We start from the raw sequence: 52,864 nt of genomic DNA, 5'->3' as shown, positions 1-52,864 counted from the left end.
AGGGCTCTTGGAAGGTCTGTTTAACCCCTTAATGACTACGAGCAGTAAAATTACATCCTAGCAGTCATACTGTTAATACCTGCCAGCTGCTGCAGGCAGCCTACGGCGATCCGCACACGTCAGCGGATGTGTACAGCAGACATGTGCTTTGCACCTGAGTGAAGTCGTGTTCCACCTGTGCTTGTTAACTTCTTAAATGGTGGTATCAAAATGTGACAGGGCCATTTCATTAGTGGTTGCTATGGGAGCACATGGACTCCTGTAGCCATCATGAGTCACTTCGTGTTTCACCCGACTGAGTGCTGTGAGACAGGAGAGGAGTATATCTGCTGGTCTCAGCTGTGTAGCTGTGATCAACAGAAATGCACTAGCCATGAGACTGCTGATCCTTATAGTGCCCTAGGGAGACTAGTAAAATAAAGTGAAAAAAAAAAAACTAAAATCAAAATACCTAAAATTTTGCGCAAAATGCAATAAAAGGCGATCAAAATGTAGCATCTGCGCAAAAATGGTATCCTTAAACGTCAGCTCGAGATGCAAAAAATAATCTGTCACTGAACCCCTGTTCTGAAAAATGAGAATGCTACGGGTTGGAAAATAGCACAAAAAGTGCGCCACTTTTTTGGACAAACATTTACTTTTTTGACAGATTCAGAGAAAAGTAAACCTATAAATGTTTGGTGTCTATGAACTCGTACCGCCCTGAGGCATCACACCCACACATCAGTTATACCATATCGGGAACACAATTAATAAAATATCGCAAAAAGCATTGTGCAATTTTTCTGCACTCATATTTTCCCAGTTTTCCAGTACACTATATGGTAAAATGCATGGTTTCATTTGAAAGTACAACTAGTCCCACAAAATAAGTCTTCACATGGCAAGATTGACTGAAAAATAAGTTACGGCTCTCAGAAGAAGGGAGCAAAAAGCGGAAAATTGTCTGGGGGTGAAGGGTTAAGTTTGAATCAGTCATGCAGGCTTTAGATATGGAATATGAAGGCAGCCTGAGGTAGGGGCAGCAACCCTAAAGTGTCACTTACTGAACTAAATTTGTGTAAACTATAACATTAAAGGTACGGTTCCACTTGCGTATGACTCCTGCGAGTCTCGCATCAGTATTACCCGGAACGGCCGCACACTCTCCGGACGCGAGCACCTCAGCTGCATGGAAATACATGCAGCCAACCCGCTCCTGTCAGTGTGCGGCTGTGCCGGGTGATGCGATGCGAGACTCGCAGGAGTCATACGCAAGTGGAACCGTTCCCTAAGAATCTTCAGTCATGGAGACCCAGCGTCTGAGAGTGGATCTCGCTATTGTAAATTTTGTAAGTACTTGTGATCCTTTTGGCAAGAACACAATTGCTTTACACTTTCATGAAAGCGAATTGCTATACAACTTTGTATATTATATACAATAGAATGAATGTGTAAAGATGGTTTGGGGTCCACTGGTCACGAGAATGAAATCCTGTGCAGCATTTAAGCGGGTGAGGGGGGATCTTGGGATCAATGGGGGGTCTTAGCTGTTAAACTTGCATCAATCATATAGTTCTCCTGTATATAGGTAATATTTTATTACCGAACAATCCCTTTAAGGTCCTGATACGTGGTTGTGACTTTTGTTCTCACCTCTATGCTTTCGCCTACAACTTCTCTCCATCTTTCTCCAGTTGGCACCTCAGGTTTACATTATGTGAGAAATCGATATCCAAATTTAATATTATAACCTCTGGAACAGCTAACCAGTGACCCGAGTAGACTCTTAGTTGGAGAACCGACCCCACCTCATAGATCTGAAAATCAATTTTTGGGAATGTGTTTTGGTGTTAATAAATCCGGTGCTTTGTGTAAGGCCGGAGTCACACTTGCGAGAGACTCACGCGAGTCTCACATCACCCGGCGTGGCCACACACTCTCCTGACAGGATGGGTCAGCTGCATGTATTTCTATGCAGCTGAGATGCTCCTGTCAGGAGAGCTGCAGGCCATGTCAGGTGATGTGATGTGATGTGAGACTTGCAAGAGTCTCTCACAAGTGTGATTCTGGCCTAATGCTGTATAATATGTACTGATTGGTTTGTGGTTTTTGGTTAAATTAATATCTACTTCTAAAATAAAGGAGCGATCACCCGTTTCCCCCCAGAAAGATGTTACTGCACTGTCTCTTGTTTTGCCAGCCGGCTGCTTCTGAACGCCATAGGAAGATGACATACTTACAACTTAGAATTCAGATAAGGAGTTGTAGGGAGAGCCACAAGGATAAAACCTTTATATAGTGGTGGGGACTACCAGCATGCATTGCTCTGTGTGGTCTCTTTAGGAAGAGGGGTGCATAACTTTTTTTTTTTTTTTTTTTTGGTCTTCCTCAGGGGCTTGTAAATAGTGGTGTATGGACTGGGAGGTAATTCCCAATTGTAAACCAGATCAGTTGGGTGTATATAGTTAAGCGAGCTCAGGGCTATGTGCCCATGGGACAATGTACCCGTGGATTTTGCCGCAGGTTTACCGCGGCTGCTGCCCGGAATCCGCAGCTATCCATTGCTGCGGTGGTAAACCTGTGGAAACAGTGCCAACTTCGTGCAGAATTCCTGTGGAATTCCCGCCCTGTATCTCCATAGTGGAGAGGTGGGAATTCCGTAGATTTCCGCATGAATAATTGACATGCAGTTACGTGCAGCTGCGGGACACCCACAGCCTTTTCCACAGCCGCAAATACCGCAGCATGGATACAGCACTCCCTAAATCCCATAGGATAACATGGGGAGTGTCTGTACTTGCTAGAACCTGCAGATTTATCTAGAAAATCCAGATAAATCCGCGGGTTTTCCATGGCAAATTCCTTGCGTATGTTGTCCCGTGGGCACATAGCCTTAGGCTATGTGCCCACGGGAGTTTGTACCTGTGGATATAACCGCATTTTTCCCGCAGCTGCTCGCTGGAATCCGAAGCCATTTTTAGCTGCAGTAGTACCGCAAAATATAATAGCTGCGGTAAACCTGCGGGCATTCGTGCAACTTACCTCCATAAGTCCCGGCCTCTATCTCCATAGTAAAGAGCTTGGATTTCCGCAGGTAATTCAGCAAGAAATAATTGACAAGCAGTTATGTACAGCTGCGGGACATTTGCAGCATGTTCCGCATCCGCAGTATGGACACAGCACTCCCCATGTCCCAGTGTAAACATGGGGAGTGTCTGTGCATGCTGAAACCTGGGGATTTATCTTGAAAATCCATGGATGTTCCGCAGATAAATCCGCTGGTTTAATCTCCCGCCTTAGGCTATGTGCCCACGGGAGATCGCACCTGCGGATATATCTGCAGGTACGGCCGCAGGTTTCCTGCAGCTGCCTGCCGGCATCTGCAGCTATTTTTAGCTGCGGTAGTACAGCAATATAGCTGCAGTAAACCTGTGGACTTTCATGCGAATTACCTGCGGACATCCCGGCCTCTATCTCCATAGTGGAGGGCTGGGATTTCTGCTGATAATTCCGCAGGAATAATTGACATGCAGTTTTATGTGCCGTAGCGGGACCTCCGCACCATGTTCCGCAGCCACACATTCCGCAACAGGGACACAGACACTGCCCATGTCCCATAGGATAACATGGGGAGTGTCTGTACATGCTAAAACTTGCGGATTTATCTGGAATATCCAGATAAATCCGCAAGTTTTCCGCGGCAAAATCCGCAGAAGCAAGCTCCTGTGGGAACATAGCCTAACACTGCAGAATGATCTCAAACGAATGTCAAAAGTGCTTATCTTCCGATCATGCAGTGTAATCATATTGCTGATCACTCGAATGATCAAAACAAACTATAACAGATGTTCTTGGCGCTGCACTGTCGTAGCCTTGCACTGCTAAGAACAGTGGCGGACTATGTGCATCGAGCAATCAGTCTGCATCATTTGTTTTGTTCTGCCGGTGTAAACAGACAATCCATTGGTTAACTTTTCAGTGATCATAACTCTTGATGAGTGAGCACTACCGGGCTTCTGTAGGGTCTGTCCAGGCCTTGGCCTGTAGTTGTGCACCTGCCCGACTCGATACATAAAAAGAAGCTTGCGTGTGGTGGAGTCGGTGAGGAGCACTCTCTCAGGAGATGCTGGTCTACTACGCTTGCTGTAGGTTTTTGATCGAAGACATCAAAGTCAGACGCAGGGCTTCCATCTAACAATTGAGCTTTTCTGCATGCAATAACTTCATATAAATCTTCTTCTCCATAGGAGTGGCACCACGCCATCACCGGACAGGTTACACATTTCCATACAACTCCTAAAACGGCTGTCACGGAGTCTCATCGACTTCCTGGAGTACAGGCACTTTAGACATTATTGGCTACGCTGAGCTTCACACCTGGAGTCCTCAGCACTGGGTTACACACCCGAAAGCCCCAGAATCGGTAATCGTGGTGGCTGTCCATTAGACTAGGCCCCACAATTTGCATCCGTGCCTTTCCTGCCTTTCTACTTGGGTGCAGTCGCTCTCTTCCTTGCACCCAGGAACCGTTCTGTTGGATTCAGCGCCCCTCTTCCTCCTCTCTCATCTCCTCTCTCTTCTACTCTACCCCACATCCCAGGAACTATATCCTAACCTTCCCCTGAAGCTGTGGGCCAGGCTGATCTTACTGGCCCTTGCAGTCTCACCACTGTACTTCTCTGTCTGGAGCTTCGGGACAATCCTGGGGAGTCCAGTGCCATCTAACGGTAGCTGGTGGGACTGTGACACAACCTACCAAAATTCACATTATTTCACAACAGGTAAAATGACATAACACGCAATGCAAGATCACAGGTCTTCAGGGGGTTCTGTAGAGCCCAGATCACCTCTCTAAACTTGGATGTTTGGTACACAAAGACGAGCAGGTTGGATGCTTGGTTGGGTTAACCTCGAGTACAGAGTATAATGGAAGTCAACTGGAAAAGTGAGCATTTTTTCAGAATATCTTTGGGAAAAATGCTTGTTTCCAAATGACTTCTGTTATACTCAAGTTGAGCCTGTCCGAGTGTCCAACATGCTCGTTTCATGTACTGAACTTGCAAGCATCGTAGTACTCGCTCATCAAGAGCCGTAATGTTCTCCATTGGTCCACTTAAATGGATCTGTTGGAAACAGGTGTGCTGTGATCCTCAATTTCCTTAGTGTTTCACTATAGGGAAATGTATAGGTCAGGTGGCTCAATGATTGCACTCACTTACATTGAATGATCCTATTATTGAAACGCATTTTATGATTCCAGGTACGGGATTTTGACTTAGGAATACGGCATGATATCATATGATCAGAGCGGCTCCGAGCAAGACATGGTCATTGGTTGTAGTCTAGCCAGGGCAAATATTAGAAACTGGCAACTTTGTAGGGTTTTGTTGGGTAGCAGGTTGGAGGGTAGACCGAGGACGGTGCGAATGAGGGAATAAATCCAGCTGAAGGGAATCGTGTGGATATAGATCATCATGAAATCGTCCATGGAAAAATCTGAGACTAGTCCTGAGCAAAGTCAAGAAAGCTCTAGCCGACCACAACGTTGTGTGCAAACCTGCAACTCGTCCCTTAGCCCTGGTGGGGTAAAATAGAAGACGACCGGTCCCAGCACCATTTCGGGTGAAAGGATGGGCCTCTATGCAAATCTTATCATCCTCCACACTTCATCCATTTACATGCATATTCACATTAGGAGCAATATAATAAAGTGGGCGCATGCTTATATATCATACACACATACATAAAACAAATATACACAAAAATGCTGACATTCTGGTGATGCATTTGTTCACAACTTTGAAATATATATATATATATATATATATATAAAATTATATGTTAATTGAAATTATGAAATTACTCCATTATAAAACATTAATCCGATGTCACTTCTATACTTGTATGGCAGAATGTGACTTCAGAAATAAAAAGTATGGCTGTTAACACGAAAACTTTTTTCTTTTTATTCATTCTATATATATATATATATATATGGTTAATATAATTTTAATTTAATAGTTTTATTGATGGAGTTAAAAAAAAATGGGTAGAACCACAAAGAAATGTAGTATCGAGGTATGATATAGCAAAGGACCACAGAAATAATACCTCTAAAATTAAATATTTTTATTAAACAAAAAAAAAAGGTCCTATAAAAATTAGTCCTATTTTAGATTTTGTTTAATAAAAATATTTCATTTCAGAGGTATTATTTCTGTGGTCCTTTGTTAAAAAAAATGCCAATTTTTTTGTTTTTTTTTACTGATCATAGTAATTATACTGCTCTTTGTATTGTACGGGGTATTCACTGTAACAAGATTACCAAATATGTTTATATCATTCCCAGATTTGTGACGTTTAATTTTACAAAGTGTATTAAAAAATTAATTATACTAGTTGTTTTTCATTATTTTTCAGATATTTTGTAAAATATATTACTGGTATATAAAGGTGATATTATGTATACCTGTAACAAAAGAAGAAACTATTTAGCTTCCTAGGCAGAAAAAAAATATTCTGTTTTTGGCATTATAACCTATGGCTGACAGCTAAAGCTGCTGCCTGCCATGCTACAGGTTGTGAGTTTGATTCCTGGGTCAGACTGCTTTTAACAAAAAGGATAATTAACTGAATTCGCAAGAGAGTGTTTCTCCTGGAGCTAGAAAAGGAGAATTTAAATAAGGAGAAAGTGGAACAATCACAGTCACATCCTAGAAAACTACTGTGCTTTTTTAGCCTATACCGGCGCTCGCCGTTACCATATTCCTTTATCCTAGCCCGTAGCTATAGAACTAGATGGCTTTAATAAAAAGAGGTTTGAGAATTTTGGTTTTAAAGGTAACACTTTGTTGAGAAATGACCTTTTGGTGAAGCTTCAAAGAAGGAGACACATTAATAGTCATCGCTGTTGAATGAAGCCCAATAATTAGGTTCATTAAAATATGTTACGCAGACATTAAGGGTAGTGAAGATTTATTTATTAGAAACAAATAGCTGGCCCCACAACTCGATAGCTCAGTGGTTAAGACTTTTGCTTTTCAGCGCTTGGGTCCTGGGTTCTAATCCCATGAAGAACCGATGTGAAACTACTTTTCTTCTTTAATCCACAGGACCGGAGAAACTCTGCAAAAAGATCAGAGTCCCTCTTTAGTGAGAGGTTTGAGAACCATATTTTTGAAGGCGTCACTGGTTACTGAAGCCCAATAATTATGTGCTTTATTTATTTACTTGTTCTTAAAATTTTAGGAACTTTAAAGAAAAACAGCCAATATAGAAGCTTTATTAATTAGAAACAAGATCATTAGACCCACAACTCCATAGCTCAGCGGTTAGAACTTTTGCTTTGGAGCTTTTGGGTCCTGGGTTCAAATCCCACCAACGACTGAGTTGATTCTCCTTTACCTCTTCCCTTTTCCACAGGATGGGAGAAACTGCCAAACACAATCCGTGTCCCCCACTTCTCGTCTGTTGAATTTATCGTTGCTCCTTGCTCTTGTCTTCTCACGTGTCCATCCTTTGCTCAACAGTGCCGTGCCGGTTTTTGGCTACCTAGTATAAAATGTTGCAGTTTGCAATTTGCACCAAATTCATCATGCCACATTATATATATATATATATATATATATATATATATAGATATATATATAGAGATATATATATAGAGATTTTATATATATATATATATATATATATATATAAAATGTGTGACAAGAGAAATGAAATACACATGGGGCCGATTCATCAATTTAGAGTTTTTTTGGCTATATTTTTTTTACATATTTTTTTAGCAGGTTTAATTGAATAAAAATGATCAGAGATGCACGCACGGCCCAATAAATTTAGCGCAAATTCAAAAATCGGATCTCTTTTTGGTAGGCTAGAAAGCCCTAATCCAGCATGCTGGACCCAGGATTTGGGAGGGGCGTAGGAGCCTGATTGGGTTGGTCAATGCCGTCCTCCATTCACATGCGACCTTCTGGACCAATCCTGACCAGAAAGCTCAGGTGAGGCTGGAAAGCTAACTGAAAAGCCAACCCCAACCCTTCCAGAGAGCAGTCTGCCCGGATCTCCTGGAGAGAGAGGTAAGTCAGGGGGACGCTCCTGAAGCTAGCCATGTGTGCCATGGTAGACCTTGACATTGGACCTGCTCAGCTCGGTGAGTAACATGGATTTTGTATTAATGCTTTAAAGCCTGATATTATGGATATCTCATTATTCATTTGCTATGGAAATAAGATATTTTAAGTTTCTATTTTCTTAGGAATGTGTATAATGAACTCAAAACATTTCACCCACTATGTTGTATTTATACTCTAATTTTTGTGGCTGAAACTTTCTAAATCCTTTTCAAATATGAGCATTTGGATAATTTCTGCTACAAAACTCCCTGTTTATACTCTTACTATTAGTAAGTGCTATCTTTTTTGGCTGTTCTGAGGGTCACATTTCACACAATGAGTAACTAAAGTGTATAATATATGCGGGGTGCGGTATCTAAAGTGTATAGTGAAGGAATTGCACAACAAAAGTATGAACTATACACATTACACACCTACCATACAAACCACAATGGTCGGCACTAAGGCTTGTCCGCTGTCCTCTTCTCAATCCAAATTCGGAAAAAAGTGTGTAAATACCTCCCAGGAACCACCACAAAGATCCCAAAAGAATCGAGGGCAAGATGAGGAGTGTATTAAATTGTGATGTCTTACCCAAAAGTATGTAAAAAAAAAAAAAAAACAAACCCATGGAAATTTACTTAATCCCATGTTCTCTACATACTTTCTAAATTTTTGAGCTTTAATGTGTCCTAACCAAACATATCAGGTGAAATACACAGAATATAAAAACCACAAAATAAAACTCTGGACCTGAAATGTCCAGAGAATTGTAAAGACCAAGAGGATTTTCGGCTTCTAGGGTCCAGGTACTCTCAGCTCCAACCGGGCGCGGTCACTTGTAAGGTCCACAAATGATGCCGGGGCGCGGTCACTTGTAATGTTCACCATTGATGCCGGGGCGCGGTCACTTGTAATGTCCACCATTGATGCCGGGGCGCGGTCACTTGTAATGTCCACCATTGATGCCATGCAGATGTGTAAAATGCCACTGAGATGTAGGTTACAGCTTCTTGAGGATTTGCAAATACACATTATTTGTATAAAAATAACTACAAACACGTAAAAGCACAAGTACGGTGTATTACACAGATATGCACACATCAGTTTCCCCATAATTGCCAGCCACATCCATAATTACCAATTAGTAGCCACACCTAAGCCTAAATTGGTAGCCGCAGCACACCTGAACTCAGTGGTCAGCAGTGTTAAAGAACAGTCTCTGCGCTCTACTGGCATATCATGGGGTAAAGCTGCGGTGTTAAAACTTACATACTATCTATTTCAACTGCAAATAGTGTACTTTTGCTAACTTATGAATTGATTACCCTTGAGCAGAAGTGTAGCTTTATGGTGTTCCAGCCATTACACTTCTAAAATGATTGTTGTGCTTTAAATATTTTAACAAAGGTCACATTTAGAGAAGTCTGTGGTTAGATGCTGGGATATATATATATATATTATTATATATGTATCTGTGTGTAAATGTTTAGTGCTGCATTCATCACTAAATAAAATGTGTCTGTTCCCTCACAAACTCAATAAAGCAGGGAACTGAGATGGTGGGGAAACCCCAGAAGAAGCCTGAGAAGGGTGAAACCTTTTACGACTCCCACAAAGCAGCTAAATAAAGGGGTTAAAACAAATTATGGGGAGGAGGGGTCCCCCAAAAACAAACTTGTGTAAGCTGTTTTTTTTTTTTTTTTTTGTTTAATTTTATAAAATAAATACTTTGCTTCATTCTTAGATTGTGATTTACCATGTGGGATCTTTTTTCCTGATTGTTCGAAATTTGTGATAAATACCCCATTTATTCACTGAAATTTCAGAATAGAGGTAACTTCTCCCCCACCCCCACTCCTACTCCTCATAGTATGAATGTAACACAGTAGTATGTACCAATACTGTGTGTTTTGTTTTTTTTCTCTCTCCATTTCTATATTCTGAACTCAGTTAAAAGCAGGGTATTTATCACAAATTTTGGACTCAAAATTTTTTTTTTTTATACCCATAATTTAATGGACCCACAAAAAAAATAAAAAATTGGGGTAAACAAAGTAAAAATGCAAGCTCTGTGGAACAGCACACATTATGCACTATTGACACGACCATCCTGCTGTCTGAATTGTCAATCTTCAGGAGATCACTGCCCCTGGCAGAGCAGTAAATAGTGGGCTAGGAACAGAGCGCGCTCCTGAAAATACATTACAACAAGCCTATAACTTTTTTTTTTAATAATTAGCAAGTCCCTGCATAATCATTGATCTGGTTGTTACAAAAAGGTGTTGTGCACAGGATCCTCAGGGGCGTGTCTTAAGGCTGCTCCACATAACGGACCTGTAAGCACCACCCCTTTACAAAAGGCGCATAGCTCTAGCACTAACGGGTTAAACAGAAATAAATTGAAGCTTCCAATTAAAGCATGCTCTTTTTGATTGTCAGCTCCTCCTTAGGTGCCCTTAATAAAAGGGTGTAAGTCCCATGTTGCAGTGGATGGTGTTTTATAATCAGAAGATATAATGCTAGGTGTAATTGATTAGTTTAGACCCACGATTGTGTGTGTGTGTGTGTGTCTCTTTTTTTCCTTCACCTGCTGGCCAGCACACTCTCTCCTCTGTCCACTATTACTTCTATGGACAAACTGATCCACCGTTCTCCTCTGACACCCAGCGCCCCCATCTTACCTGCATGTGACTACACCTGAGTGAGGGGTTAATCTACCATGGCTAATGCCAGCGGAGGCTGAGCTGTAGCCAGTCAAGCATTTGCGCCTTTTTAAATAAATTTTTGTGCTTTTCCAGGTTTGAAAAGATTTTTCACTTGTCTTTTTTGATTGTAGGCTATGTTGGTCATTCTATAATGTTCATGCTTTATGATGTGTATACGCCTTTAAGACTGATTCTGAGTGATGGAACCTTGTGAATTTAAACTGTAACTGTTTATTTCTGGAGAACCTGCAGTAACTGACTGTCAGCCACTAGCTCCTCCCCTTTGACTGTTGGGATTTAGCTCCTCCCCTTCTGTATGTTATAACTGTTCTCTCTCAGTATTGTAATAACCTGTCCTCTCTGTACATTTTAACCTGTAAATTAACTAACAGCTCAGTCCATGAGAAGAAAGACGACGTGTCGGGTAAGACACTCTAAAGAGTTACTTACCGGAATTTTCATATGTGCTATTGGTTTCTAACATACAAATGAATGGTTAAAGTACAAACAATGGTTACATTAAGGGCATGTGGGGAAGAGATGACTATTCTATATCATGTGACTATGGGAAAATTAATGTGATTAGTGTAAATTTTATTAAACATAGACTTTTGCAAGTTAATACCTGACTTTAAAATAGAAATTGTCCTATACTAGAATTGTAAGAACTTATCTTTGGAGTTTGCTAAGGGATATTGATGTTTCATAACTCTGTATATTTTTAGTGTTGTGACTTTAAATGTATGAGAAATACCGGGAAAAATTAGAAAATAAAAATGAATAGATGATGATATGAATTTCTTAACTGCTGTTAACCACTTAGATTCTGCTGTCACATTCTAACACTGCCATGTAAAGCACACAATTGGCTGGGAGTCCATTATATTGTCATAGCTGTTAAAGACCGGCTGCATCCGAGCAAATGAAGTATTGACAACCCTGGGCCGGATGACATTCATCCCCAGATATTAAGGGAGTTGAGATCAGTAATTTAAAGACCACTGTATCTAATCTCTTTTGTAATGGTATCTGTGTCACAGGACTGGAGGATGGCAGACCTGGTACCGATGTTTAGGAAAGCCAAGGAGGTGGATCTGAGAAAATACCACCCGGTGAGTTTGACATCTGTGGTGTGCAAAATTTATCAGCATTAGAAGTGATGACCTGCAAAAATATATTGTAGAGAAAAATACACAACCATCATGGATTCATGAAAGAGAATCTCTCCTGATGGCGGGGGGGGCGCCACGGGGGATCTGGCCTGACGGTGGGGGGCGCCACGGGGGATTTGGCCTGACTGTGGGGGGGCCACGGGGGTTCTGGCCTGATGGCAGGTGGGGGGCGGCACGGGGGATCTGGCCTGACGGCAGTGGGGGTTGGGGGGGCACAGGTGTCTGTTAGGGCCAATTCTTTAATTACTGACCTTGTGGATGGAATTGAGAGGAAAGTCAGTCTTTTCGATGATTCTACTATATAGGATAATAAAACTGGGCTTGATGGTATAGTACAGAATGATCTGGAGAAGATGTCTCCTTAGGCAAGCACATGGCTGATGGCATATGATAAATGCAGAGTAATGTACCTAGGCCACAATTAGTGTGTGTGTGTGTGTGTGTGTGTGTGTGTTTATTTATATATACAGTATATTTTTATTTTTTTATTCATTTCCTTTATATTTTTATTCCTTAGAAATGATGAGCTGCAGTGTGAAGCACATGACTGTCAGCAGTGACGTGTGCCCCGCTCTCCTGGGCTGTGTAACTCTGAGAGGAGCGTTACGTCATTACTCCCCTCCCTGCATTACACACCATTGCTGACACATCGTCTGCTACAGACTGCAGCTTATGTGTAAGGATCAGAACTGTTCCTTCTTCATGGCTTCTTAAAGCCGCTTTACACGCTATAATATCGTTACTGTACCCGCCCCCATCGGTTGTGCGACACGGGCAAATCGCTGCCCGTGGCGCACATTGCTCAGACCCGTCACACTACTTACCTGCCTAGCGACGTCGCTGTTACCTCCTTTCTAAGGGGGCGGTTCGTTCGGCGTCACAGCGATGTCGCTAAGCGAGCGCCCAATAGGGGCGGAGATGAGCGGGACGTAACATCCCGCCCACCTCCTTCCTTACTCATTGGCGGCTGCAGGTAAGGTGAGGTTCCTGCGGTGTCACACATAGCGATGTGTGCTGCTGCAAGAACAACGAACTACATCGTACTTGCAGCAGCAACGATAATTGGGAATAGGGGGGGCATGTCACCGATTAGCGTTTTTGCGACTATTCAAAATCGCTCATAGGTGTCACCCACAACGGCATCGCTAACGTGGCCGGATGTGCGTCACAAATTCCATGACCCCCCCCCCCCCCCCCCCCCCCAACGACATCACTTGAGTGATGTCGCAGTGTGTAAAGCGGCCTTTATATCACTCCTCTTCCTAGACAAGGACAACCCAGGAGAGCAGTGTGGGCATTGGTGACACACGTCTTTTGTCGTCTACACAGTGCCAGGGCCCACCAAGAATTCTCCACTTGTCTGGTGGGCCAGTCCAACCCTTTGGAAGTGTAGCGCCCAGGGAAGGGGGTACTCTGTCCCGGGCGCTAACAAATGGGAATGTCACTCTGGCTGTTGCCCGGTTCCGTGCCCTGGGCCCCTTTTTGTAAGGGGGGTATATTTTACAAGGGGTGAATAAAGTTAATGTCATGTGAGTCCACCTGCGGTTAAGGATGGAGAACCGCCGCTGCTAAATGTGGGTACTCCCAGAGCTGGTGGTGTTTGCAGCAATGGTGTTAGGCCCTCCGCAGGTAGGGCTGTGCCTGGGAGATATAACTGGGGTAATAACTGAGACCACACCAAGTTGTCTTTAACAGTCTCTACTCACGTGGACCCAGGAGTTGCTGGTTCAGGTCCCTTGGAGGACTAGTCCTCCAATGTGGTGACCCTGGTTGCTCCTGTCCCCGGCACCCTCTGTTGGTTGGGTCCTGGAGTGACATTACACTCCTATTGACTGCTGTGGATCATACCACCTGGATTCTCTGCACCACCACTGATCTTCTATATGGGACTGTATCATGGATATGCATCTATGGATCATCTTTTAATTGCCTCCTGATGAACCATTCACTTGGGGAAACGCGTTGAGGCGGAGGCATACCTTATTCGTCTTAGATGGCCACTGTTTACAAACGGAATAACCTGGATACGTGACATCTGTAATATATGATCTTCAGACGAACAATGGACTGTATATTTCTTATACCTATTTATGCAGCTCTATACTGTATAAATTGTACTGCATTGCCTTCATCTTACAGTCAGCAAGTGAAGTCCTGCTCTGGGATATAGGATTGTCCTTTTTCCTTGTATACGTTAGGCGGCTTTCACACTACCCTTCTTCTCTTTTTTTTTTTTTTTTTTTTTTTTTTGAACGCAAAAACGGATCCAGTACAAATGCGTTTTCATTTCAATGCATTTGCAATGGACTCGCGTCAACATGCGTTTACGTGCGTTATAGTGAGGATCCAGCGACTTGCAGTTTAACTTTTTTTTTCAAAAACGCTACTTGTAGCATTTTTGAGCAGCGTCCAAATACTGCAAATTGCTGGATCCTGACTATACTGCACGCAAACGCATGGGAACGGTTGCATACTGATAAACAGGATCCTGCTTGCTCTACTTGGCATGCCCAGAAACCAGCCTGGCGTGATCAGTCCCTGTCTCCCCCTCCCTCTTTCCCCCGCCTGAGAGCTACAGACACTCGTAACCAAAATAAATAGCAGGTAACCAAGCAAAGCGCTTCTCTTAATTACCCGATGTTTACCTTGGCTACGCGTGCAGACGCTCGTAACCAAGGTAAACATCGGGTATCCAAGCAAGTTACCCGATGTTTACCTTGGTTACGAGCCTCCGCAGCTGTCAGATGCCGGCTCCCAGTCTGTCACGTTCAGTTCCCCTCACTCCCGATCACATGACTCCAATGCCCGCCCATAAACTTCAAGTGACAGAATCCTGCAATATAACACTTATTTTTCTTTGTAAAAACAGGATCCGCTTTTGCAGCAAAAAAAGTTTGATGCATGCTAAAAAACATAGTGTGAAAGCCGCCTAACAGTGCCTCTATTTTGAATTGTATCAATTTGTTCTATCTTGCTTTATCCCTGACATTCAGGGCCAAGATATTGATATCCTAACCCATTTACTGGGACAAATTGGTATTCAATATTTGCATCTGTCTTACCATAGTGTGATTACCACTTGTTGGTTTTATATTTAATAAATATTTGTTATGGAAAAAAAAAATGTTTTGGTAGGTCCTGTATCTCCCCAAGAGGATGCAGTTCCCTGTAGTGCCCTGAGGGTCTCGGGGGCGCTACAGGAGCGTGTACTATGTTGCCATTCCATAGTATGTTTGGGGAATCTGGAGTGTTTATACTGTGGGGACATCTTGCCAGGCAATGGGAGGGAGGTGGACGACCGGATGGACATCATACTGTGTATAGGGGACCTTCCTATTGGAGACTTTATGATCATCATACTGTTTTGCTTCAATTTAATGCAAGGAGAAATTTTACTACTGTGGGTGGTGCTACGGGGGCCAATATAGTGGCCTCATACTGTGTGGGAATATAAATGGGCCTCACTAGGAGGAATATTACTGGGGGGGACATATAAAAAACTGGGAGAAGTGACTGATAATAAAAGTGAAATTTCCACGCAGTCACTCCCCTAGCCTCACCGAATTCACTCAATGGCCCCACCAGGACATCATTGCTCCTAGTGAGGCAAATTAATATTCCCACACATTATGGTACTGAGAAGCCCGGCTGCGGCGGTCACCACTCCACCTCCCAGGGACGCCACGGGGTCTTCTCTTTGGGGTACTTCTGGCAACAGGTACGTCAGGTTATTTATAAATAAGTCGTGACGTTACTCACGGTTTGCGGTCAGGGATATGGGTGACCGCCACTGGAGGTTTAATGAGTGTCTGCAGTTGGATGGGGTGGCCTGTGAGTGAGGCTGGCCCCAGGGGCTCAAGTGTGTAGAACAGGTTCCAGAATAACTCAGTCTCAGTCCAGAATGTTTTGCAACTGAGTTTTACTCACTTTTTGGTGTTTCGTGAGGAACCCGGGCGATGCTGAAACAAACCAAGTGGAACCAGGAACTCCTTCAGGCCGATCTGAGGGTAACCATTAACTCTTTCCTAGCACTTCTTCTTTCGGATAACCCCTGACTTGAATTACCGTGGGATTCATCCAGGGAAGTTGCTACTGCCTTTTCTCCCCTTTTTGGACAGTTTGCCGGCAGCGTGGACCAGTTGAGATGGCTTCTGGCTCGGTCTCCTTATGGGTCCCCCTGTTGCTGCTGAGGCTCAGACTCTGTAGGTTTGGTGGGGGACTTGTAGTTCCCCCCCCTCACCGGCAGGTTTAGCAGATCAGTAAATGGACATCTACTCTAGGGACCTGTTCCCTGTGCGTGCCTAGTTACCAGCAGTCCCCGTTCTCAACTGCCTCTCTTCAGGTTTCTTTCAGACTGACTCTCTGGAAACTGTTCTCCCCCGCTAACTGCTACCACACATGCAGGTTCTGACTAGCCGTGTGTGCACGTCTGCTTCCTTCTAGCAACTGCCACACTCCACCCCCAGACTGGCTCTCCTCCTACTTTCCTGACAGCCTCTGCAACTTTAGCTTCCAGCCCCTCCCCTCCACCCCTTGACTAGAATTGAAAGCAGACCCCTATTTAGGGCTACCCAAGGGTCCATCTAATGGTGTGGGAAGCCTGATTACTTTGTGTCTGTGCGTACACACCTAATTCTGGCCTTTGGAATCACCTGGAAGCATTGTCCCAGCATGGGTTCAGTACTCCGTGGTGCCTGACCAGGTCAGGGGCGCCACAGTACCACTGTATTGGCCCTACAGTGCTGCCCACACACAGAACGATGCCTCCACCACACACGTGTCCTAAAGCAAAAAACCCCAACATAATGGTCATCTCACCATATTCCCCCTCACAGTAGGATGTTCCCACAGCAAACATTGGTGACATGTGCACAATTTTCGGGTGTATGACAGAGCACATGGTGGTACTATAGAGGCAAAATACTGTGTGATAGGGGACCTCATACTATGTATAGGGCAGCTGGATGGCCTTACTGTGCTGACTATACTGTCGGGAGGATTTTACTGTGGGGGGATAATAATGGGCCTCACTAGGGCTGCAGCAGGAACAATCTAGATAACTGGGGGAGGTTAGGGGCGTGACCTGGCATGGTGCGGCAAATTCAACTTCATGCTAAATCGCTCCCCCCTAATCTCGCCCAGTTCTCCATAATGTTCCTGCTACAGCATTAGTGAGACCCATTAATATACACACAGTATGGTACCAATGTATTGGCTCCCACAGTAAAAAATGTCATCTATGCTATCCCCACAGTATACACCTCTATATTGCCCCACACAGATGCCCATGATGTCTGCTCTTCACAGTACGATTCCTTCAGCATGTATTTGCTGATCACAGCACATTGCCCTCAGTATGAGGTCCCCAACACGCTCCCTCCAGTTATTCTCCTTACCATACATTAATACAGTATGTTACCATAATGACCACCACACATTATGTCCGACAGTATATTCCCCCCCCCACACACACATATTAAGAGTTCCCTGCTATACTGTGAATTTACACAAACACTGATGTCCTCAGTGCACCCCACAGTATAATGTACAATCTCCCACCACCCCACAACTGTCTCCACAGTTCAAACCCCACAAAACAGTATAATCACCTACCAACGATAATGGACCCACAGTAAAATTCTCCCCCCCCCCCATGGTATGTGGTCCCTACTATACACAGCAAGATATCCCCATTCCCAAGCAGTATGACAGCCCAATAGGTCACCCCGCACAGTCCGTCCACTAGTAATGAATGACAACACCCACACCACATACCCATTCTAGAAAGTTGCCTTTTGCTATTTGTGACGCCCTGGCCTATCAGGTGGTCACAGGGTATTGTGCAATCTGCCCTTCTGCACAGTATCCACCCTCCTTGGTTACGGGTCCTGGTCCTTTAGAGTTGCTAACAGCTTAGCCAGTCAAAATCCTAGGAACACTTTACACTTTACCCACCAGACACACCATTGAGGGGCCCACATGGGGGCGTTGGTAGGGAAGAAGTGAGAAAGTGACAGAAGTGAGCCAGAAGAGGAAGGAGGAGGTGGAAAGTGACAGAGGGAGAGATCACAGGTGGAGCAGGGCTCCTGAGTAGGTGGCAGGCGTTGGTCTGGGCCTGGTAGGAGCTGGAACCCTGGTCGCAGGGGATTGTATCAAGGGGCACGGAATGCCGAGGAGGGCGGGTTTCCGGCGGGCTTGAGCTATCACCGGGCAGGGGACTGCGTACGTGGACCCAAGGCCAGGAAGTAGCTTCATGCGTCCTGGTAATTTACCCGACGGGGGTGAAGACTTCAAGATTCATCCCCCAACCCGCTCTAAAATCTGGGTACTAGCGCACCGATGGGATAGGACTTTCCTAAATACAGTCCAAAGAAATCCTACGCGTGAACTCTGAGAGCAAGCTCACTCCGTTAGCCATACGGGTGAGCAGGACCCGAAGAGTGTCATGCTTTAGGGTCCAACAAGAAAAACAGGTGCCAAGGAAAGGGCCACAGACTAACTGCAACACCAAGGGCACGGATCCAGGCGTACTCCCTCCGGGCTGCAGTGGTGCTCAGAACTCTGGTTTACAAGCTGACTGTGTCATTATTCCAGGACTGAGGGAGTACGCTGAAAACCCCTGTTCCTATCCCCTACGCCCCCCCCCCCCCCCCCAAGGAGGGGTAAAACATTCTGCTGCCATACAATCGCCACCGGGCTCCCCCAACAGCAGTGGTGGTCTCCTACATTACCACACACCGTGGGTGGCGGCACAAATTTCTAACCCCCCTCCCCCCCCCCTTTTTCCTTTAATTCGGGTGTCCGCGCGAAACCCCAACCACCCCCCCCCCCCTCGAGCCACCGCGGCTCCAGATCAGAGTGGATCGGCCGCTGGCCCCGGGGCGGTGCATATACATCTTCTGTTGCCACTGTGGAACAATCCGGCATTTGTTGTGAGAAAAGCATCTTTACTTTCTAATGCTGTTGTGGTATTTGCCATTACTACCTCAATGACTGCTGTGACTGTAAAGAACCCTTTCCTATTTACCTGCTGACATCCTTTTTTCATCAAACAGAACTGCCCCCTAGTCCTTGGTGTGGTCTTGGCAAGGAATAATTCATGTGCCAGTCCTTTTGTATTGACCAGGAACAGATTAATGTTCCCACAATGTTTGGCGTATGCGGTGGGGACATCCTATAGGCATCGTACTTTGTTGGCAGCACTGTGGGGCCAATAAAACTGAGCCATACCATGTGGGAATATTAATTTGCCTTGCTAGTTGTATTGATGTGCTTGTGAGGCTATAGAGAACTAAGTGAGGTGATTTGGCATGGTGCGGCAACTTCAATTTTATGCCAAATCCCCTCACTCAGTACTCTATTGCCCCACCAGTGCATCAACTCCTAGGGACGCCAATTTAATATAACCCCACAGTATGGTACCCTTGTACTGGCCCCACAGTGCTGCCCATACTGTGTGTGTGGGTGTGTCTAAATAGGAAAGGGTTCTTTACAGTTACAGCAGTTAGTGTAGAATGTAAGAGGCAGTAGTGGCAAATACCCGAACAGCATTTAGAGTAACAATATTTTCTCACGACCAATGCCAGATTGTCCCACAATGGCAACAAAGTGTATAAATGATAGAGAAGGGTAACTTCGTGGATCGTGTAAGGGGGGGGGGGATATATATATTTTTCTTGCTCGTGGGGTTACTGTTCAGATGTTGTACTGTGTGGGAATGTGAACATTTGTGGGTGGTTAAGGAAGGAGGAATGTACTGTAGGGTCATTGTACCGTGTGGGAATTATTTGTATTGTGTGGACTTTTATGCTGTAAGACTTGTATTATCCTGATATACTGTGTCTCTCGTATATTTTAGTTCTATAGGTTGAAAAAAGCCCCCGGTCCATCTAGTTCTTCCTTCCTCAACCAATTATACCTTTTGTCACTAACTCATTTACAACCAATAATGTTGTGTGTACTTAGGGAATCATCCAGCCCTCGTATAAAAGCTGTTTTAGTATCTGCCATTACTATTGTGGCGCCGCTGAGGCTTCAGTCGCCACAGAGTATTGCATCTGTCGTAAGGTGTAATGCTTATCCCGGGTAAGAGGAGGTTAACCACTGGTGCTTGGACACAAGCACATAACACAATACATAAACGCCTAGTAAGTGAGCCAGCACTTACATTACTCAGGAAGCCAGGCGGAAAAATTCCCATGCATGAGTCATCAAAAAGGTGGGGGCTGCCTGGGAAGTGAGCAACACACTTAGTTTCACTTGAGAAGGGGTTTTACCTCAGAACAGTTTTGAACAAAAGAGCAGACAGCCTTAGGGGTGCTTCACACACAGCGAGCTCACTGCCGAGATCGCTGCTGAGTCATGCTTTTTGTGACGCAGCAGTGACCTCATTAGCGATCTCGCTGTGTGTGACACTGAGCAGCGATCTGGCCCCTGCTGCGAGATCGCTGCTCGTTACACACAGCCCTGGTTTGTTTTCTTCAAAGCCGCTCTCCCGCTGTGACACACAGATCGCTGTGTGTGACAGCAAGAGAGCGACAAATGAAGCGAGCAGGAGCCGGCATCTGACAGCTGAGGTAAGCTGTATCCAAGATAAACATCGGGTAACCAAGGTGGTTACCCGATATTTACCTTAGTTACCAGCCTCTGCAGCTCTCACGCTGCCTGTGCTGCCGGCTCTGGCTCTCTGCACATGTAGCTGCTGTACACATCGGGTTAATTAACCCGATGTGTACTGTAGCTAGGAGAGCAAGGAGCCAGCGCTCAGTGTGCGCGGCTCCCTGCTCCCTGCTCACACTGGTAACTAATGTAAACATCGGGTAACCATACCAGATGTTTACCTTAGTTACCAGTCTCCGCAGCTTCCAGACGGCGGCTCCGTGCAAGCGCAGCGTCGCTTGCACGTCGCTGCTGGCTGGGGGCTGTTCACTGGTCGCTGGTGAGATCTGCCTGTTTGACAGCTCACCAGCGACCATGTAGCGATGCAGCAGCGATCCTGACCAGGTCAGATCGCTGGTCGGATCGCTGCTGCATCGCTAAGTGTGAAGGTACCCTAAGGCTGCTTTCACACATCCGGCTTTTCGCTGGTTTGACGGATGCGGCGCACGCAAGTATAGTATATACAGTACACTGGCAGCACAACAAGCGCCGGTCGAATGCTGTCAAGTGACCGGAGCATGTGACCCGGAGGTTGCAGCACTGGTACTGTATTGTATCATACCGTACTGGCGTGCGCCGCATCTGTCAAACCGGCGAAAAGCCAGATGTGTGAAAGCGGCCGGAGAGCATTTTTTAGCAGACTGGTCCTGGGGACGGGAGGCTGGAGGAATAAGTCCCACTATCAGGGGCCACGACACCGCAATGAGTTTGCACAGGACGGACTGGGAGAAGCAGGAGACGAGCAAGTGCAGCTGTGAGACAGAGGAGCAACTCTGTAGCCGGAAGGTGAAACACCCCCCCCCCCCCCCCCCACATATATGAAATTATACTGTTTGGTGAGGACTGTACAGTGGGCACATCATACTGCTGAGTGGACTGTGTTGTGGGGACATCTTGTGGTGAGGGTAGTATGCTGGGATCAGCAAATGTGTCTTGTGGAGGGAGGGAGATCACTTTCTTTTAGAGCACATGAAAAATGAGGTGACATCATACTATGTATGGGGGGTCAGGGCACATCATACTGTGAGAGGGGGACTACAGGTGACATCATACTATGGGGGGTCAGGGCACATCATACTGTGAGAGGGGGACTACAGGTGACATCATACTATGTCACAGCACACAAACTATGATGCCCCCCATACAATCTAGAGGCAGCAGAGTGGATAGAGGCAATTTGGATATACTGCAAGCCAAATTGTACTGTGTGGGCCAATAAAGTGATTATATACTGTGTGGGAATATTACTGGGCCTCACTAGGAGCAATATTGCTGTGTGGAGGCTTTTCCAGAGTTGGGTGAGGCTAGCGGAGTGACTTGGCACGGTGTGGCAATTACTATTTTATGTTAAGTCACTCCGCTTGCCTAGCCTCACCCAGCTCTCTATATGGCCCCATCAGGGCATCATTACTCCTAGTGAGGCCAATTCATATTCCCACACATTATAGTGCCACTATATTGGCCCCACATGCAGAATGTACTGCAAATATTCACCACAAATGTCACCTTTTGCATCTTTCTCAGGATTTGGGGCTGTAAGACTTGTATTATCTGGATATGCTATGTGGGTCACTTTATATTTTGGTATCTTTATGCTGTGGAGGGAATGTGCTGTGGGAACCCTGTTCTGTAAGGAATATGTGCTTTGTGTTGGGGGCTGTTTTGGGGCACATGAGAAGGAGAGGTACTGTAGGGGCACTATAGTGTGTGTGGTCCATACACAGGAATGGTACATGGCTTATAACTTCCAAAGACTTTTACATGTGAAGGAAAGGCTCCTCTGACAAATGGGAAAGGGTTCTTTACAGTTAGAGCAGTCAGACTCGAATGCCGACCACAAGAGGTAGTAATCGCAGATACAACGATAATTAAAGAGCTGGATGCTTTCCTAAGCACAATTGGCAATGTGGGACATAACTAGTGGCTATGTGTAACTGGTGGAGAGAGGGTGGCGTTGATGGACCGGTCATTTTATTTCAACCTTCATAACTAAAGGATTACAAAATGCAAAATTTATGTTTAGAAATTTGGGTATGTGTGTCCATAATTGTTATATTTTGATAAAATCACTTCTCTGCTGTAATAATAATAATAATAATGGGTTGATCTGACAAGTGGCGGCTCTGGATGCTGCACCACAGCTTATTGCATCTCCCACAGCTCTGTGGAATAAGGAAACCGCCGAGGTCCGGCAAGCACTAATTGTCTTTACACTTCTATAATATTATTCACTGGAGATGCATATCTGGCCGTATCGAAAATGGGGTAACGTCAGTGTGGGCCGATGGCTGTAATAAGTGGGTCACTTTACCATTATAATTGGTGGACCAGTGACACTGCTTATACTCCTATATGGGGCACCTGAGCTGGGGACACCGCCACCCTACACTGGACATTACAGTCCCAATATTCTGTATCCTCAGGATGGAGTTATGGATGGTGCACTAAAGGAATAGTGATGGAGGCCTGAGGCGCAGCACAGCAGGCACCATGAACTCTCTACAAGGAGACAAAGAGCTGCATGTTGGGAGGTTTGTGTTTTTGGTCCCTATTTGTGGAGGGCACTGTGTGGGGTGATTATTGGCTTTTATACTGTAGATGTGTAGCTACATACAACACAATTAGTGGTGAGATAATATCGTCAACTGCAGCTCCTTAATTGTAAGGATCAGAACGCTGTTCCCTCTTCATGGCTTTTTATGTTGTTGCTCCTCAAAGAGATGGACAACCCAAGATAGCGGTGTAGGCATGGCTGACAGAAGTCTTAACTACAGTGCCTGGGCCCACCAAGGAATCCTCCGATTTATCTGGTGGGCCAGGCCATCCCTGTGTGGAGACATTATACTGTGTGTGGGGAAGTAATGAACTTTGGGGATATCCTACCGTGTGTTCAGAGACATCTGAGTGATACTGTCCCACTGCTCGGGTCCAGCTGCTGCTGCTACTGCTGCTCGGTGGTGGCTCGAGCAGTGGGCCGGATCCTGGGGACTCGAGCGGCGTTTCTCGCCCGTGAGTGAAAAGGGGGGTGGTGTGTGGTTTGGGGATTTATTGTCCGTGACACCACCCACGGTTGTGGTGAGATTGGTGACACCACCGCTGCTCTGGACGGGGATCCCGGGAGCGATGACAGGGAGCAGCTTGGATGTTGGTTCTCCCCTCCGTGGGTAGGGGGTTGGTTGTCCCGGGGCCCGGTGATGGGGTAGGGATGTTTGGCAGGCGGGCTATGGGGCCTGGTGAGGTGCAGGGTCGTGGGGCAGCGCTGTGCCGCACGGCACGGTGGTACTCACTCAGCCAGTAACGAATACACAGTCTCCGGTAAAACAAACGGCTGGATGGACGGGTCCCACAGACGGCTGCGGTGTTTCTCCTCCCGGCAGGTTGATGGTGACTGCCTTTCCCTGCACCTATATAGTGTGTACGGTTCTAATTGGTTCCCACCGGTAACCCGCTCCCCAGCTGGGATGGGTGCTGAAGGAGCCCCTTTTGCCCGCAGGCTCTGGCCCTGGGAACTTTAGCCTTGGCGGTGACTGTTTCCCTCTAACGGATGGACTGTTGCCTTCTATCGGGACTTGGCTGCTGGGAAACCCCGGAGGTTCCCTTCGCTAACGGATTTGACAATTTCAGCGGCGACTCCTAGCCTTGCCAGGGTCCGTAAGCCCTGCCGGTTGGTGCTGGCTTCTCTTTGCGTACTGGTCCGGTACCGCCGGGCCACGGTCCTTACGGCTAGCTCCAATAGGCCTCTCCTGCAGATGGTCACCACCGTCTGCCAACCTTGCTGTTCCGTCCGGGCCACACACCCGGACCACTTTTGTCTGCTCCTTTACCACTTCACTCTCCTCACTCCTCAAACTTCAAAACTGATCTCCCTCCTTTTCCCGCCTCCAGGACTGTGTACTCCTCGGTGGGCGGGGCCAACTGCCTGGCCCACACCCTGGTGTGGACATCAGCCCCTGGAGGAAGGCAACAAGGATTTAGTGTTTTTGCTTTGGTGTGCCTGACCGGGGTGTGTTGGTGTAGTTCCTGTGACGACCTGGCTTGTCCAAAGCGCCACAATACTGTACTGTGGAGACATTGCTGTGTGTGTGTGTGGGATTATACGTGCTGTGGAGACAATAGTGTTGAGAATTGTTCCCTCTTAATCTGTTTTGATATCACCGTCCCTCCTAGAGATGGAAGACCCAGAAGAGCAATGTCAGCAATGCCTACAAGTATCTTATCTACACCTTGCATGGGCCCACCGAGAATCCTCCGGTTATCTGGTGGGCCAGTCCAACCCTGTGTGGAGACATTATACTGTGTATGATGGGGAGGGAATGTATTATGGGGACATCACTGAAGGGAAAATTTGGGGACATCATGGGGTGACGGTATTATGCTGTCATCAGCAAATGTGTTTTGGTGGGTGGGCTCCTTTTTGGAGCCTATGAAAGGAGGACATAGTGTAGGGGCACCATACTGTGAGGTAATGGTGGTGGTCGTCATACTATGTATGAGGGAGCTGCGTGGCATCTTACTGTGGGAGACCTTATGGGCATCATAGTGTGGGGGTGTCAAAGTGATGCCATACTGTGTTAATGGGCCTTACTAGGAGCAATATCACTGTGTGGAGACCTTTCCAGAGTTGGGCGAGGCTAGGGTATTGACTTGGCATAACATTTTAAATTGCCGCACCATGCCAACTCACTCCCAGAGTCTCGCCCAGTTCACTATATGGCCCCACCAGGGCATCAATATTCCTCCTAGTGAGGCCATTTATTTCCACACATTATGGTAGGGTATTGACTTCGCATAAAATTGAAATTGCTGCTCTATGCTAAATCACCCCCCTTCCCTAGCCTCTACCAGGTCTATATGGCCCCACTACAGTATCATTGCTCCCAGTGAGGCCAATTTATTCCCACACAGTATGGTACCACTTTTTTGGACACGCATACACACATCTATCTCTATCTCCCTGCAGTACATACAATCTGAGCCGTCCGGTACTGGAGCATCTACAACGTCCAGGCTCCTGGGCGCTACTATCTGCCATCCATACAGTCTGGTCAGCAGAAGCCCCCGCAATGCAGGGGGTCCTAGGATGTATTTACTCCAGGAGGTCCTACCTGCAGCCCATACTATGTAGACAGTCAAGTACTGAGGAGCCTGGAATGTACGGGCTCCAAGAGGTCTGATCATTTATGGGCTTCTACGAGGTCCTCTCCACAGACCATACAATGTAGTCAGTCCCATACTGTGGTGTACATGGCATGAAATTGCCGCACCATGACATGTACACCAGCATCTCTCAAAGTTGGTATTGACTACATTGTATGGTCTGTGATGAGGACCTCATAGAAGCCCATAAATGATCAGACCTCTTGGAGCCCGTACATTCCAGGCACCTCGGTACTGGACTGTCTACATAGTATGGTCTGCAGGTAGGACCTCCTGGAGTAAATACATCCTAGGACCCCCTGCATTGTGGGGGCTTCTGCTGACCAGACTGTATGGATGGCAGATAGTAGTGCCCAGGAGCCTGGACATTGTAGATGCTCCAGTACCAGACTGCTCATATTGTATGTACTGTAGGGAGGATCATACATTCTAATACTGGAAAAGCCTGCATCACCACGCAGCGAAATAAACCCAATACACAGTGTAGATTACATGTAAACTAGTGATGGAGGCGCTCACCTTTCGCAGTTGTGGAATCCCTGGTGAAGGCTGGTAGGATTGTGGTCCGTCATCTGCTCCTTCCTGGCTGATGGTGGAGAAACAAGACCACGGGATACACACCAGAGTGCAGGACCCGGGCGCTGCTGATAATGAGGATCTAAAGGAGAAAATAGTCAGGGCTCCTTTATAGGGAAAGTGTTCACTACGTTTCCACACAACTGGTATCTTCATCAGGGCAGGTACAGTAACAGAGCACAGATATGGGGGGGATGTAAAGGGAGAAAAGGCTCCAAATGTGGGGTCCTAGGGTGTATTTGGTGCAATACGTTATATGGTACCGCTACAACTCACATTATCAGTGATATAGTACTGACAAGAACAGAGCGGATACATTGTATAATACCAGAGGGGAGCAATAATGGAGGACAGGAGCCAGCGTGAGGTTTTGTATAAGTATCACACACAAGACTAATTCTCTCTCCTCCCACTACAGGTGAGAGCTTCCCCATCCTCACATCCTTGGACGGTGTTCAGACTGTGACTTATCTGCTGCGGTTTCCTGTGACCTACAATCTGTGGGACGGACGATCCAACCCCTGATGATCAGGAGAACAATCTCTGCATGATGTGTCCTCACTGATGGAGTGACTCGTCCTCCTCCACCTCACACAGTGATCCTCTGGATTTACCGGCCGCGGGGTCTCCGCACCGGCCGCAGTCACATCACTGAGGCGTCTGCTCAGCGGCTTCTTCCTCTGATGTTCCTGCTGCACAATATACTGTGGAATTGGGGGCGTGTGGGGGGGGGGTTTGTACATTAAATAAAAATATTTATTTCACCTTTTTTTGTTTCTTTACTCCGTTTTTCTTATATTTATGCACCTACTATATAATTCACTTATTTGCCCTCTCTTGCTCCACGGCACGCTTGCTCGCCCTCTCTCTTGCTCCACGGCACGCTTGCTCGCCCTCTCTCTCTTGCTCCACGGCACGCTTGCTCGCCCTCTCTCTCGCTCCACGGCACGCTTGCTCGCCCTCTCTCTCTTGCTCCACGGCACGCTTGCTCGCCCTCTCTCTCTTGCTCCACGGCACGCTTGCTCGCCCTCTCTCTCTCGCTCCACGGCACGCTTGCTCGCCCTCTCTCTCGCTCCACGGCACGCTTGCTCGCCCTCTCTCTTGCTCCACGGCACGCTTGCTCGCCCTCTCTCTTGCTCCACGGCACGCTTGCTCGCCCTCTCTCTCTCGCTCCACGGCACGCTTGCTCGCCCTCTCTCTTGCTCCACGGCACGCTTGCTCGCCCTCTCTCTCGCTCCACGGCACGCTTGCTCGCCCTCTCTCTCGCTCCACGGCACGCTTGCTCGCCCTCTCTCTCTTGCTCCACGGCACGCTTGCTCGCCCTCTCTCTCTTGCTCCACGGCACGCTTGCTCGCCCTCTCTCTCTTGCTCCACGGCACGCTTGCTCGCCCTCTCTCTCTTGCTCCACGGCACGCTTGCTCGCCCTCTCTCTCTTGCTCCACGGCACGCTTGCTCGCCCTCTCTCTCTTGCTCCACGGCACGCTTGCTCGCCCTCTCTCTCGCTCCACGGCACGCTTGCTCGCCCTCTCTCTCGCTCCACGGCACGCTTGCTCGCCCTCTCTCTCGCTCCACGGCACGCTTGCTCGCCCTCTCTCTTGCTCCACGGCACGCTTGCTCGCCCTCGCCCTCTCTCTCGCTCCACGGCATGCTTGCTCGCCCTCGCCCTCTCTCTCGCTCCACGGCACGCTTGCTCGCCCTCTCTCTCGCTCCACGGCACGCTTGCTCGCCCTCTCTCTCGCTCCACGGCACGCTTGCTCGCCCTCTCTCTCGCTCCACGGCACGCTTGCTCGCCCTCTCTCTCGCTCCACGGCACGCTTGCTCGCCCTCTCTCTCGCTCCACGGCACGCTTGCTCGCCCTCTCTCTCGCTCCACGGCACGCTTGCTCGCCCTCTCTCTCGCTCCACGGCACGCTTGCTCGCCCTCTCTCTCGCTCCACGGCACGCTTGCTCGCCCTCTCTCTCGCTCCACGGCACGCTTGCTCGCCCTCTCTCTCGCTCCACGGCACGCTTGCTCGCCCTCTCTCTCGCTCCACGGCACGCTTGCTCGCCCTCTCTCTCGCTCCACGGCACGCTTGCTCGCCCACACTTGTTCTTTTTAACACAGGGCCCTTCTGGGTTACAATTGTTCAACGTGCAACTTTAGGATGCATTGTTTGAAAGTGCAACATTTCAGCCCAGGGTTTTTTTTTTTAGGCTCGGGTTGTTTTGGGTGGCCCAAAATTTTGGCCCGGGTTTTTTGGGCCCCAAAATTTCAGCCCAGGATTTTTTTGGGGGCCCAGGTTTTTTTGGACCCAAAAATTTCGGCCCGGGTTTTTTTTGGGCCCCAAAATTTCGGCCCTGGTTTTTTTTTGGGCCCCAAAATTTCGGCCCGGGTTTTTTTTGGGCCCCAAAATTTCGGCCCGGGATTTTTTTGGGGGGCACGGGTTTTTTTGGACCCAAAAATTTCGGCCCGGGTTTTTTTTGGGCCCCAAAATTTCGGCCCAGGTTTTTTTTTGGGCCCCAAAATTTCGGCCCGGGTTTTTTTGGGCCCCAAAATTTCAGCCCGGGATTTTTGGGGGGGCCCCAAAATTTCGGCCCGGGTTTTTTTTTTTGGGCCCCAAAATTTCAGCCCGGGATTTTTTTGGGGGCCCAGGTTTTTTTGGACCCAAAAATTTCGGCCCGGGATTTTTTGGGCCCCAAAATTTCGGCCCAGGTTTTTTGGGCCGGGATTTTTTGGGGGGCCCAGGTTTTTTTGGGCCCCAAAATTTCAGCCCGGGATTTTTTGGGCCCCAAAATTTCAGCCCGGGATTTTTTGGGCCCCAAAATTTCAGCCCGGGATTTTTTGGGCCCCAAAATTTCAGCCCGGGATTTTTTGGGCCCCAAAATTTCAGCCCGGGATTTTTTTGGGGGCCCAGGTTTTTTTGGACCCAAAAATTTCGGCCCGGGATTTTTTGGGCCCCAAAATTTCGGCCCAGGTTTTTTGGGCCGGGATTTTTTGGGGGGCCCAGGTTTTTTTGGGCCCCAAAATTTCGGCCCGGGATTTTTTGGGCCCCAAAATTTCGGCCCGGGATTTTTTGGGCCCCAAAATTTCGGCCCGGGATTTTTTGGGCCCCAAAATTTCGGCCCGGGTTCTATTTGGGGACCCAAAATTTCGGCCCGGGTTCTATTTGGGGACCCAAAATTTCGGCCCGGGTTCTATTTGGGGACCCAAAATTTCGGCCCGGGTTCTATTTGGGGACCCAAAATTTCGGCCCGGGTTCTATTTGGGGACCCAAAATTTCGGCCCGGGTTCTATTTGGGGACCCAAAATTTCGGCCCGGGTTCTATTTGGGGACCCAAAATTTCGGCCCGGGTTCTATTTGGGGACCCAAAATTTCGGCCCGGGTTCTATTTGGGGACCCAAAATTTCGGCCCGGGTTCTATTTGGGGACCCAAAATTTCGGCCCGGGTTCTATTTGGGGACCCAAAATTTCGGCCCGGGTTCTATTTGGGGACCCAAAATTTCGGCCCGGGTTCTATTTGGGGACCCAAAATTTCGGCCCGGGTTCTATTTGGGGACCCAAAATTTCGGCCCGGGTTCTATTTGGGGACCCAAAATTTCGGCCCGGGTTCTATTTGGGGACCCAAAATTTCGGCCCGGGTTCTATTTGGGGACCCAAAATTTCGGCCCGGGTTCTATTTGGGGACCCAAAATTTCGGCCCGGGTTCTATTTGGGGACCCAAAATTTCGGCCCGGGTTCTATTTGGGGACCCAAAATTTCGGCCCGGGTTCTATTTGGGGACCCAAAATTTCGGCCCGGGTTCTATTTGGGGACCCAAAATTTCGGCCCGGGTTCTATTTGGGGACCCAAAATTTCGGCCCGGGTTCTATTTGGGGACCCAAAATTTCGGCCCGGGTTCTATTTGGGGACCCAAAATTTCGGCCCGGGTTCTATTTGGGGACCCAAAATTTCGGCCCGGGTTCTATTTGGGGACCCAAAATTTCGGCCCGGGTTCTATTTGGGGACCCAAAATTTCGGCCCGGGTTCTATTTGGGGACCCAAAATTTCGGCCCGGGTTCTATTTGGGGACCCAAAATTTCGGCCCGGGTTCTATTTGGGGACCCAAAATTTCGGCCCGGGTTCTATTTGGGGACCCAAAATTTCGGCCCGGGTTCTATTTGGGGACCCAAAATTTCGGCCCGGGTTCTATTTGGGGACCCAAAATTTCGGCCCGGGTTCTATTTGGGGACCCAAAATTTCGGCCCGGGTTCTATTTGGGGACCCAAAATTTCGGCCCGGGTTCTATTTGGGGACCCAAAATTTCGGCCCGGGTTCTATTTGGGGACCCAAAATTTCGGCCCGGGTTCTATTTGGGGACCCAAAATTTCGGCCCGGGTTCTATTTGGGGGACCCAAAATTTCGGCCCGGGTTCTATTTGGGGACCCAAAATTTCGGCCCGGGTTCTATTTGGGGACCCAAAATTTCGGCCCGGGTTCTATTTGGGGACCCAAAATTTCGGCCCGGGTTCTATTTGGGGACCCAAAATTTCGGCCCGGGTTCTATTTGGGGACCCAAAATTTCGGCCCGGGTTCTATTTGGGGACCCAAAATTTCGGCCCGGGTTCTATTTGGGGACCCAAAATTTCGGCCCGGGTTCTATTTGGGGACCCAAAATTTCGGCCCGGGTTCTATTTGGGGACCCAAAATTTCGGCCCGGGTTCTATTTGGGGACCCAAAATTTCGGCCCGGGTTCTATTTGGGGACCCAAAATTTCGGCCCGGGTTCTATTTGGGGACCCAAAATTTCGGCCCGGGTTCTATTTGGGGACCCAAAATTTCGGCCCGGGTTCTATTTGGGGACCCAAAATTTCGGCCCGGGTTCTATTTGGGGACCCAAAATTTCGGCCCGGGTTCTATTTGGGGACCCAAAATTTCGGCCCGGGTTCTATTTGGGGACCCAAAATTTCGGCCCGGGTTCTATTTGGGGACCCAAAATTTCGGCCCGGGTTCTATTTGGGGACCCAAAATTTCGGCCCGGGTTCTATTTGGGGACCCAAAATTTCGGCCCGGGTTCTATTTGGGGACCCAAAATTTCGGCCCGGGTTCTATTTGGGGACCCAAAATTTCGGCCCGGGTTCTATTTGGGGACCCAAAATTTCGGCCCGGGTTCTATTTGGGGACCCAAAATTTCGGCCCGGGTTCTATTTGGGGACCCAAAATTTCGGCCCGGGTTCTATTTGGGGACCCAAAATTTCGGCCCGGGTTCTATTTGGGGACCCAGGTTTTTTGGGGCGCCCAAATTTCGGCCCGGGTTTCTTTGGGCCCCAAAATTTCGGCCCGGGTTTCTTTGGGCCCCAAAATTTCGGCCCGGGTTTTTTTTTTTGGGAGGGGGGGGGGGCGGGGGCGGGGGCCAGGTTTTTTGGGCCCTAAAATTTGAGCCCAGGTTTTTTTTTTTGGGCTCCAAAAATTTTGGCCCTGGTTTTTTGGGCCCCCAAATTTCGGCCCTGGTTTTTTCGGGGACCCAGGTTTATTGGGGGGACCCGGGTTTTTTTGGGAGCCCAGGTTTTTTGGTGCTTCAACATTTTGGCCCGGGTTTTTGGGAAGGCCCAGGTTTTTTTTTTTTTTTGTTATTGGGGGGGCCTGGGGTTTTTGGAGCACAAAATTTCGACTTGGGTTTTCTTGGATGCCTGCATTTTTATGGGGATCAAAATTTTGGCCCAGGTTTTTTTTTTTTTTTGTTATTGGGGGGGCCTGGGGTTTTTGGAGCACAAAATTTCGACTTGGGTTTTCTTGGATGCCTGCATTTTTATGGGGATCAAAATTTTGGCCCAGGTTTTTCTTTTTTTTTTTTTTTCAGGGGCCAGGGTTTTTTTGGGGCATAACATTTCAGACTGTTTTTTGTGCGGCACAGTTTTCGGCCCAGGTTTTTTGAGGCGCAAAAAAGTGTTGTTGGTATATCACAATAAAAAGGGATTTTTCAGCATCTGTACTATGAATCTTTACACTGAACTTTTCCACTTCTACAGTATACCACTGTATGCTGGGTGTAATTCTCAGTATCTGTATTATTCTGTATATATACACTGCACAGTACCACTTCTCCTGTCCTGTATACTGGGTGTAATCCTCAGTATCTGTATTATTCTGTATACATACACTGCATAGCACCACTTCTCCTGTCCTGTATATACTAAGCATGGTGCTGTAATCATGTACTGATGAAGGTTTTGGTTATGCATTTCTGTAGTGCTGGCGGTTCTGCAGAATTTATTGTGCTGTTATTGGTTCTTATCCTGTACAAATGTAACGATCCATAACTTGCAAGATTTCATAGCCATGCTAAAAGTATAGCACTGCCAGGCAAGTTAACTTACATGCGTGCTGCCCCTGCAGCGGCCAAACCGCTCGGATCCGGGGGTGATTACTCATGGCTCAAGGGCCTCCAGGGGTTAGGGGCCACTCTCGCATGTGAAGGAGGAATTATTTACAAGGAGATTTAGTTTGTGACGCAACCCATGGTGTGCGGTAATGGGGAGTACCCGGGGTGATGGATAGGGCAGCCAGATGACGATACCCTCCATGGATAGGGAAGACCCCAGGACTCTGGAGGGGGTTTTCAGGGGAGCGCAGACACACTGGAAGCAGGGGGTGATCAGGTACTCACTCAGAAGGAAAGCAGACGCTGACAACATGGTAAACCAAGTCTCTGGGTGCCTCTGCCCTCTTGCGGGAGCCCATCCGGTTATACATCCCCTGAAGTACTGCCTGATGGTCCAGAGCCTGCCTCCGTGCAAAATTTTAGTAGTGTCCAAGTGGCCCGTAAGCTTGAAGCTGTCCGGGCCCCGCTCCCCACTTTTTGGGTGAAAGAGCTGTGCTCTCAAGGGCTCACGCTTGGGATTTCAGTGAGCTGCTTGGATTGGAAAGCCCTATGCCCTCGTTGCGCTAGTGCCCCCGATCTCTGAGCTTTGTGGGGACAGTCCATAAAGGTCCTGTATTCCGCAGGTTAATTGGCGGGTTGCTTGAAGCCTCTCCCCGACCTAGGGTCGTGCTTTCGGTCCCAGACCGGCTATTGTATTTGCTGCTGACTGTCCTCCGAGACTAAGTCAGGCACCCAGTCCCAATATCCCGCGACCGGGTCTCCAACTCCTCCGGGTCCAGACCACCGTCTGCAACCCAACCTTCTCCTCCCCGGGAGCCACACGCTCTCTAATAGTTCCTCGCTGTTCGAGGGCTACCACTGAACTGACTTGTCATCTCCCACCAGTCTGCCTGACCCCTAGGTGGGCGGCCCTATTCCAGCTTAGCAGCCCACTGGTGTGCCTGACAGGGTGTGATTGGGATTTTTGGATGCTGATGGAGGCAGTACTGCAAGTTGGGAACCCGGAACCAAGTGGGGTTGAGTCCTGCACTAAGGATAAAGAGCGTGCAGTACCCTGTGATGACCTGACTAGTCCAGGGGCGTCACACATGGTTTTTTTTTCAGGTTTGTGATGCAATTCTGGAATAAAGATTCTCCACTGCTGGTGACAGCGAGAAGTCAGGTAAGCACAAATATTACATACAATTAGAATTTGTAGGGGACTGTACAGCGGGGACATTATACTGTGTGGACATTATGCTGTTTATGGATAAAATGTACTGTGATGAAATTATAATGTGGGGGAAATGTACTGCTGGGACATGGCATGAAATTGAACTGCCACACCATGCCATGTACACCACAGTATGGGATGACTACATTGTATGATCTGTGGAGAGGAACTTGTAGAAGGCCATAAATGATCAGACCTCTTGGAGCCTGTACATTCTAGACACCTCAGTACTGGACTGTCTACATAGTATGGGCTACAGGTAGGACCTCCTGGAGTAAATACATCCTAGGACCCCCTGCATTGTGGGGCTTCTGCTGACCAGACTGTATGGATGGCAGATAGTAGCGCCCAGGAGCCTGGACATTGTAGATGCTCCAGGACAAGCCAGGTCGTCACAGGTACTACAACAACACACCCCGGCTAGGCACACCGAAGTCAAACAAAAATCCTTGTTGCCTCCCTCCAGGGGCTGATGTCCACACCCACCGAGGAGTTCACAGTCCTGGAGGCGGGAAAAGGTAGTGAGTTCAGTTTGAGGAGTGAAGGGAAGTGGTAGTAGAGGAGTAGAGGGTGCGTGGCCCGGGCACATACAGCAAGGTTGGCAGACGGTGGTGACCGTCTGCAGGCGAGGCAGATTGACGTGAACCGTAAGGACCGGGGACGGGTGGTGGCCCGCCGGTACCGGATCAGGAAGCGAAGAGAAGCCAGCACCATTTGGCAGGGCTTACGGACCCCGACCAGGCTAGGAGTCGCCGTAAAACCGGTCAAATCCGTTAGCTTAGGGAACCTCCGGGGTTTCCCAGCAGTCAAGACCCGATTTTGAAGGCAACAGCTCAAACCGTGAAGGGAAACAGTCACCGCCAAGGCTACAGTTCCCAGGGCCAGAGCCTGCGGGCAAAAGGGGCTCCCTCAGCATCCATCTAAGCTGGGGAGCGGGATACCGGTGGGAAGCCACCAGAACTGAGAACACAACACAGGTGCAGGGAAAGGCAGTCACCACCAACCTACCGGGAGGAGAACAACCGCAGCCGTCTGTGGGACCCGTCCATCCAGCCGTTTGTTTTACCGGAGACTGTGTTCATCATTGGCTGAGTGAGTACCACTGTGCCGTGCGTCACCGCGCTGCCCCCGCGACCCTGCACCTCACCAAGCCCCGTAACCCGCCTGCCATCCCTCCCCTCACTGGGCCCCGGGACAACCAACCCCCTACCCACGGAGGGGAAGAACAACATCCAAGCTGCTCCCGGGATCCCCGTCCAGAGCAGCGGTGGTGTCACAACCTCACCACAACCGCGGGTGGCGTCACGGACAATATCCCCAAACCAAACCACCTCTTTCACTCACGGGCGAGGAGCGCCGCTCGAGTCCCCGGGATCCGGCCCACCGCTCGAGCCACCGACCGAGCAGCAGCCGGACCCAAGCAGTGGGTGAGTGCAGCGTCCCCTCTTCCGCCCGCGACATGTGTCCATGGTGGCATATTACTCTGGTGTTGTGATGTTCTAGAAGCCCATACATTTTACAATCTCTCAAAATCCCACATTCTAGGACCTTTTCTACGCATCTCATTAATGTTTAAATTGCATTTAATTGCATGTGGGGAGGGGGGGGGGATACACTCACCTTTTTTGGAGTTGTGGAATTACTGGCATAACCCTGGTGAAGGCTTGTAGGATTGTACTCCATCTGCTGCTCCTTTCCTGGGAGAGTACTCAGGTGCCATGTTTCCATATAACTGGAATCTTCATCAGGGCAGGTACAGTAAAAGAGCACACACATGGCGTTCAGGTGGAAGAAAAGCTCCGAATTATGGTACTGGGGTGTAATTAGCACAATGGAGGGAATCGGTGCAATAATAAGCATACATTATACTGATATTTTCAAGCAATCTATTATAGTAATGACAAGAACAAAGAATACATTGTATAATAGAGGGGGAGCAAGAAGAAAGGAGCGAGGGAGGAAAGAAGCTGGTGAAAGATGGGTGGAGAGGGAAGAAAGGAGCGGTAATATTTTCTAGATGTATCACACTCAGGACTAATTCTCTCTCCTCCCACTACAGGTGAGAGCTTTCCCATCCCCACATTCTTGGACGGTGTTCAGACTGTGACTTATCTGCTGCGGTTTCCTGTGACCTACAATCTGTAGGACGGACGATCCAACCCCTGATGATCAGGAGAACAATCTCTTCAGCTGAGTTGTGGTGGTCTCCATCATGTGTCCTCGCATGTAATAGTGACTGATGGAGCGACGCGTCCTCCTCCACCAGGTTCCTCCACCTCACACAGTGAGATTGTAGCACCCCTGCGGTAGGTGCCACAAATTGTAAGTGGAAACTCAAATGCCGAAATAGCCATGCCAGTCAACACACCAGCACCTTCAGGCCACACACACAACCCAAACACCAAACTGGGAGACTACCTAGCAACAGGTAAAAGGGATGGCCACTGATTGGATAGTCGCCACCCAATCTGTAGGGGAGAGACCCAGCAAGTGGGAGGGGCCAGGTGGAAGGTTGTCTGGAGGAAGTGTTTAGTCAAAAAGAAGTTAAGTGAGGAGAGTTGAGGGTTATAGTCGGAGGAGTGAAAGTACAGAAAGAAAGGAAAAGACCTGAAGTAACACCGGAGTGCTGTAACAGGAGTGAGTGACTGTGGAGTACAGAACCAGGACTCTAGGAACCGTGGGTTACCTGTGGAAGTGGAAACTCCAGGGACCACTGGGCGCCTGTGGAAGTCTGGAACCAAGGCTCGCAGGACTCAGCATGAGGCGGGGTGCAGACCCTATGACAGCAGGACACTTTATGGTCAACTGTTAATTCTGCCAGGCGAGAAGATCTCCAGGGTCCATCGCCAACCCAAGAGTCTGAAGCATCAGCAGCAAAGAGGGGACCAGGGATTGAACCCCTTAAAAGAGTCCAGGCTGCCTGCAACAGGACCAAGACAGAGGTTTCCAAGTAGCTCTAGGCCATGGGAGCCCATCAACAAATGGTGTGGACGGAGGACAGCCAACCCAGGTCACAGCTGGCACAGAGAGCAAGGGAAGCGGGAACAGCTGGAACCAGCACCAGCGGGTCCAAACATTGAAGTAAAGGCAAGTTAAAACTGCAATACTGGTGTGGACTGTTTACTTACTGCCGCCATACACATACACTGACTGTTCCCCACTACAATCCCCATCATCCACTGCTGGGGCCTAGCACTGCTTGCGGAGGGCCCAAAACACCTAAGTTGCACTACTCCCCAGCAATACCCTGCAGCGGCGGCTTCAAATAGCCTGGCCGCATACCGCAAGTGGCGTAGTCTACAACCCTTTTTTTTTTTTATTTTATTTTTATCCCGACCGATACCCAGGGTCGTAGAACTGGGCATCGGCTGTGACCACAACTCCCCTGAGTGTCACACACGCCCGAGACAGTACGCCATAGCCCTGGGGTGTCACACCCCAAAACTTGTCGTAGTCAGCAAAATTCTAACTAGACTCGTAAAATCGGGTGACAAGCGTGCCTTATAAACTGAACGGTGGTTAAAAATTTGCAAAAGTGCCGCCATATTGAACTGTAAAAATAACCTCCAAGCTGCAAAGAGGCCAAGCTGCAACCAAAGGCTCCGCCCACAACGCCGCTGAGGACGGAAGAGGTGCAGCCGCCTGACCTGGAAGCTCCCGAAGTGCTCCAGTCCCGTGAGAAAGGTTGGTCAACGTTAACCAAGGGGAGATAAGATGGAGGCACAAGGGGATGGCAAGGCTGCAGGACCTAGCGATGGCGTGGGAGCGGCATCGCCTGGCGCAGTGGTACCGATCATGCTGATCACCCTGGCATATGTTCCCGGAGCAGCATGGTTGTCCCAGTATGTCTGTAAACCAGATGCCTTGGTTGGGTTTAAGAAGAGAATCTGTTCTGTATTGGACATGTATGCAATGACCGGCAAGCAAAGAGCATCTGTTGTGCTGGGTCAGTTAAAAGGTGCAGCAGATAGTAGTGCCGAAGAGAGATGTCCCAATGGTATTAGAGGCTTACCATAACAGAACAGGACACTTCAGATGGAAAAAGCTTGAAGTACTACTGCGTGAGAGAGTCTATTGGGTTGGCATGAGAAAAACCATTGAAAATTGGTGCAGAAACTGTGGTCCTTGCAGTCTAAGAAGAAGAGACCGTGGTAGTCAAAAGGCACCACTGCAACCCATCATCAGCAAGCAGCCATTGGAACTTGTAGCCATAGACCATGTCAAATTGACACCCAGCAGGAGTGGCTATACCTATGCTTTGACCATGGTGGATCACTACTCAAGATTTCTAGTAGTAGTCGCAGTAAAGGACTTGACAGCGTAGACAGCTGCAAGAACATTCAAAGCCTACTTTTGTAGACCACATGGTTATCATGAGCAAGTATTAACAGACAGAGGTAATGCCTTTGATGCGGAAATCTTTGAAGAATTCAGTAACTTGTATGGTTGCAAGAAAATCCATACCACGCCTTATCATCCACAAACCAACGGTATGTGTTAGAGGATGAATCAAATAGTGATTGAGCTGCTAAAAACCTCACCATTGGAAGAGAGCAATCTGTGGCCAGAAAAACTAACTGACCTAGTGGACATCTAGAACAATATCCCCGTAAGTTCCACAAATTGTACTCCAGTGTACCTCATGAGAGTGAGACCAGGAAAATTACCAATTGAACTTGAAATGGAATTGAAACTCCAGAAACCAATTCACCAGATGCTGATTGGGACATTACTCGCCAAGAACAATACAGAAAAGTAAAAGTGTGTAGAAAAAAGTTTGAACCAAAGCAGGGAAATAAAAGAGCGTGAGTACAACAAAACGCTCCAGCAGTATCCTTTAATCCCTGGAGAAAATTGTCCTAAAAAGAAAAAGAAAAACCCATGAACTGGATGATCAATGGGAAGCTGAACCTTATACTATACTGTCTTCCAATTTTGATAACAGAAACACTTGCGTGATCAGTAAAGACAAAGGAAGGAAACGGCGACAGTCTCAAGACTCTAAAGAATGTCCAGAACAATTTGAAGTCCAAGGAAAAAAATCCCTTGTCAACCTCAACCACCTACACAAAAGAAAATGATTCATACTGTACTGAGACTTTCCAGAAGACTGGCCTCAGTATAATGGAGCCATAGTAGTACTAGTAATCACTTTTCCACAACCTGCAGAAACACCAAAAAGACAATGTTCCAGAGGAAACTTCAAACTGTGAATCTGCCAATCCCGTGGTAAGACTTAGAAGGCACAGACAATTGCCTAGCTCACCTAACACACACAGATCCACTCAGAATACAGACGCTAGAGAGACACTTGAAGTGCACAGATCTAGTCGCAGTAACATTAGGCAACCCTCATCCAGGTATGGAGAATGGGTATAGAGAGCGTAAATTGTAACTAAACAAAAATGGAAAATGTCCTAATGTAAATGGTTATTGAATGTTATGTGATAACTTTGTTGACCCCACAGCGACTTTACTGTGTGAACTTTTGGGTCATTGTTTCAATTTACATGTTTGATAAAAATGGACCCACAGTCACAGGACTGGTTGTGAAAAAAACTTTATTTGAAAATAGTTGCACAATTGTGCTAAATCCAGAGTACTACCTCACCAAAGGACCCTAATGGACACCGCCACCAAGGAGAGGATGGTTGGAGGAAAGGTCTGCAGTAGAGTAGGCCGAGACCTGGTCACCATGGAGACCGGTGACCTTCCTCCTAGAGGGTTTGGGACCAGGACCTTTGGGTGGTGAGTGACGGGGAGGGGGTGTGTGTGCGCTCTCAAGTTTGCAATGGTTCAAGCAATACCTCCCCTGCGTGGGAAGAATGTTGATATTAATATTTTATGTTTACAAAACTTTAAGAACATTTTTAACCTTATTTTTGCAGCCTGTGGACGTGCTGGAATTAACCAAGGGGGAATGTAGCACCCCTGCGGTACCAGGTGCCACAAAGTGTTAGTGGAAACCCAAACCCCGGAATATCCGTGCCAGTCAACACACTAGCACCTTCAGGCCACAGAGACAACCCCAACAACAAACTGGGAGACTGCCCAGCAACAGGTAAAAGGGATGGGCACTGATTAGATAGTCGCCACCCAATCTGTAGGGAGAGACCCAGCAAGTGGTAGGGGCCAGTGGTCAGTTGGAAGGTTGGCGGGAGGAAGTGTTTAGTCAGAAAGAAGTCAGTTAAGTGAGGAGAGTTGAGGGTTATAGACGGAGTAGTGAAAGTACAGAAAGAAAGGAAAAGACTTGCAGTAACAACGGAATGCTGTAACAGGAGTGAGGGACTGTGGGGTAAGGAACCAGGACTCCAGGGACCATGAGTTACCTGTGGAAGTGGAATACTCCAGGGACCAGTGGGCGCCTGTGGAAGTCTGGAACCAAGGCTCACAGGACTCCGCATGAGGCGGGGTGCAGGCCCTAGGACAGCAGGACACTTTATGGTCAACTGTTAAATCTTCCAGGCGAGAAGATCTCCAGGGTCCATCGCCAACCCAAGAGTCTGAAGCATCAGCAGCAACGAGGGAACGGGGACTGAACCTCTTAAATAGTCCAGGCTGCCTGCAATAGGACCAAGACAGAAACTGAGGGGTTTCCAAGCAGCTCTAGGCCATAGGAGCCCATCAACAAGTGTGCATGGAGGACAGCCAACCCAGGTCACAGCTGGCACGGAGAGCAATGGGAGTGGGAACAGCTGGAACAGTCACCAGCGGGTCCAAACACTGAAACAAAGTAAAAAGACAAGGCAAGTTAAAACTTAACTGGTGTGGACTGTTTTTCCTTATCGCCTCCGTACACATACACTGACTGTTTCCCATTACAATCCTCATCATCCACTGCTGGGGCCTAAAACACCTAAGCTGCACTACTCCAGCAGCCCCAGAAGGACCCTGCAGTGGCGGCTTCAATAACCTGGCCGCACACCGTAAGTGGCGTAGTCGACAAACTCTTTATTTTATTTTTATCCCTATTTTTATTCAGACCGACGCCCCCCCCCCCCTCCCCCAGGGTCACAGAACTGGGCACCGGCCACTTCCACTACTCCCCTGAGTGTCACACACGCCCGGGACAGAGTACCCCACAGCCCTGGGGTGTCACAAGATCCTCTGGATTTACCGACCGCGGGGTCTCAGCACCGGCCGCAGTCACATCACTGAGGCATCTGCTCAGCGGCTTCTTCTCCTGATGTTCCTTTTTGTGTTGTACAATATTCTGTCTAAGTGGTGATTTGCCTTCTCAAATATTCTACAAATTTTGCTTTACGTGCCAGTTTTTCTGGTTGTGCTTTTTCTTTGTGCCCAGTTTTACGTGCCCACTTTATTTTTTTACATGCCTGCTTTCTTTCAGGCATATTTTGTGCCCATTTTTTTTCTGTGCCTGCTTTTTGCTTTTTGGGAGGTGCATTTTCACAGGCCCGCTTTTTTTTTTTTTTCAAATTTTTTTTTTTTTTTTTTTTGGAGGGAGGGGCACAATTTTAACAAGCCTGCTTTTTTTTGTAGTGCATATATGTATGCCCTATTTTTTTCAGAGTGCAATCTTTATTGCAGCTTGGCTTTATGGGGATTTTTTTTAAGTGTTAGGTTGACCTATGGGTTAAAACTGTTGCCAGTGATGTCCGAACGTGGAGGGGGTCCCGGTCACCCCCCCCCCCCCCCCCCGGCTTCTCCCAGCCTTAATGAGATACAGACAGATGCTGATATCTGCACATAAGGCAAAGGAGTGTGCGCTCCGAAGACTGCTAATTTATTTTCACATACAGGGTTTATCAAGCTAATTTGGGCGTAGCTATGTTGTATGCATAATCATTAGTTTCGATTTTCGTCATAAGCGTGGATTTAACTTCTCAGCAAAAAACAAAACTTTCATTGTTCTTGGCTAGGCGCAAGTCTTATCTCTGTTCTTTTGGCAAGACATAACATTCAGAGTCCTTGAATCCGCTCTCAGCGTCTGAGCGTAGCTGGGCTTGTTTGTGCACCTTGCAAAGCAACATGAATGTCCATCTATTCAATTTTAGTTAACTCTTTACTCACAATCCCCCCTTTGGCATGCGTGATGGGACTGGGTCCTATCGAGAAGCTGGAATAGCAGGCTGGTCACCAGATGCTGTCCAAGCCGCGGGTTGCTTGGGGAGGTGAAATCTTCAAATTCACATCCGTCCTTCGGGTAGGGAGCCTGCATACCTCCCGACAAGAGTCACATCATAATACGCCAAGGTGATTCTAGAGGAAAGAGCAGAGAAAAAACAAAACAAAAAACCTATTAGTGATTTCATATTTGTGTTGAATAATAATTATATCTACATTTCTTCAAGCAGCAGGAAAATAGAGCCATTAGCAACTTAAACACTACATAAGCAACTAAAAGACAGAGTAGCACTTGGAATATAGATTGCAGTATCCCCATTAACCATACTCCTATTCCCTTTGGGTCTATGTAGTGACAACAGCTAGGGCCTATTATTTGGCACATCCCCCCCCCCCCCCCCTTTGGCAGCTGTGAGGTAATCCAGTACCAAAGTATGTTGGTTGGTTACAATGATTAATTGTCTCTGTATGGCAATGGTACTATTTACTGCTTGGAGAACCTCGAAAATTTGATCATCAAGATAGTCGGTGCTTTCCACCAACTTATGATACATCTGCATTACCATAGGATAGAGGAAAAGGGTGCTGAAAAATTTGTTGACATGACTCATTTGAATTACATGGGGTCGGCCACTAGGCCTGTCTTTGTTGTCTGCCGCTCTTTTTACCAGTAGGTGGAGAGGCATTTTTCCTGCCGGTATATCTGTAGTATTAATAATGAAGGTGGCAGGCGTCAAACGGGCTAGGGTGCAAGTGCCATTTACTCCCACTGGTAGCCAAATGTAGGTGTTGTAGCCACAAACCCAGTAGGTCTGCGGCGGTAGATCCCAGATGGCAGAATGTTGTAGTATTAGTCTATGCACTATATCTGTAAAAGCTGATGCGTTTTTCAGCATGCACCACCCGGGAAGTTGGCCTAGGGGACTACAATACCCTGCAAACTGTTCACCACAGGATTCTCGGCCAGGCACATACGGGTCAGAATCATTGCACCATAAATTTCCAGGTTTGGAATAACAAGTATCATTTGTGCCTTCTGGAAACCATGAATTGTATACCCACCCATGGTCATGCAGATGTCGCTCTGACAGTACAGATGCATTTAAACCCTTGTTGTTAGAGGTTCGCCCAAAACCTTCTTTAATTCCCTCCATTGGAATATTGCCCGTAATAGGTGTTTGTGAAATTACGGGGTACCCAGCTGTTTCCTCAAAGGCTAAGTATTGCTGGGTTCCGGGAAGCCCGGTAGTAAGCTTGCCTTGCCACCAGGGGAAATCTACCCACCCTACTATTGGTATGGGTACACTAGTGTTCCACAATTTTTGGTACTTTGTGTCATTGACTGATAGTCTATTGTAACAGCCTCCCCATTGGAACACTTCATTTATAGGCAGTGATATAGCTAAGTAAGGCATGGAGGAGGCTGTCACAGGTGCGTGTGTACATATCCAACAGTCTGTGACCTCCAGTATTTCTGCTAACACTTCATGGTGGGTCTCAAATGAATTCTGCGTTGGTGTCGAAGGCCCCAAAAATGAAGTACACATAGAAATACTTATGAGCAGTATTAGGCCTTCTTGCAGTGGCTGACATGGACCCACGTCGATCTCCCCTCTAATTTGACGGAGGTCGGTGTGGTCAGCTGGACAGTCAAAGGTCCTTCAAATTGGGGCTAGAGGGTCTTTCTCACGTGCTTCTTTAACAGAGAACAGTAGAGAGGGGTGATAATGCCGCGCCAAAAATCACTATGAATTTCAGATTAACGTGTCTTTATTATTGGCATAGGTCTACGCGTTTCAGGAGCTCTGCTCCCTTCTTCAGGACTGACAAGCATAAAAGAAACATCAAATCACATTATTGGGGTAATACCCTATCTCCGCTTCTTTTTCCACAGCTCTATATATTTGATTCACGTGCTTCTTTAGGTAGACCCGGTCACCAGGCTTTAGGGAGTGGGTTCCTGGAACGGCATCAGGATCGGGCAGAGAAGAATAGACCCTTTGGTGGGTTTCAGTTAGTCTCTGCTGCAGGGAGACAACATAAGATGTTAGGCTATCATATTGCAAGTGTAATTCCTGCGGGAAGTAGCATCCTACTCTGGGTGCAGTACCAAAGCGTATTTCAAAGGGTGAGAGCCTGTGCTTTCCCTGCGGGGTGGTCCTTATGGAGTAAAGGGCTATGGGGAGACATTCTGTCCATGGGCTACCAGTCTCCTCCACTGCCTTGGCTAGTTTGAGCTTTAGAGTTCCATTTTAACCTTTCCACTTTCCCTGATGACTGTGGGTGGTAAGGCGTGTGTAAGGCTGACTGAATGCCTAACAGGGAACAGGTATTCTGGAAAACTTGTCTAGTGAAATGGGTACCTCGGTCTGACTCTATGACTTCGGGGAGTCCAAACCGGGGTACCAGCTCACAGGCCAATGTTTTTTTCTGTGATTTTGGCCGTGGCTGAGCTGACAGGGTAGGCATCTGGCCATCCTGAGAAGAGGTCTACACAGACAAGTACAAACTCATAGATGCCATGTCTTGGCAGTTGGATATAGTCTATTTGTACTCTTTGAAACTGGGCAAACATCTCTGGCATGTGTCTTTGCGGGGTTTTTGTTAGCTGGCCTGGATTATGCGGTTGACAGATGTGACAAGCTTTTATTCTCTGGAAGGCATATTGTCTGAAGCTGTGGTCTATCCAATGAGGTTGCATCTGGTTCATGATTGAGTTTGTGCTACCGTGTGTAGGGTAGTGGAGTATTTGGGAAAATGGCAGGGAACCAACTGCGTGACAGGACGGAAAGTCTGTTTAGGTGCCAAATCCCCTCCACTTTTTGTGCCCCCTTAGCCCGCCATCCGGCCTTTTCTTGCTCAGAGGCGTTTTCCTGTGTCTCAGAGAGGTTCTGCGTTTCTTCCTCCGTCGTTGACACTTTCCGTCTCCTTCAAAGGGAGTAAGGCTGATTGTTTTGCTGTTTGGTCGGCCAAGTGATTTCCCCTTGCCTCGGGTGTTTGAGCCTTGGTGTGGGCAGCAACCTTTATGATAGCCTTGAAACTAAAGCAGTTGGCAATTTCCATTAGTTTTTTGACTGAGGCTCCATGCCTGATGGGATTTCCTGCCGCTGTGAGGAATCCTCTAGTCTGCCAGATAGTGTCAAAATCGTGCACAATGCCATGTGCATAAGCTGAGTCCGTGTAGATGTTCGCTGTCCATTCCTTCAGGAACTCAATTGCCCAGATAAGGGCAAGAAGTTCTGCTTCTTGGGCAGATATGTGCGGAGGTAGTGGTTACTTGGTTATGACTTCATGTAGGGTTACTACCGCAAATCCGGTGTGGAATTTGCCTGTTTCGTCGGCATATCTACTACCATCCACAAAAAGTTCAAAGTCTGGATTTGTAAGTGGTGTTGTTTGAATATTGTGCAGGGGCTTTGCCTCATGTTGGATGAGTTCTTGACAATCGTGGTCAAATGGTGCGCTGGTACGTTTGTCACTCTCTTCCTCTGTCCCCCCTTCTAAACTTGTGAAGATCAGAAGATCAGCAAGGTTTAGACTTGTAACTCAAGCGAATGAGATGTTTGGGGGTAGCAGCAGCGCACATTGAAGCCTGACTTGTCTTGCCATGGAGAGGTATAATTCCAGGCTTGACTGAAACTTTTACGGGAGACACAGGTAGTGTGCCGAGGTCCGTTTTCGATGTGGACCAGAGTTTTGCAGGAACTTGGAGTACAGGATCCGTGTCTGCTTCCTGTGTGGCATCAAATTCTGGTCGATCTTCGATCATCTGAATGGTGCACAGGACTTCTTCAGGAATATACTCCAGAATTTGCAGGACAGCAGATCCATCTTCATTATAGACAATCTGAGCCTGTAATCTTGATAGTACATCTGCTCCCATTAGGGCATCTCCACCCAGGGGGGAGACTAAGAATTTGGACACTAATATGTGTGGTCCCAGTTTCATCTTTAATGGATGTGTTATTGGGATTATCTGGGCTTGTCCATCAACACCGGAGACTAAAGTAGACTCGGATGAGATGGATCCTTCAGGTACCAGATCCCTGGGGAGTATGGAGCGTGAGGCTCCTGAGTCCACCAGAGCCCTTATTTCCTTGTTGCCAATTTGAAGGGGAACGTGTATAAATGGACCTCTGGCATCCCTATCCCGTGCTGCCGCAAGTCAGGCAGTCTTTTTTTTTCTTCCCTCTTTTTCTTTCTGCAGTCTCTGATCACGTGTCCAATGATCCCACAATAGTAGCAGGTCAGTCCCTTTTCTTGTGACTTCTGGCTGACTGTCTACGGCCGCTATGACGACTTTCTTGGTCCTTTTATCCTTTTGCATCGGTTTCTAAGCCACTTGCTTTGTTGACTAGAAGATCTATGACTTCCATGTTTCTCCATTCGGGGCAGCACGCTTTCAACCTATCTGCCAAAGGTGAATGTATTCCATCCATGAAGGATCTTACCATGAGGCGACGTATTGTGCCTGCTTGTAAGTCCAGCCCTTCATCTGCGAATGACTGCATCAATCTGTAGTAAAATGAGCTGACATTCTCCACAGGACCTTGATGCACTAGTCCCGTTGTGCCCTTAGTTCTTTGCTCCTGGCCTGGGCGCAGAAAAAGATTGAGTGTTCTCATGAAGTCTTGGCCGGATGCGACAGTCCTGGTATCGTCCGGAACATGCCCTGTCAGATGGGCAGTAAGTTTGGCATACATTTCAGGGGACATTTGACTCTACATAAACCCTCCATGTCCAACCAAGTGCTCCGGTAAGAGACCTGTATTTGGGCCAAGTAACGTGAAAAACTGACGGGGTTTCGAGTCGGGTCAGGAGCATTTTGTAGGAAAGCAATCTGTTCGGCAGGAGTCCAGGGTACGTATTCCTCATACATACGGGGGACTGCATCTCTGGGAGCATCTGGCTGTGCTGGGTCGGCAAGTGGTGTTATAAGGACTCTTCTTTCCACTACGGTATAAAGAGGCGCTGGTGCTGTGGCTTGTTAATAACGTGGGGCTCCACAGGCCAGGCATGTTTCTCCTCAATCCGGGTTTTGTTGGCCATAATTAGTGCAGGTCCATCCCTGGGGTCCTGCTGTTTGTGGGGTCATTAAAGGAGTAGTTGACAGGTACGGGGGAGGTTCAGGATCCTTATTAGCTCTCTTCTCAGTTTCTTCCCATGTGTCTGATTCTTCATGGTATATCCAACCTTGATCATGGACTGTCTTTGCCATGCCAAAAAGCGTTCTGACCACTTCAGTCCATGATTTATCTATTACTCCTGCTCTGGTAGTTCTTATTTTGTCCCATTTGCTGGGGTCCAATTGGTCCTTCCCCTTCAATCCAAATGTCTTAAAAACGTCCTTGGACTGACTGTTCTTTTTCCATGGTAACACGTAACTAGATGCTGCAAGGTGCATCCAGCTCTGTCCTTTGATATTCCTTGACCCATTCTTAGTCTATTTTCTTCAGCTTTTAGACACTTGAACGTCCCTTGGACTAGACCTACCTATCCTGGAAGTACCCGGAGACTGACTCCTTATTTTGTATTCCTACTTAAGGTGGGGTCCTAACTTTGTTCAGAGGGGGCTGAGTATGGAGAATGGCACTGGATTACCCTTCCTGTAGTAGAGATATACTCTATATCCAAGAAAAATGGCAAACATGGCTCCTCCAGCTAACACTAGGGCAGTGAATATCACTTCCATTAGACAGGACAGACACACACACACACACACTATTCCCTTAGCAACACTCACTATCTATGGCAGTCAACAAGGAGAAAAGCACAGAAAAAAACATCCACTGGCAAACGTTTTTTCTGAGTTCAGTAGTGACCCGCCAATTACCCAGTTTCTACAGTGTCCCTCGTGCAGCGGTGGGGAAAGAGGACCGAGATGAGGAGCAAAAGAGCAGAAGAAGGTTCAACTCTTACCTGGCCAGGTGTTTTTGGTCCCCACGTCTGGTCCCCTTGTCCTCGGGTGGCAAGACTGTCCACTGGATCCTGGGAATAGACACTGGTCCCCGTTCTCGGGCGCCAGAAATGTTAGGTTGACCTATGGGTCACAACTGTTGCCAGTGATGTCCGAATGCGGGGGGGGGTCCTGGTCATCCCCCCCCCCCCCCCCCCGCCTTCTCCCAGCCTTAATGAGATACAGACAGACGCTGATATCTGCACATAAGGCAAAGGAGTGTGCTCTCCGAAGACTGCTAATTTATTTTCACATACAGGGTTTATCAAGCTAATTTGGGCGTAGCTATGTCGTATGCATAATCATTAGTTTTGATTTTCATCATAAGCGTAGATTTAACTTCTCAGCAAAAAACAAAACTTTCATTGTCCTTGGCTAGGCGCAAGTCTTATCTCTGTTCTTTTGGCAAGACATAACATTCAGAGTCCTTGAATCCGCTCTCAGCGTCTGAGCGTAGCTGGGCTTGTTTGTGCACCTTGCAAAGCAGCATGAATGTCCATCTATTCAATTTTAGAATTTTAGTTAACTCTTTCCTCACATAAGTGACTGATTTATTTACAAGCCTGTTTTTTTCACATGCTTTTTTTTTGGCCACATTGTTATAGGCTCACATTTCTTTGTGCTCTTATTTGGAGGCGCAATTTTAAGGGTCTGCTCTTTTGGTGGAAGCATTTTCCCAGGCCTGCTTTTGAGGCACTTTTTGACAAGTTTGCTTTTGTGGCTTTTTTTTTTTTTTTTTTTTTGTTTTGCTGTCCAGATTATTTTTTGTGGTGCATTTTTTTATGAACCCACTACTTTTGGGGGTGCATTTACATGCACTTTTTTTTTAAACTTATTCACAATTGTTGCATGGCAGTTCTTTGGGGGTATATTTTTACCAGCCCCCTTTTTTTGGAGGGCATTGCTATGTTTTTTTTTTTTTTTTTTTTTTGTTTTTTTTTTTTGAGAGGGGGGGTCGTCTAAGGGCCCAGTTTTTCAGTTGCTTTACAATTTTTCACTCTTTCATTGCAGCCATTTGATAAATTCAAAAAAGTTCTTTTTCTTAATGTACACTCTGCTCCCCATCCCCCATCTTGACAGAAAAAAAATGTAGAAATTTTTGCAAATTTAGTAAACAAAAACTGAAATATCACATGGTCATAAGTATTCAGCCCCCCTGCTCAGACACTCATATGAAGTCACAGGCTGTCTATTTCCTTGAGATCCTCTTTGAGATGGTTCTGCTCCTTCATTGGAGTCCAGCTCTGTGTAATTAAACTGAGAGGACTTGATTTGGAAAGGCGCACACCTGTCTATATAAGACCTCACAGCTCACAGTGCATGTCTGTCGCCCAGGGGATGGGGTAATCTGTCCCGGGCAGTGCATCACTGGGGAATGTCACTTTGGTGGTGGCCGTTGTCCAGTCCCATGCACTGGGTGCTTTTTAATGGGGAGTATTTACAGGGAAGAATAAAGTCATTGGTGTGACGCCACCTGTGAGTTGCGGTTAATTTGGTGGAACCGCCACTGCTTAGTTGATTATCCCCAGGGCTGGTGGTAATGGCAGCTGTGGTGGTAGGCCCTCCGCAGGTAGCGCTGAGCCCGGGAGATGTATGATTAAGTAATAAGGGAGACCACACCAGGATTGTAATTAACAGGCTCTATTCACTCATGGACCCTTGGACGGCTGGTTCAGGTCCCTGTATTTCCAGTATCAGTTGACGACTCTGTTGCTCTGTCCCCCGCACTCTGTGTGGTTGGGTCCCCGTAGCCTGGAGCGTTTGGGGCCTGACTGTCCCTTTGCGGTTACAGACAGCAGGAGAAAAGCAGGTTAAAGTACCGCGCCAAACCACAGGAGTACAAATGGAATTAATAGATCTCTTTTCTTTATTTTCACAGGTCTACGCGTTTCAAGGACACACCCGTCCTCTTCCTCAGGACAAATGCAGAGAACACCACAGCGAAACAGAGGCCACAGGCTCTAATATATGTGTAAGAAAAAGCCACGTATGCATTAACTGCGTCATCAGCCTCCCCGTGACTCATAGGCACGTGGAGGAGTGAACAAAGTTCAGAACAAGGAGAGAAAAAAAGAAGAAAAAAAGGAAAAAAAAAAAGGGGGGGAGAAGAAAAAAGAAAAAGAAAAAAGGGGAAAAACAGGGGGAGATGAAAGCAAAGAAAAAGAAAGAAATTAAAGAAAAAAGTGTGGAAAAATGAAATAAATAAATGGATGAAAATATAGTGATTGGGATTCAAATGTCATTAAAAAACTGTGTGGGAACCTACGGATCCACAAAATAATATGTGCATGTCTTAATAAAAAATGTGTGATGAATTTAATTTAATAAATGAATAAAAATGTGCTATGATGGTTGTCACTATCTTTAGAAATAGCATGTAGGAAATGTGAAAAATTTTTTAATAAAGGATCAATGTAAAAACATGACATAGGATCGCTGTACCAGAGCAGTGTGAGCAGCTCTGCGGTAGAAAGATTTACAAGTGAAAAACAACGGGGCGGGAGCGGAGAACACTCGTTATAGGAGCAAATAGAAGTTGACAGCGTGGGAAAAAATGATGTGCGCCTGCGCGAAAGGTGAAGTGAGGTGAGAGCGTGCAGGGAAAGGAAATAGTGAGCGCCTGCGCGAAAGGGTGACTAGAGGTTAATACCGTGGGAAAAAAGGACATTACGCTTGCGCGAAAAGGAGGGGTGGAAGCCGTGTAGATAATAATCCGCGGTCAGCGGCTAGGGGCTAGGAAAGTGATTTAAAAGCAAAAATGAGAGTGGGTGAAAGGAAAAAAAATGTGTTTAAAACACAAATGGAATAAGTGAAACTGAAAAGGAAAAAGACCAGTGGAATTGAATGGATGAGAATAGGACTTTGGGTAGGAAGGGGAGAAAACGTTCACTAAATTAGCGGGATCCCTTTGTAAAAATGTATATATAGAGGTACTTGGAGGGGAATCAAAAAGACCTGGAAACTATATAAGATTAATAAGGCATATATATATAAATATATACATATATGAATAGAAAAGGGTTATAATTACTATAAAAAATATTTTAATATTAGGATAAAAAGGGGAAGGGAAGGAATTAGATTTAAAAAGAAAAAAATCATGAAAAATATAAAAAATTTTTTGTAAATAAGCACATTTGAGTATGTAATGATCAACAAAAATTAAAAATAGGCGAAATAGTATAAAAAAATATTGAGAAAAATTCCCAACAACGGGTAATCTTATAAGTTAGTGAAAATATAGTGAAAAGTGTATGTATTAAAATTGCATATATATATATAAAAAGAATAAATATATAAAAAAATATAAAAAAATAATATATATATATATATATATATATATATATATAGAAAAATGTGAACAGGTAAAACCACATGTGGACGTGGAGGATTGTGCAAAAGGGATATCTATATGTATGTCCATGTAAGAGTGAACAGGATAGAATAGAGTGATATGCATGTGCATAACTGAAAGGTATAAATTGATTGAGCCGAAAATTACATAACAATGGCAAATATAACATACAAATGCATATAAAAATATTATTATTATTATTAATATTAATAATAAAATGGCAATAAAAAAAAAACCGCGAAAAAAGGAAAAATATTGTAGAAAACACATTAAAAGCAAAAAAAATTTTCATATAAAAGTCTGATGTGTAACAATAAAATTAGAACGACAAGTCAGTTATCAGATTCAAGCCCATAGGCTTCAGAGTATCCAGAATGACTCCTTTTTGTTGAGAACATCCATTCTGTTAGGACTATTAGAAGGGACTTGCTCAATGGGCGTGATGGTGAAAGCCATGGTCTTGTTATGAGACAAAGTGCAGTGTTTGGAAAGTCCATGGAGCATATAGCCAATCCTGATGTTATGCCTGTGTGAATTGAGGCGGTTGTGAAGAGCTTGGCATGTCCTACCTATGTACTGTTTGCCACAATTACAGTCGATAAGATATATCACAAAATTTGATTGGCAGGTGAGATGAGTCTTAATTGGAAAAACTTCTGTGCCGTCTGGGGACTTAAAGCTCGTGCGTTTGTGGCAAATAGTTTTGCAGCAAAGGCAATTTTTTAAACCGCATCGATAAGACCCTGGAGGGGCAATAAGGTTAACAGTTCTCGGAAGGGCAGTTCTAAGGCGGCTGGGGGCTAAAACGTTCTTTATGCTGGGAGCTCTTCTGAATGTGATGCCCGGGTTAGGGGGAAGGATGGTCTTGAGAAAAGGATCATTCAATATTATACTCCAATGCCTGGTAAAGATGTTCCTGATTTTTACATTATCACTACTATAAGTGGTCAAAAAGTTAAGATAAAAAGGACTCTTATTACTTCCAAGGACAGGGGAAGAAAGGGTTTTTGGTATGATCAAATCCTTTTGTTCCAAGATGGCAGAATTGTGGTATGCCCTTTGAATGAGGGATTTAGGATATTTCTTTTCCAAAAAACGATCTCTGAGGACGATCAAAAAATGCGGAAACCCAAAAGGTAACAGAGTGGCTAGAACCTTAACAAACTGCAGACCTAATTCTGACACACAACTAGAAGTAGCCGTGGGACGAGCCTACGATGACCTAGTTGTCTCGACACAGCCGGAGAACTAAATATTCTTAGGGGTACTCTGCATGCTGCAACATCGCTAGCGATGCCGAGCGCGATTAGTACCCGCCCCCGTCGCACATGCGATATCTTGTGATAGCTGCCGTAGCGAACATTATCGCTACGGCAGCTTCACACGCACTTACCTGCCCTGCAACGTCGCTCTGGCCGGCGACCCGCTTCCTTCCTAAGGGGGCAGGTTGTGCGGCGTCACAGCGACGTCACACGGCAGGCGGCCAATAGAAGCGGAGGGGCGGAGATGAGCGGGACGTAAACATCCCACCCACCTCCTTCCTTCC

At 47.0% G+C, this 52,864-nt stretch overlaps 1 long non-coding RNA gene across 1 annotated transcript; it reads right to left on the bottom strand.

Moving 5' to 3' along the window:
* Positions 1 to 7,451: 7,451 nt before the first annotated feature.
* On the bottom strand, positions 7,452 to 42,132 carry LOC142258061 (uncharacterized). The gene is made up of 5 exons (XR_012727704.1): positions 41,954 to 42,132; positions 40,252 to 40,645; positions 35,543 to 35,734; positions 26,317 to 26,455; positions 7,452 to 7,533 (listed from the first exon to the last, which is right to left on the bottom strand). It is a non-coding gene; the product is annotated as an uncharacterized LOC142258061 (long non-coding RNA).
* Positions 42,133 to 52,864: the final 10,732 nt, after the last annotated feature.

This window comes from Anomaloglossus baeobatrachus, chromosome 12 (assembly GCF_048569485.1).
Source record: "Anomaloglossus baeobatrachus isolate aAnoBae1 chromosome 12, aAnoBae1.hap1, whole genome shotgun sequence".
NCBI classification, from domain to species: Eukaryota; Metazoa; Chordata; class Amphibia; order Anura; family Aromobatidae; genus Anomaloglossus; species Anomaloglossus baeobatrachus.
The sequence above is the reverse complement of the archived record's forward strand: the minus strand, read 5'-3'. Positions and strand labels throughout refer to the sequence as shown.